We start from the raw sequence: 72,089 nt of genomic DNA, 5'->3' as shown, positions 1-72,089 counted from the left end.
TTATATACAAATATATACAATATAAGTATATTGTCAATTTGATCTTTTTTTTCCAAAAAAGTTACATCTATGAATGAATAACATCTAAGTAGCTTTAGTTAACCAAACTAAATTTCTCCCTAACTTGTAATCTAACTTAACTTGTAACTGTAATCAGTGGCTCATAACATGCAAAGCTATGCTTTCATGTAATGAACCATCTCTCATTTCACTATTTCATCATATTTTTTTAGCCCATAAAACCATCTCTGCTACTAGGAACATATTTTTTTAGCCCATAAAACAAGTAAAGCCAAGTAGTAAACACACATACTGTATTACAAAATGCATGAATGTACTTAACTCTATGATAAAATTCAAGCCTTTTATTGATGTAATGACCCGAGTCACATATTTTAGCTCCCATAGTGATTATGGCCAGCTCTGATGGGTCTGTTTATTGGTTGAACATTATTCTATTGCAGGCAATCTGTTATTCAAGTAAGTTGTGAGAGCTCCTGAATATGCCCATTATCTGTGAATACTTGATATCCATAAGGCTTGTTTGAATTCTTTGTGATAACAGATAACAGCTTGACTGTTGAGGTGAATTTGAACATACAGTATGTGTACTGTAAGTGGTGTTCATTATGAAAAGATTTACACACAATATACTGTACATATTATGTGTATGACATATAGATGTACAGATCCCATGTGGGTTTAGCCATAGTGATTTTTTCAGTGACTGTGTTATGCTCGCTGCAGGGTAGTTATGGGAATAATAATGCTCTAATAATATTATTTGCCTCTCCAAACTCCATGTCATGGCTGCATTAGCACCTCTATGTGCATTATTATCTGAACACCATCCATTATCCCTTGGTTGTTTTCATGTTGTATTCATGTTGTTGGTGGGATAGTGAAGATACTGTGGCAAATAAATGCTTAGGATGTGTCCAGACATATCTGGTTTCACTTTCAGGTATTCAGTATCAGTTATTTGGACCACAGTAATCACAGTGAAATCTTGAAATGTACTATCAATATGTCTAGGATTTGTCTAGCAGTCTTCCATATGTTTGTGGAAGTGTTTGTTAACTTGGCTGATGGGCTAGTGCCAAACTGAGATATGTTCTGTCATTCTGGGAAGAAACAGTTTGTGCTTTGTCCTTACAATGTCCTTACTTCCTGAAAGCATGTTCTTGGGTGGATCTTGTTTCCAGTGAACTGCATGTCACAAGGCTGAAGTAAGGTTTCCGCAGCCTTGATTTATTATTTTTTCTTAGCTGGCACCTAACGCATTTCTTTGGAAACACACAGGAGCTGGAGGTGCTCTTTGAAAGCATTTATAACATCAGGGATAAAAAATGAATCATTGTTCTGACTCTCTCAGTGGTATCGTAATTCAGGTCTGCCAATATTACAGTAAGCCTGTGGGAGTTTATCTACTGGAGTATTTATACTTGTATGTGGCAATATACAATCAGTTTATGGTTCTAATGAGAAATGTATGGCTTGTGTTATTCACGGAAATGCAACTTTAATAAAACGCTTCGTGGGAATTGGGTTACATATTCCTGAGAGGGTGTAATGTGATCTCTAATTGCTATCCATCCACTTATAAACAATGCAGACATCCAGTTACCTTACAGTTTCTTACTGCCTTTATTCAATGTACGTACTTCTATATTATATCATATAAGAAAATGGATAACATCATGCCCCCAGAGTGTAGCACTTTATCTGCCTGCCTACTATAGATGCCTGGCTGCATCAACTCGAACTAGGTTATTTCGTATCTACAGCACTCAGTGACCTCAAGAAATGGAGATCTATGTGAAAAATCGCTGGAGCTTTCCTTTAATGTGCAAGGGTATTCTAAAGCTTTGTATACACAGTATTCATTTACTCTGGCCTGCTCCTCATGGGAGACAGATCGATAAAACACAATCTGTAGGTGATGTGGTACAGTATGCTGCCAACTGGAAAGAGAGTGAGGGAAAGAGGGACCCGTAAACATGGGAGGAGGTGATGACATTAGATATCACTGCTAGAAAGAGGCAGCATTTGAACAGATGTAAACTGTGTTTCTTAACGCATCACAAGAGATGGCTAAACAAAATACATGAGATGTAAATAAATGTACAAAGACTGTATAAGACTGCACGAAAATAGACCACAATATAGATATATACTCCTGAAAGCCTCAGCTATTGGACTAAGAGAAAACATAAACAACTGAATGTGCATATACTGTACACTAACATGTCTGTTCCATTTTTTACTACAGGCCTGATACCATCATAATTAACTGACTTCAGACTAACAGACTTCAGTATTCAGAAACCAAAAGCTTTGTCCAGGTTTGCTCGACTGCCATTAGTCTAGTCTCTCCACCAGAGGGTGATCTCTGCTAAAGACTGCAGCTGGTTTGTCTGCAGCGTGTGCTGACATTTGACAGCTGATCGCTGGAGATTTGGGCTGTCAGTACGGTCAGACAGATGGCTTGCCTGTTTGTGTTCACGTGACAATTGGCCAGGATCGATTGCACCAAAGTAACTCAATAGTGTCAGCTGCTCACCCGACACATACAGTAGGAGACCTCAATTGTCCAGCACCGAGTTTGACCTTGATGGAAACCCAGCAAATTCCCATGTGAAAGGCTCACTGCACAGTGTGGTCTTTACTCAACAGGGTTTGTTTTTCAGCATCCCTACATATGCTGGGACTGTCACAGTCACATGAAGTGGGATGAAAATAGAACAAAATGAGCATTTTCATCAAATATGTTTGTTTTTTTTATTATTGTTTTGTTATTCAATTTCAATATTCTACAACTGATACGTGAATTAAAGATAACTTGCTTATTGTCCCCAATGAGCAGAATAGAGAGAGAGCATTGTGAAATTTGTTTTCAACGTGACACAAAATGCCAAATGAAATATAACGCTTTCTGTGTGGCTGTGTGCAGTCGCTGTCAGCGTAATCTGCGCATATTCGCCCTCCCTCCCTCCCTCCCTCTCTCTCCCTCACTCTCTCTCTTCCTCCTCTCCCTGCACGTGCCACTGTCATTGCTGCCAGGATGAGTATTCAAATCTGAGCCTTCGGCAGTCAGAGGCTTTGCATATGCAGGGATAGTCTGTTTGATGTCTACAACACTCAATACTCGCAATTGCGATTCTCGGTTTGTTGTTTTCTATTGATTGAATGAAACGAGATTAGAAGGGTCTTAACAGAAAAAGGGCATCATCACAACACATTCTGACGCAGGCTTCCTTTGCTTTCATCTGTCTGTATTGAACGTATAGGGAGACGTGCCATTGATCGTACTGTATATGTTTTTGGTGCATGATTCTTTCTTCTTTGAAGTGGTGCTTTCTGAAACATGTTCCACACATGGTAGCCTATAATCCTTGGGAGGCACTCTCAGGAGTTACAGCAGACATATTGCGGCTTTTACTGAAACACACCATTCGTAGCACACAAACACTGCCATTTCCTAGAGGTGGGAGCAGCTCATTTCATGCCTATTGAGGACTGAATGAGAGTGGGAACACATTGGTGATTAGGGTCCCGGAGGTGCCTGGGTGGGTGGTGGGAGAGTGAGGTGAGTGCTATATGACGGTGGGAAGCCGCATTATAAAAATGGATGATTTGCCTCCGCTGCCGGCCTGACATCAGGGCGATGACCTGCTTTCCCCATTGTCAGCGCGCTGATGAGTATCCAAGGCCTTTGTGGCAAGTTAAGTCATCCGCAAGATTGAATTCTCTCTCAGCCTCCCCGACTGGTTTGAACCGGTCATGAGGCAGAACAGCGCACGCTCGTGTGTAGTGTGACTGAGAGTGTCTGTGTGTGTGTGTGTGTGCCTGGGGGCTTTCAGTCAGAGCACTGTGCTTCTGCCAAACGTTCAAATTAAATGCAATTATACCTACCTTAGCTAATTACTATTTTCAGCCAGAGTGAGCTGTCACACTGAGCTTGTGCTGTGATTATCTCATAATTCTGTGGCAGCAGACTTGGTCTGTATCTTTTGTTTGAAGTCCGTTTATTAGAGGGTTCGCAACATCAGCTATCTTCATCAGTCTGTCATTTTTGATGGTACACACATAAAGCAAATGACGCACCCTAGTCTCTGTTACAATTAAATGTGTTTCATCATGTGTGACAGACTCAAAAGCAGTTTATTGTGCTATGTTTTCTAACTTTGATCGGACAGGCTAGCACTCTGCTTTTTCAGGCATCATTGGAGCCTTCTAGCTGTGAGTCAATGGCACTGGCACTGACCCAGCTATGACCATTCTCTCACCTCCTGCCCGACAGAATGTGGCAGCACAAGGGTGGTGAGTGACATGGCATGCTTTAACGACCCCATCACCCGCACACACACACACACATACACGCACGCACGAAGACACACACACACACACCATCACCACCACTCTCCCTGGCCGTTCTTTCGAGAAGTTCTCTGTTGTTAAGTAACAGAAGAGGCGAGCGGTAGCGTGACAGACACACACCGAGGCACGAGTTGACGCCTGGGCCTGAGGGAGAAGGGGGCTGGTAGAGGGCGGGGGTAGGGAGTCCCATCCTTCCTTGACCTTGTTCTCCTGCCAGGACGAACAATAGCACTGCCTGCTCCAGAGCCGATCCCTGAGCTGGAGCCTCTCCAACAGCCACGTCGCTCCTGTCAAGGCCAGGCCACACTGTGACAGCCCAGGGATAGAGAACTGGGGGATGGGGGTTGGCAGACTAGCACTACTGCTCAATACGTACTGTAATTACAGACAAATCACACAGGATCCTCACTATGGATTTACAACCAGCCTGCTGGTACTCGTGTGTTGAGCTGCCATAGACAACCAAAGGTGGGGTTCTTTGAGTGCGTCTCGAGTGCAAGCTAATTATACAAGCAATGAGCGTCTCGCATGCGAGTGTGATGATCGTCTCACCTCGCAAGCCCGTGTCAGAATCTCACCCGAGCTCCTGGGGCCCTGATTGGCTGACGTCACACAGAGTCACGATCTGCTCATCCTACTGACTAATACCTTGTTTGTGAGAGTTGTAGTATCGTGACACAACAATCTTAGAGAGAGCTGATGACACACCAGGACTTTCCTCATTCTTTTCGCTGCTCCCACTCTCCTGCTTGTTTTGCTCACTAGTTTGTTTATTGGGAGATGTTGCATGCCGTTGACTGTTCTGTTATTGTAATGTAGAGAATGAGCCGTAAACACAAAGGACACGCAACACCATGACGACACGTGTCACTAACCTGAGAGTAGGAGGAGATACATATATTTACGCATGGAAGATGAGTCCTTTGACGGAAGCAAACATAGAAAAGGTTGCAACAAGGAGCAAACGCGTCATCAGTTTATCAGTGCCTATGTTGTTCCGAGTGTGACAGCATTGCCTTTTCCATTGCCTTACTGGTCTATTTTTACACTTTAACATAAAAAACTATTGTAGTATGTCATTCTTCAAGTTAAGAATCAATCTAAAAGCCACAACCTCACAAAATGTAGTTCAATATTCTTTTTTTGTAAAAAATATGACTTAGAGTGACCTCTCTTTGCACACACAAAAGCTGTTCAGCAGTGCTCTCTCTCTCTCTTTCTCTCTCTCTCTCTCTCTCTTTCTCACTGCACGTGCTCTGCTTTTTTCCTAACCAAAAAGAAGGGCAGCCCAAGTGAGACATTACAGTGTAAAACGATGGAGGTTAGAGTGGGCGCATACAGTGGTGTTCTGGAATGTGACTCCAGGGCCACCCAGGCCGTGTGCACCATGACAGGGCTGTTCTCCGCGGTGATGGCCTGAGGCTGTGCGGGGGGCCACCCAGTCCCTGCGCTCTCGCTCTGAGCTCTGATTAGAGAGTGCTGTGATGTGGAGACAGACGCGACGCAGCAGCAGCGCTCTCCCTCCTCCTCCTCCCTCCCTCCACCCACCGAGGCTGATTTAGCAAGCGCCACGGCCGGGCCCCAGAGGCTGTGATCACGGCCGGTTTGAGCCGGTTTGCTCTACGAGCATGTAACACTGCCTGCCCGGCTGCCTGGGCACCCCGCGTGGGAACCGCACTGATGAGTCATTTAATCTGCGTGCTCAGGCCGCTTCTCTCTCTCTCTCTCTTTCTTTTTCTCTCTCTCTCTCTCCCTCTCTCTCTCTCTGTCTGTATCTCTCTCAGCTCCCCCCATCCCCAACACCGCCACTATCACCACTACCCCTTCAGAGTGAATCAGGGGAAACACGAGCTCTCGCTTCCCTGTGCGTGCCAAAAGGCTGCTTCGGAGGGCAAATGCACTATTGTCGACCAAGCACCCAGACCGCCACAACAGCCATCTGCTGTTATGCAAAGTCCGCTTTGGAAAAAAGGGGATTATGTTTTTGTATTTTTGTGATTGTCCAAAGATTTTTTTATTAGAGAGTAATAGCCAACAACCTATTCATGTAATACCCACTTAATTATACAAATGACTATTCTCTTTCAATCCAGGTGTAATTAAAGTAAATGTCAATATGTTATGGCATTATGAAACACAATGTGCATTATGTCTGACCTGATTATTGTTTGTATTACTAGTGTTCTGTAAAAATAAATCCAATGTTTAAAGGAATTATCCGGAGTAAAATGCACTTTAGATCAATTTACGGATGATTGGGAGTACATACGTTGAGTTGACATCAAAATCATGTCATTCGGATGTGTTTTGAGAAAGTTTGATTTTACCGTTCATCACAATTGCAACCCTTTTTATCCAGAGATCTCTCTGGCTGTTTCTCCAGTCCCCTCCACTGTTTCTTGTTCCATGTTTTTAGAGGGGATGCATCCCCTCTATTGAACTCCGGTGACTCCTTCTTATTACAGTGCATGAAAATGTTTAACGTAGAAACTTCATTCAAACTATGTTACGTAGGTCTTACTTAGGACATCTGGGCTATGTATTTTTCATCTTTGTAACTTTTATACTTTTTAAACTATTTATTAAAAACTACTCAAAATTTCCCCATAGACTTAACATTAGGCTGATGACATCACAATGGACTAATTAACTTGATTTGCACCTGTATCAACTTCCAGCTGTTCATCTATGCCCCATCAAAGAATCAGTTCAACTGATTGCACCTGTATCAACTGCTTTCTGCTGAACTAGGCCAACTCTCTCTGTGTCTCTCCATTCTACAAGGATATAAGGCACATTTCATCCAACTTTCTATCCATTCATCCTCTTCAAACCATTCACTCATCCACCCATTAAACTATCCATCAACATCCATTAAACAATCTGCCTATCAACATCCATTCAACTTTCTGTCTATCAACATCCATTACACTATCTACATTTTTTAAACTATATACTCTGTCTCAGGCTTTAAGCATACAATATGGCTCTATTAAGACTGCCGTTAAGCAATTAGAATCCTAGGCCAGGTGGCCAGGCTATATTAAACATTATCTACCTAGTTCAGTCATTCCAACTATATTAAACCTCATCTACCTAGCAAATAATTTAACCTTTTACACTATCCACCTATTTAACTGTTCAGTCATTCCAACTATATTAAACCTCATCTACCTAGTTCAGTCATTCCAACTATATTAAATCTCATCTACCTAGCAAATAATTTAACCATTTAAACTATCCACCTATTTAACTGTCCAGTCATTCCAACTATATTAAACCTCGTCTACCTAGCAAATAATTTAACCTTTTAAACTTTCCACCTATCTATTCAGTCATTCCAACGGTATTAAACCTCATCTACCTAGTTCAGTCATTCCAACTATATTAAACCTCATCTACCTAGTTCAGTCATTTCAACTATATTAAACCTCATCATGTTGGTTGCCAATTAGCACATCATCTGTTTTAACAATATATTTCACACCATATGTTTTGCATTTTTATGCACTGGTAATTCCCTGGAATTGCGTTTCCTAGTTCTTCTTCTAACGCAATTAATGCAGCTTCAACCGTTTAACGTAGAAACTTCATTCAAACTATGTTACGTAGGTCTTACTTAGGACATCTGGGCTATGTATTTTTCATCTTTGTAACTTTTATACTTTTTAAACTATTTATTAAAAACTACTCAACATTTCCCCATAGACTTAACATTAGGCTGATGACATCACAATGGGCTAATTAACTTGATTTGCACCTGTATCAACTTCCAGCTGCTCATCTAGGCCCCATCAAAGAGTCAGTTCAACTGATTGATTGATTGATTAATCAATGAATCATTGCTAGGTTACGGGGACGCTGGCGAGACACGCCGCTCCGTCTGGCATCATGTTTTTGTTTGTTTTTATGTAATGTTCGTAATTTTATGTAATGTCACGTTTATTTTTTGTATTGATTTTTCTAGTTAAATGTTTTCTCTCTTTATTTACGTTATTTTTGATAGTTTTCGTGTTATTCTCTTAGTCCTTTTTACTGCTTTCAAGTCGGCTGATGTTGTTAACGTCTGTCCATTTGGAGCTTGCTATGGCTAGCTTTTGCCCTGGGCCTCTTACATCCTTCCCATCCATCTGTGAGCCGGTGCTGCACTTCACTGTCTGGTCGAGGGGATTTCTCGGGACAACAGCTGGAGCTACTCTGAGAAAGATCTGCTGAGGCCGCTGAGCTGTTTCTGACCAGTGAGCTGCCATGCCAACTGCCTGGAGTCTGGATTGAGCAGACTACGTTAATGTTAACGTTGAAGAACTCTGCATTACGGACCAACAAACGGTCGCTGTTAAACGTCCACCGAGTTGCTGATCTACAAGATCGCCCATGACTTCGGACTGTTATGCTTCCAGTGACTTCGGACTGTTATGCTTCCAGACTGCCAGTGAGTGTAAAGAACTTTGTTGGCGTTGCATGCATCGGTTGTGGAGACACAGCTGTGCGCAGTTTCACACGAGTCATCATTGCCCTTGGACATTTTCAGCCGGTTGGAAATTAGACTAATTTTATTTTTAATTTGTATTTATTAATTTGTTTGTTGTTTGTCTTGTATGTCTTGGTGTCACGGGTACGCTGGCGACTACGCCGCTCCGTCCGCTATTGTCTTTGTTAGTCTATGATTTTGTATGTGTCAATGACAATGTCTTAGCCTATATGTGGAGCGCTTTGGGTGGCACTCTGTGCATGTTAAATGCGCTATACAAATAAAACTGACTTGACTTGACTTGACTTGATTAAACTATTAATTAAAAACTATTAGGCCTTTATGACATCACAGAAATTAGAATCTTGTACCAGGTGGCCAGGCCTGATTTGGTGCATTGATCTGTATCGCGATCGATAACGTTATGGGAGAACCTGCATGTAGCCTAATGGTAGCCTAACTTTTTTTCTCTGTTAAAAACTCTGTTTACACGAAGACGATAGACTTTCTTAGAAGCTGTGAAATTTGGCCAGAAAGGAACGTCTTCCCTCTGAAAGTTGAACAAAAATCAAACAATATTTGATCATTCAACTTCAACTGAACAGCGACAGGTTTTGGTAGGCATGTAGACTCAGCAGACGTTAAACGGTAGCCTACAGTTATCCATTGCTATATTAGGCTGTTATGCTAGCTCAGCCTTTAAATATGCTGTTATTTTGGTCATGTGGACTTGATTAAACGGGTAAAGATAATTCATAAACTGCTATTCTTACATGACTGAAGCAGTAGCCTAGGTTCAACAGTGGTGTTTGAGGTTGCTGTGTTAAGTTGTTGTGTGTGATCGCTAAACAATTCATAGGATCAAATCAGTTTATTTTTACATACGGGAGTTAGCCTAACTGACCTGTAGGCTATAGCACATAAGCCTATTCTCTTTTCATTTATTATCATTTGTTGTGATTTATATAATCAAATGACACTCATGATAACGCGAAATAGAAGGACAGGAGATAGGTGATTGATGTCCACAAGCACAAATTTCACGAGACAAAACTGTTCCGGTAAAAATATTCTTGCCATGTTTAAAATGCTGCACTTTTTCCCGTCATAGCCTATCTCTTGCAATTCACTTTTGGATGACTGTAGATAGTTGTATTTTAGCCTACGTCTTCGTAGACAGTAGCCTAGGCTACACCATTAGGCCATCTTGAGAATAAAAGACTTCACAGCTGCTAACGATCATCCTCCACAACCATGAGGATAGGTAGGCTAAACGGTCGTTCATCGCCTTTTTGCTTCTTATTGTAAAACCAACTGTTAGGGCCTACACAAGTGGTCGGCATCCCGGTCAATGTTTGATATTAAAATTTCAATTTTGAAGCTATTTGTAACTATGTGTAGCCTATGCAACCCGACTGTTGTAGGCTTGCCTACCACTCTGCAGTGCCTTGCCTACCATTCTTGCCTACCACTCTAGTTGTAAACAAACGGTGACGTAACATTAGAACAAAGGAGCAAAACCTTAATTTAACTGTTCAGTCATTCCAACTATATTAAACCTCATACCTCAAATAATTTACCATTTAAAATCCACCTATTTAACTGTTCAATTTAATATTAAACCTCATTTAAACCATTTAAACTATCCACCTATTTAACTGTTCCACCTATTTAACTGTGAGGAATCCAACTGTCTCAGCTTCTAATCATACAATCTAGCTCTACCTGAACTACACATCCTGTTAAAGTGTTTCCTGTGTGTCAAAATAAAAGTCCCAGCCATATCTCATGCATTCAGCATTATATCTCCAGAACGGCTTGACGGACATGCTTCAAATTTGGTAATGAAAGTGTTTTATGGACTCAAAGATGAAGTGAGTTGATGTTGGAGGTTGAAGGTCAAATGTCAAGGTCAAAAACACCTTGAGTGTGAAATCTCAAGAATGCCATGTCACACAAGATTCAAATTTGGTTACTCCAAAAGCACCTTTGCAGGTATCACAATTACCCTACCAACCAGCTAGCAGCAAGCTCAACAGCCCCACCAACACCCTAACCAGCAGATTGCATCCCCTCGTGTAATTCCTTGGAATTGCATTTCTATTTTTTTCTGTTGTTACTCCAGTTGTTGATGAATACTTGGAGACAGACAGCCATTGTAGGCACGAATGGTATTTCAGTCGTGTTCCAAGAGGAACTGTTTGGCGATTTGGTTGGTGGCACGGGTGGCGGTTGTTGTGGAGGGAAACCCAGGACTGTTTGTGTTCCTGCTCCAACTCTGAATGACACCATAATTCTGTGAGGGTGGGGGGTCTCTCCAGTTCCAGAGGCCTTTACTGTTGTTGCACAACCAGCCCAATAGAACGTTCAGTAACCGACTCATTATAAATGAGTACACGTACAGCTAGCCCCACTGATTCCAGTAAGAAACGCATGTGGGAATCCAGAACAGGTGCTGTACTTTGAGGTGGGGTTCACACTCTCATAAAACGCATAACTGGGCTCTGGCTTCTCATGGCTCCATCAGTGGGGATGCATTTTAATTGGCTTGTAAATTCACCTGTTGTGTTGCAGTGCTGTTGTTTTCTGGAAGGCAACCCCCCCCGCTTCCCACACTCAGTGAATGCTCTACAATTGACCCCCCCTTAAGATCATTATTAAAGAATGATTATACACTCCAGTCCAGCCGATATTGATAAACTCCTGGGGTTGTTGTGTCCTCCCTCTATCTCGGCCTGTTACTCATTCACAGCTGATTTACAGCTTCACATTCCTGGAGCACTGGGTTGTACATGGTGACCTCCCTGATGTCAACATCATCTATACTTAACCTAGTTCATCCCTAATGCCACCTTTTAAAGTTATGACTTGTACGGTAAGTGAAGGTCAAAGAGCTATGTTTTGCATTATAAACAAGAGTATGTGCATACTGAAAGCACTAGCTGTACACCAGAAACCCTGTTTACGTAACATTTTAAATTCGATCAGGTTATTCACATTGGAGGCACTGAAACATTTATTTTGTTACACTAAACAAGTTATTTTGAGCCGTTTTATTTTTCCGACTCAAAACAAAAGTAATTCAATATTGTGCCTGTTTATTAGGACACATTAGTATTATCATTACTACAGCATCCGTCTCCCCATTAGAAATCTTCTGCAGCTTTTCGACCTCGTAATCAATCCCTCCATTAGCTGTTATCGCCTGTGAACTCACAGCATGCAGACAGGCACTTTACGTAACTGTTCTGAACTTATCTATGATAACCCAGAGATAATGTGATGGGTTAGCCAATATCAAATTAATATTTCATTCACAGCTTCAACAAGAAGACCCAATTTAGCATTTAGCTCACAACGGGCCCGCTGCAAGTTCAGCAGATGAGGTCAGATACCCAGGGGACCAGAAAAAATGTGCTCACTTCCTAGAACTGCGAGCCTCAAAGCAGAGGACAGAGGTGGCACAGAGAAAAGCAGCGCATATGGTCACAGAGCATGTTGACAACAAGGTCAGAACAAGGACAGACGGACAAAAAGAGCAGAAAATATTCAATTTGTTTTATTCAGAGACATTGTGACTCCTGCTTGTTCCGCTGTGACATGTCGCCAATCGATGGTGATTATGGGAAAGTCACTCATGTCTGCACATTGTCAACTTCTTATCTTATTTCATTTTCCGCCTGAGAGATAAGACTTCAAGGTTTGCTTTGCAGTCATCCAATGTAATAGTATAACAGCTTTCCGTGGCCCTAATGAAACACATGACTGGCTTAATCCCGATAGGCATCATTTAAAGTATTTGAAACATGCTCAGTATTGCTTCACACACAAAAAAAATTAAACAACTCCAACTCTAGAACACCATAAAACAATTTGGCACTGTTTGCAGGCTGGATCCTGGAATCCTCTATCTTGCGGACATATTTCATGGTGTGCTGAGAGGCAAACTGACATCTTCAGGTTGAGGGCTTTTCATTGTCTGGCTCCAGAGGTCTGTGCTGAGAGAGTATTGTCTCCGCTGGCCGGACTGTTGGGAGTCACCTCTGACCCCAGACTAAATTTGGTACCGCCATTGTTATGATTAATAAAGGACACTTGGCTTGTGTTACTGGGCAGGGTTGGCTAAGCAACTCGAGCAAGCACTTCCTTTTCCCCCTCCCACAAGATCTTATTGTCCCCTCTGTGTCTGAGTTTGAACTCTTGAGTCCTTTAAGGTCATAAATATGCTTTCTTCTCCCCCTGACAGCGTTTCCGCACCTTGACCCATTCTTCCCTGGCTCCAGTCTTAACTGCCATGCCAGTCTAGGACAGGACCATATCCGGTGGCGAGATAGTGTGAACAGACAGCTGGGAGAGAAGGGGGAAAGAAGGTAACTGTCAATCATCGATGGCAAGCAACTTGCATTCCACACATCTGTTTGCCTGGCACATCTTTCATCATAAATGTTACCCTGGAGATCTAATAAGAACACGTCAAACATTTTTTCCTTGCCTCTCGCGTGTGAAAAAAACCCACAATTATTGCACTGGTTCTGGACAAAAAAGACTGGAGTTTTGGAAACAACAAAGTCAGTTAAAAGTAGCCTACTTGACTTGAGATCTATGTTTGTAACTTGAGTGGGTGTTATTCTCGGTAAACATGTGGGCCATGACTAAAAATAGAACAACTTACTGGTGATTCCCATCATGTATTTGGCACAAGAGTAATTTTGCCAAGTAAGACATAGTTGTTTGTGTGTGAGTAATGAGGGTGCACGCTAGCTTTACAGATGGAGTCTATTGATAACAGACACAGAAGTCACTGCGAGGTAAGGACTCAATGTATCAATGTAAAACAGTCTTGGCAAATCTTCAAATGCTGGATGTTTTAATGCAGTATGTCACTTCATGCTCATGCATGATGTGAAGCAATTGCTTCAAGCAAAATGCGTTACTCTGCAAAGTAACATAAGCCAAAAATATATAAAATATATGGAGAATGTCAACATGGAGCAAAAGTTATATAGGCCTATGCTAAGATGTGACTGACGGTACCCAATATTTCCTTTAAATATGTTCCTTTGCATTTTAGTCTATGGATTTCATCAGGGATGGATTACTGCACGGGCCTACCGGGCCCAGGCCCAGGGGCCCAAGGGGTCAGGGGGCCCTGAAGCCTAAGCATGGAATCATTGCCTCAATATCAACAAATCAGGATGTAGGTTATGAATCTGATTGAATTTAGTATTGGCCATCCCCAAAATGCACCAGAATACAGGAAATCGCATCAAACAAATTAAAACATTTCTGGAGGAGGACCCCCAAACCCCCCCCCACATCTACGACAATAAGTGGGGGGCTATAATACATCTGGGCCCAGGGGCCCGAAAGTTCATAATCCGCCCATGGATTTCATACTTGGGCAATTGCATGTGTATTTTGAAACGCTGTGGATTAAATTGCCTATTTTAGTAGATTAGAAGGCAGGCCTAGGCCTACTGGCATCTCAAAATAGGGAATATTTTTTAGTTGAGCCAAGTTATGTTTCTGAGTGCATCATACAACATTTTAGCCCATGCCTAAAGTGCTATTTCCAGGGTAAACCTTCATTTGAACCATTTCAGATTCTCAGCCTGCCTGTTCCATGTTTTTCTGTAGGCTATTGGCAAGCACGAGGCGGGTCTCTTGCTTGCAGCTTACAGCTGTGCTGGAGTAGGATATTGCACGTTGGCTTCGCTGGTTCTCTGTGGGCGTGTAGTAGGACTTGTGACGTCAGCCGTGCAAGTGGGGCTTGACAGCCGGGAAGCCTACAGCAACTGTATAAATAGCTCCAGCAGGGACTAGGCTCTCCACTCACACATAGAGAGCACACAAGCAGCCGGCAAACCAACTCAGCTGAGAGAGTTGGCGACCAAGCCTCTGCCGCGAACAGACAAGAAACGCGAAAACAACTAAACGCAAGGATGTCTTCTTACGTAACTTCGGACTGTCACCGCGTCTGCCCGTCCTCTCACGGGAACCGGTTTGACACAGCGCACCGCAAAAAGGCCGTGGGTAACATCTTCGAGAACGTCAACCAGGACGCTCTGATGAGGCTGTTCCAGAAAACGGGAGACATGAAGGCGGAGGAGCGGGTGAGGAGTATCTTCTCCTACGCACAGGACCCCGAGGAGACGGCTAAAGCCTTAATGGCCCTGAAACAGCGCAAGAAGGACAAGTTTCTGCGGATCGCAGGGATGGTTAGGAACCTGCTGAAACTCCGTTGACTGTTCTATATCGACTCGTGACGAGTTGTTTTGACCCAGCATATAAGTCTGTCAGCACACTGACACCTAGCAGGATGTTCAAGAGCAGATGGCAAACGACACGGGGATGAGCTAAGGGCTCCTGGCTAAAATGCTCAAAGAAACGTGCCTGGACTACGGAGATGTCATCCACTGATGCAGCTCGCCCTGAGGGATGCGCAGTGACCTGCTACATGATGCACGGAGGGATGCAGCACAGTGATGGAGCTGCGCACTAGAAAATTCTTGGGGCCTTTTCCCAAGCACAAGTCAAAGAGACTCTTGCAACGGCGTCTCAGTGATGAACTGCATTTTAAAAATGCGCTTTTTATCTGCACCTTGAAGGTGTTCTTAATGGTTCATGAAAGTAGTGACTGTGTGATGAGACACTGGTGCCGAAGTATTGCCTGAAAATGTTGCCTGTATTGTTTGCAAACAAATGCCTTGTCTCTGTACCAGTTTTACTTTGTGATACCTGTTATCTCTTTATTAGTGGCCACTAATTTATTTGTCAAAATGTTATGAAAACACCAGCTCATGACTTTTCTAAAAGTTATTTTTCAATTTCTATAATAAATTATGAACTCAAGAAATATATTTCTTCACTCTGTTATTTCACACCTTTAACACCACATAAGACACTGCATAATATGATTATTCAGGCCTATATTAAGTTAACTTGAAATATATACCTGGATAATTTGTGACAGGATTAAGATTACCAAAGTTTATGAAAAATATATTTATATTTTAAACAACAATAACAAAAAACATTAATTACAGGTCAATAATTATGTAGACCATCTGCCATTTTACAAAAGGGTTCATCATCAGTCTCTGGTATTATAGCACAGCTCAATGTTTACATTCCATCGAAAGTGATAGGCATCTAAATCTCAAATCCATGAGTCAGCTTTATTTCGTAAATTATTTCGTTATTATGTAAACAGAATAGAATATTGAAATTCCGACCTCTAACCTGAGAGACTGGGTGTACTATATTGTTAAACACAGCAGTTGACCTACTGATAGGGGCATAATCAAAAGAATACAGTTTGCTGAAAGAGGATTATTGTAACTCAGTGCAAAACAAGATATTCACTTTCATCTGATACCCCACAGAGCCCTGTAGATGACTGATAATCTTTGACCATTTAATCAAGATTAATACAATAACAAAGCACAGATTAATAATTAATAAGAAATGGAAATACTTGGGGACATGTAATCTAGTACTATTTCTCTAAAGAGCTCCTGGATAAGACTAATGTGCTGGCTTTGTTTTCATCCCCGTCCGTTGCTGAAATAAGGGCATTTCAAGGGGGATATTATGTTACCCGCCACTTGATGTGGTTAGCCTTCGCTGAGTTTCCCCCTGCTGGCACGGCTTACGAGACCGGCGTAAACCAGTTTGGTGGAGGAAGCTAGCTAGCAGCCGGGCCCCAGTGTGTTTGTGTAAGGTGCACCACACAAATGGCCACACAGATAAGAACTGGTTTAAGTGGTATTACCAGGGCTCTCCCAGCTTGTCATCCTGTTGGGGAGGGTGATTTGCATTTGCTCTATGACAGCAATCACTCGAGCACAATAAAATGTCAATATGACCAGGGTGTTGATGATAGGCTGCATTACAACCGTGAGTTAAGGTGTTTCATCATGCAGTTCATATTTGGTATGTGTTTTTTTTCCCTCCACATGGGCGGGATTAACTGGCAAGGCTAAGATCAGTGGATGTCAGTTAATCTCATTCACTTTGATAGTAGCTGTGCCGGCTGGAACCGGTTGCAGAAGCCCGCTGATGCGTCATCCGACATCTGACTACCTGTATTGTGCATGTGAGACAGCAGCACAATCACCAGAGGGACCTGCCCCATAGCCCGTGGGCGGGGGTTTTGCTCAGGTAAAGGTTCACCTGAGTCTGGGGAAAGTCATCCAGCAGGCGCCACATTCTCCCGAGTACACATACATGTTTACACACAGATACACCTACACACAACATATTAACACACAAACACAGACCTGATGAGTGCTTTTCAGAGGTCTGTGAAGATTCAAAACAAGAGTGTGAAGCTGCATCACAGTTGATGGACTCTATCCAGATAAACATTGCACTCAAACTCTCAAACAGCGAAATATAACTCAAATCTACTACTCCATCTTATCTGTACAATTATTATTCTTTGTATTAAATAACCTTCCCCTTTTAGTGTTTCGCCACATGCTTCAGTGACATATTTAAACATCAGTCCCCTTTTGTTTTGTCTTTGTTTTATCTTGCCAGCCACACCATGTATTGTCTTCTTTCCCTTAAAAGGCAGTCCAATTGTTTGGGCAGGCAGAGCAGGATACTGAGCCACTGCTGCTGGCAGTCGCCTTTCGTGTGACAAAAAGATGCTGAACACGAGGCTGTCCTCTCCCACCCTCTTCCTGTCGTTCTGAGAGGGCTGTTGCCAGGCGCTTTGATGTCAACAGACAACGTGGCAGCGGCAAGGGGTTTGCTTGGGGCTGGGTGTTTGAGCGATCGCCATGGTAATAGAGATTGGGAGAGAGCAGGAGGCTCACCGTTTCCGCTGAGACCTGCCCCTGACTCCAGTTCAAACCGGTATAGAGCCGCAGCAGAAAAGGAGGAAGTGAGAATTTGAGAGAACTGTCTGTACGGTGTAGATGTGCGTCAGCTCGGGCAAGTCTGATGAGAGAAGCCACACTCACTCTGTGTGACTCTAATGAGCTTCAGTGTTGATTAAACACTTCTCTTCTAGAGACTGTTTTTTACATAATACAGCCATTTGTATCTACTTGTCTGTTACAAACTCTAAATTTAGAGAGCTCTGAGTCTGAAGAACTTCAAAGCCAAGTGATAAATTATGGAAAGACAAGACAAGTATTTGAACTCTGTACAAGCGTTGAAGTTGTCCAAACTAGACGGTGCCTTGACTTCCCAGGAAGTCTATTCCTGTTTTGCTGTGATGCCAAGGAGACAATTCACAAGACAAAAGACCACATCATGTTATACAGACCAGAGATAATGGTCTGTAGATTATTGAGGCACTAAAAGTTTCTTCCTTCAAGGATTTCTGCTGAGTGTATGCCTATTTGAGGATTTCTGAGAAACTGTGTGGCAAAAATAAAAATGTAGTTACTGGAACATTTGAGTGCTTAATGGTTTGCCAGATATGTGGAAATATTGCATTGTTTTCAATTAACTAAAATAAAAAATGAGAACGGTGACGTGTCCTTCAAAGAGCGTTTTCTCTCTGCTAAGCGTATTACATAAATTAAATTAAACTGCGATCCAGATGGTGTTTCGTTGACTCCTACAGACTGGAAGAACACAAGCACTTTACAAGACCCCACACTTACTCACACATTCAGATTTTATTGTCAGCCGCACGGCCTGCTTTTGATACTTCAGTCCAAAGGCAGCCTTTGGTTTTGGCCCCGTTTCCCTTTCATATGTCACAAACAGCTGGACCACACTATGTCACCAGTGCCACCTCAAAGGTCATCGCAGAAGAAAAGGTGGTCTCCATACAGGAAGAGTGGGAATGCTAGCGATGCAGACGTACCGCTGGCCTGTTCCATGAGCCTCTGATCGAGTGCTTTCCCTCTGTGGAGTCCCGGAATGTGACTCATATTTCTATTCCCCAAGGAGCCTCTCTTCAGAATGCGCTTCAGTTGTGTGCTTCTACAATGAAACGGGACAACGGGCCCTGACGTCTTCAAGCTACACTGTGCACATTCCTTTCCAGTTAGTCACTCAACGTGCCATGTGTTGCCCGTTGACGAGCAGAAGGACGAGGAGGTGTAGGACAATGGTACGACAGAGGGGCCAACTTGTTGTTCTGGAGTCAATGCGGGCATTGTGCGCGTTGAATGAGTTGCGTGTAGCCCTCGTGCTAAACTCACCGTCTGCTACGTCAGTGGCCTCAGCTGGAGATGACCCCTGACACGCCACCATCACCCAAAGGGGTTTTGAGGCGGCCTGTTGATGCAATATTCACATCCTAAGAAAAACATTTGGACTGCACATTGATCCAGATCTTCTTCCTGTACTCATAATTGTGCCACAGGTGTTGATTTGACAAAGAAATTATCCACGAAAGACAAGGCCTAGTCCAGCTGGGTGGAATGTATGACAATATTATACAATTCGAGTTAGCACTCAATTTATCCCAGAAAGACAACAAATACATGTAGCCTGTCTGAATTTGTACGCTGATTATATTTCCTTGTTAGTGATAATGCATTATGGACTGTCCACAACTGCATCGCCGTGGGGTACTCTGACCCATGGTAACCTTCTCGCTGGCCTTCTCTTCTGTTCTTTCAACAGCAAACTTGTGAATCCCCAACAGAGGAGTCATGTTCAGGTCTTGTCCGGAATGGGGGACTGCATTGTTCTGGCAGCAGTGTCTGCCCTGGGTGGTATAGGGAAGTGTCTTCCTGTGCTGTTGAAGGTGTGTGTGTGTGTGTGTGTGTGTGTGTGTGTGTGTGTGTGTGTGTGTGGGTGGTGGGGGTCAGAGGCGGGGGGAGGTCTGCCCCTGGGGGCTGGGTGGCCGGCGCGGTCCGCAGACAGTCTGTCTCGCTGCAGTTCCACCGCTCGGCCTTGCCATTGTTCTCCACTGCTCGGCCTCGTCCTGTCCCCTCCGGCTCGTTCGCTGACCCCCCTCACTCACCAAGGCTAGCCTCTGCAGGTGCAGCTTAGAAGCGCTCGCTCAGGAGGAAGCCAAAAGACCAGCACAATGGGCTAAGCGAAGGCCTATTTATATATATCAATTTCTCTGTTTATTTATTTATTCCAGTGTATATTTTTGGCATTGAATTGGTTTGGTTGTGTAAATGCTGGTTTTGTAACAATTACCTACACTGGGTATTCCAAGCCAGGTAAAAAAGTCCCCTTGTAAGATGTGACAGGAATGATCTCACTGTTCCACTTTGACTGAGGTGTCACAATTCATCTTCTCCTTGCTGTGGGAAGATTTTTTGAGGAACCAACATAGGACACTGAGGAGTGTGACTATGAGACTGACAGTGTCCCAGTCGGTCCCATATTACTTGATTTCACAGTTTCCTCTTTACAGGGAAGCAGTTAGAGGAGTGTGGCCTGCAGCCAGTGCTGGAAACATTACCTCATCCAGTGTTATCTGCTCTGCACCATAGAGCTGAACGTAATGGGTCAAACAATTGCACTGCTCCAAGGTCCACAGGTGTCCCTCAGACCTTTATGCAATGTCAAGCAGAAGCCAGGTGAAGAAGATACAGTATGCGTCTAGTTCAACTATATCTAGACTCAGATAATGAGCCAAACGCTAGAGACTCTTTAGTGCACCTTGAACTGTAAGTGAATTAGGTCAGTGCCACATCTACAGCCCACTGCATACCTCACTCTTAGAAGTTGATAAAACATTAATTTCATTAACATTCCCGTGAGACATTTCTTCACACACTCATTAAATTATTAACAGAGGATTCAGAGTATTTTGAATGTTTTCAGAAATGTATTATGTTCAAACCGATTGTATAAAAGAATTTCTTCAGCCACTGGTTCAACCAAAATAAGGTTATATAACCTTTCATCAAAAGGTTCAAAGTTCAGAAATGGACAATAACAGCTACCACAGTTATAAAAGGACAGGTGAAGAAAGAAATGGACAGCTACTGTGCATCTCCATGAACTCCATGAACTCAGACTGAACCGTGTTCAACCTGTTTTATTTATGCAAGGTGTGTTAGAGGTGTCTGCAGAGGTGTCTGGGACAACATGCAGAGTCCTGCACAACTGGTTAGGTAACATTTACTCAAAACACACAGAGCAAGCACAGAGTCAGTGAAATAATAATGGTAAATTCCCCATCTGCTGCTGCATGACACTTAAATCCTATCAGTGACAAATACATGGTAGCTCAGACAACTACCACCTACTATCAACAGTAGTGCATAAAGTCAGTCTCTAACATTCAATGCATTATTTTTAGAATGAGATTAGTTTTTAACATGAAATGGAAGAGCTATAGAGCTTGATTATCGTGAGAAAAGATCGTAAAAACAAATTAGACATAACAATAGATCTTGATTATCATGAGAAAGGTGTCACTTTTTTTTTCTTAAGATATTCTTGAAATTTAGAACAAGCTTTTTGGCAAAGGTCTGTCATGACTAGAAGCAGTAGGGAAGATTTGACTTGTTGACTTGATGACTTGTTGGTGTGCCTGCCATTTGAATTGTTGGAATGGGTTTATGCTTAGAATGACCTTCCTGCATCCCAGTGACATTTTTGACTTTATGATTATGCCCTTCAGCCTAACCCAATATCCCAGGTGATGAATTACAAAGATTTTCTGATTACAATTCCGCATAACATAATATGCCGGTGTGTGCTGTTGAGTCATAATAAGAGGCTACACTGTGCAGTGCATAAACTAGAGTGCATTATCCTCCGAAATTTCAGTTCTGGCTTGACAATTAGTCATTAGGCCATCGACGCCTGGTGTGATTAATCGGAATCAAAGGATCATTAGAAATAGCCCCGGTAATTCACGCAAGGGCAGCAGGATGAACGTAACCATCGCCACCCTCTCCCCCTCTCCCCGGCCTATCCCCAGGTCAGGCAGCAGCTCACTGGAACTTTATTGAGAAAAGAAAACTGATAAGCCGCTATTGCTGCTGTGCTTGATCCATATCAGGCCCCTTGCAAGCGCCAGGCAGCAGGCCAGTGAATGAGCGGATGTGGAGCCAGCCAGGCTTTTGTCACCTTATTCCTTTAGCTGCAGCACACAGAACAGGACTTTGCCTCCTCTGGGGCGAGGTGTAGTAGTGGGTCGTGTTGACATCATGTTATGGGTAATCCCGAGGCAGTAGTTTCCAAGTGCAGGTCGCTGAGGACATTTTTTTTTCACTGATTGAAAATTTAACCGATCCTCTCTCACCTGCTGGATTGACATTTGTTTTTCCATTACTGAGGAAGGAATGTGAACCTTGGAATAAAAGTGCCTTAAGCCTTGACAGAAATCAGATGGACCCAGTGATTTTAATCCGTTGCAAACCTTGAGCAGGATACCCATCACTTCCAAGAACATTCCCAGAGTCTGGCGTTCATCTGACCTGCTCAGGGTGATGACTACCCCTCCCCCCACCCCCACTCTCTCCCTCTCTTTCACAAGCAGTGGAAACACTGGGGGTGGATGATGTCGGTGGCTTGACTCACTAGACTCATTAAGTCCATTCTTCATTCACCTCATCCTGCGAATCTGCACATGGAGTGAATGTGGCAGAGGGGATGATGGGAGATTTTTGGCGAGCCAGCCGAGCGCACGTGATGCGGGTGTGACCGCAGCACTGGGAGAGATTATGATGGGTCACTGATGGGGAAATGGACCAAGGCGAACCGGTGGCCCACTCACCAACTCCGACACTAAGAACGGCCTGTCCACAACAGCAGACGTCAGTGTTTGATGTTTTAAGTTTGAGGCCCCCGTTCAGCCCTCTTCTAATATAGGCTGGGGGATTACAAGGGGGAAAAAATGTTCCAGACAGGGAATGACCCCAACCCACTTCCTGACCCTTCTTCAAAACGTCAACTGCAGCTTTTTATGAGCACTTTCATTTTTAGCTCTAACGATAAGGCCTTTTTATCTATCCCCGCGGTCCTATCAATACCTTCGACAGCCATTTCATATCTGAAAACAGTAAACAGACTTCAACAATTTGGAAGCTGTTTTGGAGTATTTTTAGTCCAAGGGATAAACACTGTCACTGAGGACTTGACCAGATTATGAAATGGCCTCACATTACGGTAGTTAGCCCTGGGCTTTGTTGTGATGGTAAGAACAAGGCAGAGATTTTTTTCCCATATCCGTCTTTTATCAAGGCACTTGAGAATCACAATAACAGTAGGCAGACAAAGAAAGCGGACAAAAAAGAAAAGTACAAAAATCTCAGAAGAATAACAAGAAATACTGGAAACAGTAGACTTGCAGACGGGCGAATGATGACTGCCTATCTAACCAATGTCATAATAAGCCCCCTCTGTTTGATAAATATTGTCATCAGAGTTTCAAAACTAACATCACATGGATAAACAGTAGACACTACCAACCTCCTCTGCACAATCACGCACACACACAGACAGACAGACACACAACCTTTCTGGAGCTGTGCACAAACACACACACACACACACACACACACACACACACACACACACACACACACAACCTTCCCGGAGCTGTTCACAGACATCTGGTGGTGTTTTTCTAGGCCTTGGCTGGGGCGTGGTGTTTGAGGGGAAAAAGGAAAAAAACATAAAAACCTTTGCTGTGCTGCACACTGGGCTTTGGGTCGACAGAACCGGTTTCAAACCTGTTCGGCTTAAAACTTAACGGGTCAAGTCAGTGCGAGAGCGGCAAAGAGCACGCCAGCTTAATGCCGTGGTCTGGCACGTAAAGCCCTTAAGCAGCTCAGTGGCCAGCCGGGCCCAGCAGTCAAACTCGCCGCCAAAGGGGAGCCAGTAATGGTCAACCCTCGAGCTGCTAGCATGAGATACCTGCTGCTGCTGACACTGGGAGACATCTCTTCCACACTCGGCAACTATGTGTCTGATGCAACCCCCCCCCCTGTTCCTCTAGTGGTTGCGGAACTGGGATTGGAGGGAGAGGAGCATCAGATGGGTTCTGCCCAGGGCTGGTTTGATCCCATTGGCTGGCTCGCACCCGCACACTGGCCACTAGATCCCACTTAGTGTCCCTGAGGTAAAGCGCCAATCTTCTGGTGTGTGAGTGTCAGTGAGGGGGAATCATGCCACTTTCACGCCGCTTTCTCCCTTCAGCTCTCTCTCTCTCGCTCTTGGATCTGGATCTGGTGCAAACCAGTTCTCCCCAGCGTGGCCTGAGACTGTCTGAAATGGTTTGCCTTTCAAAACATGGAACAGCAAACACAGGGAGAGTAGCAATTACTCCAACAGAGCATGGCGTGGCTTATCACATGCCGATATGTTTATTTGTTTTTCAAGGATGGGCGGTTATGTCATGTGTGTGTGTGTGTGTGTGTGTGTGTGTGTGCAGTGTTCACACCTACACACTCACTGCATTACCATCCAAAGTTCACTGACCCCTTTCAGCCTTTTTTTCTGCTGTGCAGCAAATGGTGAAGGTCAAGTTTGCAGAAGTGGCTTTGAGCAACGGCAGCATATTGACATTCACAGCTAGAAAAATCAGGATTTACCAAATATAGAAACGGCTGTCACAGGTTATCTGGATATATCTATATTTCTGCATTTTCATAAAAACACTTGACATTGGATAGCAACTATTTGTTCTGAGTGGCTTCTCTCTGCTGCTCTCCTCTCCTCTGTGCTCCTGTGATTAACTGTAGAGGGATGCTGCACGTGTCTTTTGTTTGGTCCGCTTTAATCTGGTCAGTGGTTGAGACGCCGTCTGTGTGTTTGTGTCTGTTGCCTGGTGGTGGTTGTGTGCAAGCTCCTTTAGTGTGGCGTAGTACTATGTTGTAATCCATCCCCATTTGGTCAGCCCCTTTATTGTGTGTGTGTGTGTGTGTATGTGTGCGCGCATGTTGTGCTGTAGTGTGTGTGTGTGTGTGTGTGTGTTGTAGTGTGTGTGTGTGTGTGTGTGTGTGTGTATGTGTGCGCGCATGTTGTGCTGTAGTGTGTGTGTGTGTGTGTGTGTGTGTGTGTGTGTGTGTGTGTATGTATGCTTTGTTGACATTTTTAAATTGCTTTAAACATATGATCAGTGTGGTCTCCCCTTACTGTATGTCACCTCTACTTTAAGCCAAGCGGTGTTGACATAGTCTCAAGGTGTACTGAGGTGAAGATAGAGGCCACATGGCTGTGTGTTCTCTCCCAATGTCGTGACTGATGGCTCCTCTTTGTCTGATTTGCTGAGTCAGCATTCAGCTCCTCGCACGAACACACTCTGTTGCTGCCTGTCGCCACCCACACAAACACAAAGTGAGCGAGCATAACACAGAGTCATGGCTTTGTTGAAGACTATAATAATAGTCTTATGTTCCCTGATTGCATGTGATTGTATTTGTGTCGTAGGTGAGGTGAGGTGAGGTGAAGATAGATAGATAGATAGATAGATAGATAGATAGATAGATAGATAGATAGATAGAGAATGAAATAAGAACTCAGTTCTTGGTGCCAACCAACTAGTGATTAATAAATAAATAAATAAATAAAAACATTTCTTCATAAGCCCTATCCTACTAAAACCAATAAAACAACAACACACAGATTGATCTCTACTTTGCATGTTTCACTTTCCCTTCTGTAGTATGTTTTCCTGTAATGTGCAGTATGTATGGTCTGACCCCTCTACCATACTCTGTTTCTGTTTCACCATGTCTGTTGTGACTTGTGACGTATGACACAACTGACATGTGGTATGTTCTTGCGGATACTATATACCACACATGAGAATACCAGGAAACATAATGCATGAAATCCAACCAAAGCAGATCAAATCAGACTTTGTCTTTTGTTGTACTGTATTGTACAGAAAAATGCAAACTTCAAAATGAGTACCGGTATATATGAAGAGTATACTGAATTATTGTTGCCAGTTCAATTATCAATTTCTTTTATTATCATTGTCACCCCATTTTAGTTTATGAATCATAGAACAGAATCCACAGACACTTCCACAGGTATGAACGTTAAAGAGAGAAGCGGGTAGATTTGATAAATCGGCTCTGAGTTGGCACCGGCCGCTCCTGGCTGACTCCCTGCTCTCAGGTCAGGTGGACGTGGTCCAGGCCTTCACTTGTGGGAGTGAGTATCCTGTAAGCTCATTTGGCCTTTGCCATGGTTTGGCTGGGCGACATCCACTCTATGGCAGCACGGCCTGACATCTTAATGTGCTCATTATCACCGGCATCATCAACAGCAAAGGGTTTCCTCCTGTCTGGTTGCTAAACAACAGTTAAGTCAAAAACATTTAACACAACAACACAAAGCTTGGACACAATCCATTTTGATATGATCACGGTCAGAAAATGCTCTTTTATCCGCATTAATCTAGTGTCCCAGTGTAAATTATGAAGCAACAGTATTAACAGGCCTGTTTGTTAATCTTTTATTACAGGGAGTCTGAAAATAGAAATGCTGCACTTGATATAGTTAAATACTGCTAAAAACAGAATAATAAATGACAATTCAAAGAAGAGATACTTATGGGATCCCCATGGCCAGTTTTTTTTTTTTTTGCCAACAAGACTTACTGTACAATAGTCATTTTAACAGCAGTGAGGATGACATTTTAAAACCGTTGTATTTTTCTGTCTAGCAAATGTAAATACATGCAGTATGATGACTAAGTGAGGAATGCAGAATGGCAGTTGCTCTTTTGTTGGCAATTTAATCATACCTTCAGGATTGCATCACAACTGTAGATCTAAAATAATATCTGCATATCTGCTAGAAATGACAATCTGCACCTTCAGCGTGCAGCCTACACAACAACAAAAGTTTAAAATGGCACGTGACAGGCAATGTATGTCACAGTATATTAAGCAAGGCTGGCATATTTGTTTCCCTGGATTTGAAAGGGATTAAGAGAAGTAAGGGTCTTGCCAGCGACTTTCAGCAAACATCTGTGCTGGTGTTTTGAATTTCAAACTCAACACGCCATCCTGTGGTCAATGTGTAAAATTCAGTTTCATCAAGCGACAATATCCAGGCATTTACATAATCAAAGACTCCATATCCAAATGACACAGCACATTGTACCCATTCTATAATCTCTGGATCTTTAGTCATCCTCTGCTTCTCTGGCTCATTCTCTGAAGAAGCTTAGACAAAAATGTCAGACAATGAAATAAAAAATATGCTCATAGAGACCACATTGTTGTGTTGTAGTGACATGGCAAATGATGAAATATTCAGATATGTTGTGCATTCATCTATGCTAAGAAAGATGTCTGGCAGTTCTCTTTTGGGTTGAGCAGCAGCAAAGAAGGAGAGTTTGCAGCATTTCTCACACATTATATTCAGATTCACAGTAGCTGTTGTAGATTGCCATCAGATCTCTATATTTCTCCGAGCGCAAGCTCCTGTCAGTTCCCCGGTTCAGAGAGATAGAATTGCCTTGTGCTGTGGGCATGAGCACTTCACTTTGAAATGAGAACATAATGCAGCACATATTTCACGGTCTGTCACTGCTTATGACTGGGATGTAGGAATGGTGTGTAAATGGAATTGATAAATGGTTGCCAACTTTTCTGAAGAAGATTTATTTTGTGTACTTTTTTTTAACCCTTCACCTACACAGTAAACATAACATATGCTTAATAAACTAGAATTCATCCTCAGTTTAATTGTGGACAACAGCGCCCTCTAGTGAGAATGAAGAGGTAGCATACTGGCTCTCCATCGCTTTTCCATGGGCAAGATGAACACATAAATCCTTAGCCTAGCCTGCAATATGTATTTCAGAGTACTTCAACAAAACCGCATTGTTGATTTTGTCTTACACTTGGGGTCATAACATCTTTGTATTTCCACCCCTGAGTGCCAGTGGATCATTACCCCATAATGTGTATGATCTTTATATTTTCCACTTTATGATGCCTCTTATGCAGACAATTTCCTCAGAAATGCTAAGTTCAGCCACTCTGAATGGAGCGAGAAAACCATAGGGGGAAACGGTTCAGCAAGGTCAGCAACTGATGTGGGCTATTAAATTTGTTTGGAGAGTTGTCTCCAAATTGCTGCAGCGAAGCCAAAGACAGGGCCTGCCCTGTAGGAGTCTCGTTAAGCCAATGGGGGGAGGCAAATCTGCAGCTCAGCTAAAGCTGTCTTTATGGAGATGAGGAAGGTCGGAAGACACAAATTTGAGTCGAGGAGAAAGACTTACAGCTCACAGCCCCTCTGTATTAATGTTGCTCTTACAGTAGGGAAAAGGGAGACAGAAGCTGTGATGCATTTAGTATTAGCAGAGGAAAAAAGACAGGAAAATGGCTTCTAAACGTCTTTTTCTGAATAGTTTGCTAGTTTTATGGTGCAACATTGTGGTGTCAGGGCTGAGAAGTGCACGCAAGTGGATACACAGTGCATACGGAAAGTATTCACAGTGCTTCACTTTTTCCACATTTTGTTATGTTTCTCACTCATCTTAAAATGGATTAAAAAAACATTCTCATCAATCTACACACAATACTCTCCACAAAAAAACAGGTGTTTGAAGTGTTTTGTAAATATACTGTATAAAACAAATAAAAGACTGAAATATTCCATTTACATAAGTAGGCCTATTCACACCTTTTGTTATGACGCTTGTAGCTCGAGCTCTGGTGCATTCTTGAGATGCTTCTACAACTTCATTGGAGTCCATCTGTGCCTAAATTAATTTACTGGACATTATTAGGAAAGCCAAACATCTCTTTATATAAGGTCTCACAGTTGATGGTGTATGTCAGAGTGAAAACCAAGCCACGAGGTGGAGAAAATTGTCCATAGACCTGCTGCAAGACAGGGTTGTGTGAAGACACAGATACCCAGGATACCCATGGTTTTATTTCAGTTACTGTAGCCTAATAGCTAATAGCAAATGATTTGATTTGCATTGAGAGATGATCTTATGGAAAGTACTCCATGCCAATCTCTAGGTAAGGTGAAGGGTATGTGATGATGTAGGGGTATTTTAATTTGGGTCATGGGAACTTTATCAGGATGCATAGTGAAATAACTGGCTTTTAAAAATAAAAATCTGCCTGCCTCTATAGAATTTAACATAGGGGTGTGTATATGTATGCCCCCTCTATTTAAGGAAGAACATTTATTTATAGAATGTTTTATTTAGATACATTATTCATTCACAAAGAAAATTGGTTTCCTTAAAGGTTTGATTTTTCCTCATTTTATTAATTAAAGGCATATTCCACCATTTGGGGAATTACACTCATTTCCCTCCTCCCCAATTGATTTATACCTTTCTCCAGTTCTTCCAGCCGTTCTCTGAGTCTGGCGATACCACTTTTAGCTCCAGCCTATCATAGATCATTGAATCTGATTAGACCATTAGCTTCTCGTCTGCTAACTGACTAACTGCTCGCCTGCTAACTGCTAGTGACTAAGATTTCCGGTAATTTTCTTATTTAAAACTTGTCTCCTCTCAAGTTAAAGTTTGATTTTTACCTGGAGAAAGGTAAAAATCAATTGTTTAACTCAAGGGGAGGTGGAAAATGAGTGCAATTCCCCAAAATAGTGGAATATCCATTTAGGCATTAAGATAAATTACCAAAAGATGTTTTTTTTATTCTCATTTTAGTCAACTTTAGCATGGGTTCACATACTTTTTCTTGCAAATGTATATAAATGGAATATTTCAGTCTTTATACATTTTCAAAACACTCCAAACACCTGTTTTTTTTGGGAGTGTTGGAATATTGTGTGTAGATTGATGAGAAAATCCTTTTTAAGATGAGTCTGATAAACCAAATGTGGAAAAAGTGAAGCGCTGTGAATACTTTCCGTGTGCACTGTAGGTGTGAAGTCAAACTCTATTTAGAATATAGCTGCAAGCAGCAATGAGGGGGCCAAGCAGGCAGTTCAGCAGTCCAGAAGTCCAGATTTGCCATGCAACTCAATGCCGTGGCATCAGGCATATAGCATTAAGCAGTCACAACAAGTTCCATGTCAAACAACCCAAGATTGGCTGAGTTACAAGGTCAAGTTTCACATCAAAACATAACTGATTTTGTGTGGCTGAACCAGGGCTGAGTGTTGCCGCCCCTCCCCAGCCAGCCCACCGCCCACAAGAACCCATGCCCATCCCACCCGCCCTGCACGCACGCATTAGAATTAACTGGATGGAACTTCGCTGTCATCAGTTTCACATCAAAAAAATAAAAGATCGATTGAGATATGATCATGCTTTGCTGTGATTTCAATGCCCCAATAGAGGTCAAAAGGTCACCAAATTATTTGTGCATCATCAGGATGAACCAGACGGTTCTATGGGCTGCCATTGACCTCCATTGCAGAATAATACAGCAACTACAGGCCAAAATACATTTTTTGCCAATTCCAGAGCCCCCTAGAGGTCAAAGGTCACCAAATTTCTTGAGCGTCCTCCTGGTGGGGTCCTGAGGACCATGTACTAAGTTTGGTTTTGATACATGAAAGCGTTGCTGAGATATGAGCTCACTTCCTGTTTGGCTTCGCCGCAAATTTCGATTGGTTGTTACAGGCGAACGCTTCTGTCAATCGTTCCAGAAAATTAAACACTGATAAGGCAAGGTCTGAGGATGGTCTGAGCCAATTCTGGTCAAAATCAGATAAAATTTTGTGACCAGTGAAAACTTTTTTCGTGTTTTTGATTAAATTCAATATGGCGGCCGAATCAATTATGTTGACATCACAAGTTGGCCTGGGTCAGCCTAAGGACATCCAAAAGTACTACCAGACACCACTAGTATGTTTTTAATTCCAAACACATCAACAGCTACAGGCCAAAATGCATTTTCGCTAATTACAGCGCCCCCTAGAGGTCAAAGGTCACCAGATTTTTGAGTGTTCTACAGATGGGGATATAAGTCCATGTACTAAGTTTGGTTATGACAGATGAAAGGGGTTGCTGAGATATGAGCTCACTTCCTGTTTGCGCTTCACGCATATTTGATTGGTTGTTACGGGCGAACGGTTTTAGTTCCGAAGACAAAATCGATAACTTTTGTGCGGATTGGTCTGAAGATCATATGTATTAAGTTTCGTTAAAATCGGACAAACTATGTGAGGCGTGAAACTTTAGTTTCACTTTCGATAAAATCCAATATGGCGGAAAATCCATCATGGCGGAAAAATGACGTCATAGGGTGCGTTGAACTCGGCTTGGTCCAAGGATTACAACGATACCACATTTTGACAATCGCCATACGGGTCAAAAGTTACGTCGTGGAACGCACATCCAACTTTGGCCTGTTGGTGGCGCTAGAGTGCTTGAGTTGCCATCATGAAACTTGGTGACATTAATCATGGTACTGTCCCTAATAAGTGTGCCAAATTTCACAACTTTTTACCAGACGGTTCTATGGGCTGCCATTGACTTCCATGGCGGAAGAAAGTATAATAATAAGAAATCATAGAATCACAATGGGTGCCTTCGCAGCTTCGCTGCTTGGCCCCCAAATATAGTTTGGGGATAATGGGAAGAAAGCTGCATGGGGAAAAAAACAAAACAGTGGTGATTACACTTTCAGTCAGGTTAGCGGAAAGGAATCAGCTGAAGCAATCAATCAAATCTCCTCCCATTGTGTTCAGTCTGCAACGTAACTTGAGCGAAGCACCTCCAAGGCACAGGTGGTTAATTAAATACTAAGCGGGAGTGAGTAGTGGCGACACGACAGCAAACACTAGAGCAGACGCTAACAAATGCTGAAGCAAACTGCAAAGAATTGCCTGCGTAGGTAGGCTACACGAAGTTCTGTGCAATTCTGGGACATCTAAAAGCTGGAGAGACTGACAGTACCACTTTGAACAATGATTGTGCTCGAACCAAATGCACGCCTTAACTGGCTTGGGACACGAACGTCTGGAGTTGCGGTTCCACCTGCTGCCCATGCTTTTAAGTAAATACACAAATTGTGATTGCATATGCCTAGCGATTTAAGCAATGTTTGCTAAAGCTGGATGGCTGTATTGTATGAGGGTGCTAATGGGCCTGTGACATTTTAAGCTACAGTTTGCTTTAGGATGTTTGTGGGGTTCTTTGTCATTTTAATATGGGGTATATGTGTTTTCTACTCGCATGTGGTTTTCTACTTTTAATATATTTTTCTACTGAGATTTTTCTAATCATAGATATATTTTTCTATTAAATTAGAGATTTTTCTACTCAGATATATTTTTTATCAAATTTAGTTTTGTACTTGAACATTCATTGCCTATTTAAATGTCTGGTTACCCATGTTTATTTACTGCCATGTTTGGAACTGCCATTTGAATCTATTTTTCTATTGAGTAATTCCCGAATGTTACACTTGAAGTAGAAGAAATTTGAAGTAGTATTTATTATATTTAGACATTATCAAATGCTGTTAAGATGTGTAATTTTCTGCATTTCTCATGGAATGTTGCATGTGTTTAAATGTTTACTGTTGGATGTATGGCCTTCTCTTTCTGTTCTCCATTTTTTTTTTTTTTTTTCTGTTTTTTTTTTAAAGGTTTTTCACCTGGTGAAAATGACTGTAAATAACTGCTGCTGAATTCAAAGAATCAAAAAGAGGAAACAAAAGCACAATTTATTTCCCAAGTCATTGAGTAGAAAACAGCATTCTTAAATCTCCATAGATGTCCTTCCAATTTTTCAAGTTGAGGATTTTGCACAGAACACTAGGCACAACTGGACAGTAGGAATGGGGCACGGTGCAAGGAAATATCAGTGACCCAGCATGCAATGTTTTGAAGAACGCACAGGTCAGCAGAGAGAAGAAAGTAATTATTGCTGGGGAAAAAATGAGGGCACTAGGGCAACACCTTTGATCGTCTCGCCCGAGTTGTCCATAATGGCGTAGCGGTGAAGGTGGCCCAATATATGAAATATATCGTCACTGAAAACGGTTTCCCTGGGTTCTCCCAAAGTAGAGCGCCGCCCGGCCCAACTCATGTATCACGCCTGCGCTTGAAAATAAAGGCTTTGCCGCGTCCTCTGCTTTGACCTCACTTTTCTTTGGACTACTCAAGCCACTCTATGCCCACCACACACACGTACACACACAGACATCCCTCCGCTCCCCCGGCCCCTCTGTCCGAACCCATTAAGCTGAGCGCCGGCTGTAGCCTTCAGCCAGGGGACCACATAAACACACATCATCCTGCGGGGCGCAAAGGTCACCCTGCAAGGTCGCACTGCACCGGACTCGCCTCTCCCATCTCCCCACTCCCCTCCCCTTCCTCTTGGAATGTGGTGCAGCGGTATACCCCTCGTTCAGACATATTTGGTAGCACCTAAAGGGACCCCTTGACTGACAAATCCTACTTTTATTTCGGAAAGAGTGTTGGCCAGATTGAGGTTGTCATCATGTCATGGACATATATAGTGTGTTAAACGCATGTGCCTGTACCATGAGTTTAAATAAGGCCTGCTGGCGCTGAGCCCGCTGTTGCTTCCTCCGTCGCTGTCACTCAACGCGCCGCCAAGTTTTTGTCTTTTCATTACACATCAGCTTGAGCTAGAGGAAGACAAATGATGACAAGAAGTGAATCCCTCGTGTTTGAGAGAGCGAAAGAGAGATGGAGAGATAGAGAACGAGACCGAGATAGAGGGGGGGGGGGACTGAAGCATCACAAATGTCCCTAGCACCTCTGTGGCTGTCACTCTCATAATTATCTTGATTAGGGGAACTCTCAGGGGGAGAACAGAGGCAGAGCAGTGCAACAGAGCCACCGTGAACAGCTCATCCTCCACAGCCTGCTGTATGACAACAACCAGAAGGCAGAAGGAGGCGTGTGCATGCATACTCACACACTCACACACACAGACATGCATCTAAGTTGTCACCACCGCAAATCACATGCATTTTTAATGAGTCGATTTACACAACACAACACAAGCAACACACAGGAGCTCACAGGAGATGACTCAACACGGCCGACTTGCGGGAGGCAACGGCTTTTGTGAGCGTTTTAACCAAATGAGTTGCTGCCTTCTAAATGCCACTCATTTCTCCTTTGGAATTTGGCTACTGGTTGTGTCCTTAGCTTATGCAGTGTGCACAGAGGAAAACAGGTCCTACAGCACTGTAATGATCTGCTGGAAAAGATTGTGTATTTTGCAGTGTATACTTAACACAGTATGACTGAGAACGTAGAGGAGGGGGGAAAAGAGTGGGTAGACGTTTGGTTTAATTTTCCTCTCATAAATATATTGCCTTTGTCATAATCTGATACAGTCGTTTAAGATGAATAACTCACTGAGAAGTACACTTAGCATAATTTAATAACACAATACTTTATTAGACGGCTCAAGGGTCTTGGCAGCGGCATATGTCAGGAAAAGGCATTGAGTTTGTAGTGGGAGAAATGGATCTGACAGATCTCTGTATTTACCAACTTTTTCCTCTTGGGGGCACCACTGTGCCATATCACCACAGCTTGAGAGACTGCACAATTAAAGTAATTATTCTTCTCTGTTTCTCTTCCACTTCCTTTGGGTAACAATCAAATCCCCTGCTGGTTAATTATCAAGGTAAGTGATTTTTTTTTTCCCTTTCAGGGATAAAATAGGATAAGATCAAATGAAACTCTCAAACATGTTGTAGAAAAATGCTAGCACAAGATATACAACAGAGCCCCACAAATTCAGCAGAGACACAGCCCTAAGTAGAGTTCTGACTCTCTCTCAGTTATCTAAACGGGATCAGCTTAGCTGAGTGATAATTATGCCAGCATGGGACGCTGATAAGCAATTGTGTGATTTGCACCTCTGCAACAGATCTGTGAGATTATCTCCACATTTTTACATGTAGCAAGGTCAAGGTATGAATGTAACGTATCCATGTTTTGTTATATAATCGGGAGAGAACTTTTCCATCTGGAGTGATGGCATTGGTTTTGCCCAAAGAAATCCATACATTTACGTAAATGTGAATGACCTACAGCCAGCTGGACATCAATCATTTGCACAATACATCCAGTTGGACCCTGACATATGATGCAACCAGGGTGTTCATGCTATATTACATGCTGTGCCATCATCATGGAGCAGAACATTGTGTAATTCTAGAATTTGGCATTGGAGCATCTGAACCAAAACCCACATTTTGTTTTCCTTTCCAAGGTGCCAGACTACATTTGCAGCTGCGTGCATCATCCCTCACCTCTATGCATCCCATTTCTGTATTCCCTCACTGCACTGTGATTGCTTCACTGCAATAACACACTGTTGCCATGCGCCCATTTCAGGTTGTGATCAGTGCCCATAACAACACAGAAGCCAGACCAGGCTGTCTGACCGAGGGCCAGTTCTGCACACTACTCTTAGCTCTTCCTCTTATCTTTGTGACATGCCAGCGAGAGGGACAACTAAACTCATTCAACAGAGATCTTTAGCAGTGCCCTTTCAATTCCTTTTTCCTGACAGTGGATCACAGATAGTCCCTTTAGTAAGTTATAGCCTACAATCCAACCAATGTCTTCATCTTTTCACCATTTTTAAGCATTTATATTTGTCATATATTTCTAAATAGCACAACATTATTCATCCTTCTTCTTAATAATATTGTTATATTATAATTATTCTTATTATTCTTGATACAATTAGGCTATCCACATGATACAAAATATTCAAACGAAGGCCTTTTTAACCAGTGTTGCTTTGACTCAAGGCACAAGAGTGTCAGACTGTAACCAATGGCTGACTAAATGATTATAGCATATCTAGTCATAACTAGTCATTAATGCCTTACAGCACAGTATGGATTATCAATGAATGAAGTTGTCCATTATATATGCAGCTGTCATGGAAAGTATTTTGTGACAGTGAGGGTTGGGAGGAGGAAACTAAAGTGAGATAAATAATAAATATTTCAGAGGGCCTGACCCTGCATAAGAATGCCTTTCAGAGCCCTTGTCTGTGTCAGTTATCTTCCCTACAGTCCCGTAGGCTCCACTCAATAGGTTGATGATCACTATTCCATTGCTCGGCATTGGTGTGGTGCAGGTTCCTGGCCACCTGACTTTGTCATTAAAAAGACATCTAGAAACATGGCTCACTTTTTAGCTTGGTAATGGGCACACCTGTTTGAAGGCTTCCAGCTGTCCAGCTGTCTTTTTGCTAACTTGTGTGTGTGTGTGTGTGTGTGTGTGTGTGTGTGTGTGTGTCTCCTTTTGAGGACTGCTTATCGATCTTGTGCTACACCGGAAAATAATGCAGGGCCTTTTCCCAGTAGTCTGAGTTAAAGTCATGAGTGGCTGGCTTGTGTCTCGCTGGCGCTGAGGCAACAGAGCCAGCTGAGCCAAAACAAAAGTCCTCCTTGTGAGCTCTCCTGTTCCAGACCACCAGGGAAATTAATTTAATATCGCCTCATCGGAGAGATCCAGTTGCCTTGGGTGGTGTAGGATTGCAAATACAGCAGATGTCAGTCAGGTTTAGAAACACAATACCGCACCTGTTCACGTCTGCATCTGCATATTAATTTAGGCCTTCTCTCACACCCCCCAATGTGGCATGATGAGATTGGTATGGTGAACATCAGACATGTTGCGTAATCGGAGGATGGAAAATTCACCGTTTGACGGGGCATGAATCTTCTTGATGGCCAATATCATTCTCACCACTTCTCATCTGTCAGCATCCAGAGACGGCAGTCGCTAAACTCACGCTGTCTTCATTTCCTGAGCTGACATGTGCATTCTGAAGTTTCTAGAAAGTGGGGAAGACATTTTAATGAGCCAGCTCAGGAGAGATATATGAGCATTCAACCCCAGTGTTCGCTTAAAAAGGTCAAATAGGAATGGCCGGCATTCACGCTGATACTAATACTGATAATATGTCATAAATCAACAATTGACGCACTGCAGAATTTTACACCTGAACGGCACAGAGTAATCACTTGAAAGAAGTTCATAAATCTTAGCACTTTAAAGCGAACAGGCCCCAACATCAATCTGCAAGATGGAGCATTACGATCGCCATTATAAAACTCCCCGTCTGAAGCTTTTTAAGTCGGCATATAACATCCGGTTCATCGGATTTTTACAAAGAGTAATCTGTCAGCCAGATGTTTAAGCTGGACACATAAATCAAGATTAATGGCTGTTTGCTATTGACTCTCAGACCCATCTATTATTCAAATTTGAGAAAACCCACAGATCAATGAGCCCTGCATGAGAAAGGGTGGTGGAGGGGTGTGCGCCGATACTCTAAGTCAAAGGGGACATAAACCTCCTGGGGTGCCTCGTATAGAAATTATAGTGAGTTTTTACAGCTTTAAATCAGGCTGAGCATTGATTTCTCTGGTGTTGCCGAGGCATGTTTCCGTCAATGGAACACGCAAGAAGGACAAATGCTTCGACGGCTTAGGTTAGAGCCTCGCTATTCTCTCCAATGACTCACCAAATATGACATAACACCGCTGAAATATTCACCGTCTGTCACTTTGAAAGTCATTTGAAATCTGACATCAACATCCATAATTCGCAAGCTTCCGTCGTTCCTTGTTATGTTAAAATAAAACCTGGAAGCAGCTGCAGAACTTAAGTATATGGGACAATTTTGGTAGACTTCCTTTCTACTGTATGTGTCTACTTCAAACTTTTTTCTTTACTTCTCTCCCCATAGTTGGGAGTGGTGTGTGGATGTCCAAAACTCAGAGCCTCTCTGGTAGAAAGGGATGCCTTTGCTGTTGCCTCTTTGTGATTGCCCTAGTGTAGCAGTAGTTGGCATTCTCCTCTCTAGACCTCCAGATGATTATCTGTCTGCTTCTTCCCCCATGCCTCTATCTCTCTACCAGGCCGGCTTGGCCTCGAGCAGATGGATGGCCCCCTCTGACCTGGGTTCTGCTCAAAGTTTCTCTCTGCTTAAAGGATGTTTTTGACCTTGTACTTGTTCTATGAGGATCAGGTTTTGGGCTCTGTACGGTCAATTGTTAATGGCGCTACATAAATCAATCCATTTGAGCTTAATTGAATTTCAGGACCAACAATAGTGTTGTTGACTTCCAAGAGCTCTCGTCTTGTTTTTGAAACACCACCATCAGTAGTCAGCATCATGGACGGATTATGAACTTTTGGGCCCCTGGGCACAGATGTATTAAGGGCACAGATGTATTAAGGGCTTTGATATGATTTCCTGTATTCTGGTGCATTTTGGGGATGGCCAATACTAAATTCAATAACATTCATAGCCTACATCCTGATTTTTTGATATTGAGGCAATGAATGCAAAGGCTTGGGCTTCAGGGCCCCCTGACCCCTTGGGCTCCTGGGCCTGGGCCCGGTAGGCCTGTGCAGTAATCCATCCCTGGTCAGCATCTCTCACGGGCCATATTTTTCAAGAGTAAAGAGGTGATACTGTACCACCCCAGCATTAGCTCAGAGGAGAGCACCACAAGGTGCTATGGAGCTTGAGTTCTATCCCTCTCATCAAAGCAGCCGGGGGAAGAGAGCAAATGTCAACATTTCCATTTTCTATTGGCTTTTTCCATCTCATTTCCTTACTGGGCTTCAGATTATGCTGAGTCCACAAAGCTTGATTAATCCACACATGGTGAGCGCTGTGCTGCGCTACCCCACTGCTGACCTGCATCTCAATCTTATGCTTCTCCTTCATGCAAATTAAATTCACTGTATCTTCCAAGCCTGCATAGATAAGGCCATTTGACACGCACACAGCAAAGCTACTGAGCCCATTTTTTTAAATTATTTTTTTTTGGTGTGCTTTCAAAAGATATGAATTAAGAAGAGACAATATGGTGGCAATTGCATCAGTATCAAGTGGCCATTGTTCAATTGCATTGTACGGTATCAACCAGTACATGAGTTTGTATTGTGTGCTCTCTTGTGAGCTATCTCGCAGCACTTTGGCTGAGTACCGTAAATTTTAGGGTTTTAAGTAACTGCCAGAAACTTGAGTGGATGCCAATCACGTCATTACCAGCATAAAAACAAAGGAAATGTGCCAAAATGTGCTGGACATGGTGTACCCGGCCGTTCATTTGTAGATAATCATCCCTAACAGCAGCACAGATGTACTTCATTTCACAATGCTCCTAATGGATGGGGGGGGGTGTGATGGCTGTTAATTAGGTCAGTGACAGCCGCGCATCCCACACAAATGACATCCATCGCCGATGGCCCTAGACTTTTCAACCAGCAATAGCATGATCCATATCTAAGGGGAGCTTCCTCCTGGAGCCAGGAATGAGCAGGAGCTCTTGCCTACTGCCAGCGTCTTCCTCACAAAGCGGCGAGAACAAAAAAAAAAAAAAGTCAGTCTGATAAACAGGCAAGCGAGTCTCTGAAATTGCCCTTATCTCACGTCACTCCGTGTGAAAAGGCTTAGCCTCTCAATGCTGTGTTTTCTTTAGAGAGTGAAATTCAGCACTGCCTCTTTATTCTCTGTGTCCCCGAGCGTGTACCATTGTATTTCAATTGCGCTAAGGCAAAATCAATGGGAGGTGTTTTAAATGGCCGACTTTGAAGTCCGAGCACTGATATATGGGTATGCACTCAGGCATATTTAAATTTAATGAGCCTTTTCCCTGCATGTCAAAGCAGAAACCAAGCCTGCAAAAATGGAAAACCTGATTTGACTGCCGCTAAGAAACGTAACCGGTCATATCGGCAAAGCACAAAGGACTGCCATCACGAATAGAGTGATAAAGAATGAACTCATTTTAAACCCATGGAAGTTGAAAAAAAGGCTGAGCTACCAACCTTAAGGGCTGTAGTGGTTTGATGTAGCTCAGTTATTCATCCAAAAGCTGAAAACACAATTGCTGTTAAAAAATGCATGGCTGAATCAAAATCATCAGTGTTATTACAGAATGGTTTTAATGTCAGAATGGTTTTAATAATAATAGGACGAAAACAATGGATATGGTCTCTATCAGGATATTATGGATTGGCACCCATGGAGTTTTAACAGGATTTACTGAGCGGAGACTTGCTGTAAAGGTCAGCTTAAAGCGGCATGTGGCCTCCCAGAGGTGTACATCTAAAATTGAGTTGTCCTTTGTTCTTGGCTCGAATATAAAAAGTCAAAGGCATTTATAATTTTATAAAGTGCAGCAAAAGTTTAAGTTTCAAGTACACTGGTACAGTCATGGCATTTGGGAACTTTTTAGCCTCTTTTAGCCCATACACACATGAAAAATGTAAGCTCTTGGTATCTGCCAAATAGAATACCTTTATAATGAAATGACAGTTACTGATTGTTTTGTTTGGTTCATTCGTTCATTCATTCCTTCATTCTTTTCACATACTCCTTGAAAGAGTCATGAGGACAGTAGGCTATTGAAATGCAGGCCAAAGCCCAGGAGGGCTGGGAAATGTACTCACCTTTCCACTGCTCTGGGTTAAGGGATGCAACTCTTACAGCATTATAAAAAGCTCAGTTAGTGCTGAAGGAATACCAAAGAGGCAAGATAGCATCAGGAGGCTAACATAGTTCAGAAAGACTGGCTTAAGCAATGCCTTATCTCTTATTTTTGAGACAGCTACACGAATGGAAAATATTGCACATACAAGGATTTGAATGATTGCTGAACGCCTACACATTTTTATTGTTTTTATTATTAATTTCACTTATCTCTGGCTGCTTTTGCCTTGGATGGAGCCAGGAGATATTTTTTAGCAATTAGCTAATCTACAAACAGAAACTCACCCACCACTGCAATCTTGCTTAATTAGAACATTTTACAAATTGTGGGTTTCCGGTGTTACATGGCAACTGGCTCCCGTGTTAACTGGCTGCGTTGATGACGTTTCATGATTGATGACGAGTCTTTGACAGATGTGGCCGCTTGCAGATTTGTCACTTTCTGATATACTAGAGACGCACACAAATATGCATGACATGTTTAAAAGTCAAAATTGTATGTAGTACTACATGCACTGGACCATTAATATTAATAAACAAACACCTAAATAGCATAAATTAACTTCACGTGGGTATCGAACCACGAATAAATTGACCTGTTTGCTTGGTAATCAGGCGCCTATCAACTTCATGCCGAAAGCCAGCTGGACGGCACTCACAGAAATTGACTTCATTTGTATGATTAAAAGAAGTCAGCTAACCTTATGATAATTGTAACAAGTTAACATAGCTGTTCATGTTATCTGGCTACCATGTTATCATGCTACCGTTGCCCAAGCCATTTAGTAGGCCTTCAAAGTATCATGGTTAAGTTTTACAAACGTTTCACTGAGGTTAGGCTGTGGCCACCTCTACCTGAAGTGTCTGTAGAGCAAATAAATCAGCAAATAAATCAAATAAAATGTGTATCCTTGTGTTGTGTAGCCTATCCTTTTGTCCAGCCTATTCTTTTAAAGGTCTCATCTCATCGTTTTTTCATTCATTTTGCAGTGGTCTGTAGTGTTGATGAATGCCCTGTGAGCCGGTTCTGGTGAAAAAAATGCTGTCCCTGCGCGCCTGTTTTCATGCTGTTCTAGTTTGGTGGGAAGGTGGGCGGGAGGAACGACTGGATTTCGCCTCTAGTCATGAATATTAATGACATGCTAATGAATTCACCTCTGATTGGCTAACAGTACTGTGGACGCTTCCTCCAGTGCGTCCTCATCCGGGATTCTGCCTGTGCTATGCTCCATATTCAACTTTACAGTGATAAAACCTGGCTAAAACTCGAGTCAAAACTGTTGCACAAAATGTCTTCGGAGATACAACTTCATGTGTTTGATCCGAGTAGGAAAAAGAACCGCTTCCTGATCGTTTGTCGGTGAACGTTGGTTTAATAGAATGGTAACAATTGCATGTCCGCTTAAAATTTCTCCTAAAAAGAGGTAAACGCTTGTGGCAATAGTCATCTTGCATTCAAGTAAAAAACAGTTGGAAACGTTTTAAAATAAAGACCTATTTCTTTACACAGTCAAAAGTCTTTGCAATCTTCCTAGTAGATATTTTACTTCACAACACAGGTTATAAGCACCCTAAATGCAGTTCAGCCACTGACCTAGCCTGCTAATTGTATGCTATCGGAATAGATAGTTATGGTTTGAATTCCATGATACTATCATTGAAAGACCACTTGGTTATAGCTCAATATATATATATAGATCTAAATGCAAACACACTTACCTACTCCTAGCTATATTTCGCGAGGTTAGCCTACTCAAGTTGTTTTCTGTCACGTATGACCCTTAGGAATAAGACTACTATAGAAAAACTATAGCAGTTATAGGATATTATAGAGTTATTAGTAGGACTTCTACAGTATGTCCCAAAATACGTATTCCTATAAGATTACTATAATATTTTGTCCCAAAATACTATAAGATTCCTATACTACTTTTTCATAAGGGGATTGCTCATGTGGTTAGAAAAATGGGCAACACCAGTACCCCTGTTGTCTGTATGACTCTGTACCCAGGATTAGAACCAGTCTGCCTTAACATAATGTACTCCCTTCAAAATGCACTAAACATTCAACTATGACTACTATGGCCCTTTGTGAGATAGAAGATATGAAATGTAAGAAACATTTGGCTTAAAAGGGACAAAAACTGATGAAACTCCTAAAACAAATATACAAAACAGGTCAATTTTCAATAAATAACTTTATTATATTTACATACAGCAGTGGTACTCAATCTCAAGTGTTCCACAAGTAGATGTGGTAAAATATGTGGTAAAATATAATAGATGAGTTGTTTGCAATATTGAACCAACTTGTATGTAAATCCAAACAGTTCTGCAACACTGATGTAACCTATGCCAGTTTAAATCATATGAATCCTCTGACACCATAAGCAAGGTGCAAAGACAACAAACAAGGTGGTTCAGTGAGAAGGCCTATTGTGTAATATACTGTTGAAGTAGGTCTACTGTTTTTTTTTTTTTTTTTTTGCTAGGTGGTCCGTGAAACACTGAGTAATATTGCAGTCTATTAAAATAATGCAAACACAAAAACAAGAACATCAAACTATGCACAGAATTAACAATGTCCTCTTTTGCCAGACTTGATGCAGACATCTGGCCTACAGATCCTTTGTAAGATGGTGCTGGGATTATTTAGGAAAAAAGGTCTGAGTTGCTGTTTCGCTTGTATTGTCCTGGGGATCCTAAGGGACAACACACAAAAACACATTCGTTGGCTGTGATGATTCTATTACATTGCTCTTTGATTGCACTGGGCCATAGGTGGAGCCATCAGGTGTTATTGTGGAGATGGCGCTTTCATCCTCCTCCCTCCTCTTGATCAACCCAGGTCTTCTAGCTGGCCTTGGATGAACAGGCTTGATGGCAGTAGAGGTAGCAGGCCCCCATGCCCATGGTGTATGCGAAGTTTAGTATCAATACTCATACTTTTCATTAAGTATTCTGTTTTTTGGTACCTAAAGTAAATAAATGTGTATTACTGTCAAGTTACAAGATACTAATAGTACACAGGACATTCACTATCTCACACAAAACTGTACTGGCAATAATGGAAACAAAAATATTTTAGTCACTGTGGTAAGGTGTATGATTTACTAACAGCACACCCACAAGAAGACATTTCCGGTAATATCAATTCTATCCGTTATGCAATTCATGGGTTTCATCAGGTCCATTTACACAGGTGTATTAATCAAGCACCATGCAGTCTACATTCATAATCGAGGTGCTTGATTTTATACACCTGTGGAAGGTGACCTGAAGAAATCCATGAATTGACTTTCCCAAACATTGACGAAAGCACATAAGAACCTGTATTAGCCTACTAGAAAAAAGACTTCTAGAAACTAACTAGCACAACAATAAAAGTTAGATCACAAACCTTTGCTTCTATGATGACCTAATGTAGGCTAGAAAGCTGTGTAGCCTGACATGAGGATGTGCTCTGGAAGACATACAAAACACTAAGTAAACAGCAAGTAATCAAACAAAAACATCATTGTAGGCCTACAAAGGTCAATGTAATAATGGCAAGAAGACATAAATTAGACTGAAGTGTAAATACCTGAGCTCTAGTGATAGCAACTTAGCCTAATAGTGCACGGGTATTGTGTTTTTGATTTTCCCTGTTTAGACTAGAACAATACCCGATTCTTAGTTGAGCATAAGATATTGTTGCTAATATTATTATTTGTGGTTTAACACTTAGGTTAGAAGATTATAGGTTCAACAAGCTAAATCTCTGGGTAGTGTGGTCAGTTTCTTATGTGTAGCTACACCAGGCATGCCCGTAACTGAAGCATTCCATTCGCGTATGTACTGCAACAATTAGCTTCCAATAGGCCTAATCAATGGAAGTAGCTACCTGGCGTGTTAGTGGCCTGTAGGCTACGTTCGGGAAAATAGACCATTCCTCTAATGGATTTTACCAGAGCCCTTCCTATTAGACATTCTCTGATTTTACACGCCGCTTAACAGAACACTTCAGTTACGTGCCTGGTGTAGCTTCCTGTAATATAGGCTAGCCTAAGCCTAGCTTGTAGGCTACCCTTTTCATGCATGCTAACGTGAAGAATATGAACATATTTTGTAACAGACGTTAGGTGGAAAAGTTTGTTTGTACTTACAGCCTGTGAGCTGGTGGTCGATCATCATGACGGTACAGAACCAGGTTTTCAGAACATCGAAGCAAAACCACTTTCTAACTGTAGGCAGTGAGTGTGGTCGAAATGATTGGAACACAGAACTAATGTTGCATTACTTCGGTGGTGGTGTTCCAACGATAAATCCGAACCATTTCTTCCTCAACTCATGTTTCTAAGGCAAGACATGCAACATTGATGTGTTATTGCTACAAATAACACAGGCACGATTTTTTCCCGCCATGTTAGCAACTTGCTGTTAAAGGAGAATTCCGGTGTGATATTGACCTAAAGTGTATTGAAACATGATACCGAGAGTGAACGTATGTCTCATAGCCCATCTCGGCTTGTCCCCTGCACTCCAAAATCTGGCGCTAGTTAGCCGATGCTACCAACAGCTTTTTCAATAGTGGTGCTTCGGCATCGGGCTAGCCATGCAAATAAATCAGTTTTACACCCATTTACGAGGCTCAATGTATCTTCCACACTTCATTGGTAGACTTCCGAGGGCCCTGACATTTAAAACGAGACATTGAGAACTTTGAAAAAGCACTGGTAGTTTACTTACAAGACGGTTTATACAGACAGTCTCTTCACGAAGTTTAGCGTTTTGCAGCCATCTTGAATTTAGTCCGCGATAAGTCGAGCAACGAAAAGAATGAACAGGTATGATAAGGGGATCAGATTCCAAAAATAATTCAGTGGAAATGCATGGATTCCAGTTGCTGCTACTGGAAGAAACTGGAATCCATGCATTTCCACTGAATTATTTTTGGAATCTGATCCACTTGACAAAGGGGGCCTCTGCATCGATGTCATTGTAGATCCCTTGATCCCTGATCAAGTGTAACAAAATGTAACAAAACTTAATAAATCCCAAAGTAGAGGAGCTACAGGAGAGGCTAAACTGCCTGACAAATTTACAAACTCTGGAGATAACGCGGGTTGGATTGAAGCAACGATAAATCGAATGGCGTGGATTCCTGTAACTGTCCATGAAAACAGAAGGCATAGCAGGTAAATATCGTAGCAAATAGCCTGGCAATGAAACGGCTTTAAAAACATGTAGGCCTATTTCACTTGTCTCACTGGAGTGAACGCAAAACATGGGCTGTTGCGCAAAGAAATGAATTAGTGATCTGCATCTCCGTTCACCAAAAGCTAAGTTTGTGCTAACCCATATTCGCATAAATAATATCCTATATTATGTTTTCTGATTGTTAACGTGAGATATGTCTCCATGTTGGGAAGTGTAGTGATAATGCATAAGGTAGCCAATGTTCACGTCACATGAGCCAGCTGCTTGTTCTGTAGGCTAAAAGTATTTCTGTCCCTCCCAATCTGTGTTAGAATGGTGTGTTAAGTAGACAGAATTTCAAAAAACCTCCTGGGGAACCCACCGACACGACAAACACATGCACTTTTGAAAAGCTTAAAAAAGTCCATATGTGTAACCCATCTTTCAGATAGCAAAATGTATTTGGCCCGGATCCGGCCCAGATCCACCTTCAGATCTGGGCCGGATCCGCAAAACGGACCTGGGCCGGTGTCTTTTGGCACAACGGGCCAATACCGTTCCGCATCCGTTATCATGATCTGGCCCAGCTCTGGGACGGCTCTAAACCGGATGTGTTTTTTATTCGGCGGATCCGGGCCAAATGTGCAAATTATAGTCATGATCTGGGCCAGATCCGGACCAGATAAGTGTTCGATAGTGGCGATTGCGGCCCTTATTTGGGCCAAATGTGCACTTTATCATAATGATCCGGGCCAGGTGAGTATTCGATAGTGGCGATTGCGGCCCTTATTTGGGCCAAATGCGGACCAGCTCATTTTACGTCTGGCACCCATTTGTACTATATAGTCAATGTCACTAACAAATCAAGGAGTTACAGTATTTGTTCAGAATTTTAGAAAGTTAAGATTGTCAAAAGTATAAAGGATTACTAATAAAGCTTTTTAAACAGTAACATCCAATACCCCTAGTTGAACTCAGTAGCCTGTAGTTTGATCATGTATATTGAGTGTTAAATTATCAACATCTTGGAATAAATTATCTAAAAATCAAAACCTTGTACTAATGTATTTGAGAAAAGAAGCACCAATTCAAAATTGTACTTACTTTATTAAATTTCATTTGTCACACACACTTTCCCTCTCAATTTATTACACACACATATGTAGCATGCACTGGGTGGTGGGTGGATCTTGTCCTTACTGCCCCTGTTGAGACAATAAAGGCAATCAGCACACATGACAATCCTTGGCTAATGCTTCCTGTACAGTCTTAGTCTTGGAACAAGAAAATTTAAAAAATGTGAAAATGGAGGGTACAAATTAGAAGACAAAGTGGAATGTCTATTTCTATCCCTGTTCAAACAATTTAAGCAAAAAAAAAAAAAAAAACAGCGTTCCACATTCAGCTTTTAGAGAGACAGTAATCTTTGATTATGAGTGCACCACCAGGGACTCGAATTTCCAAATGACGACTGTCCGTCATATGAACGAGAATTTTAATCCTGATAACACCTTTATGTAATATATTTTGGTTTTTGAGTTTTAAATGTCAGAAACATAGGCTAAACAGTGCTGCAAGACTTACACTTACCTTACTGAAAGGCAGGATTGCAGACAGGGCACGCCGAATTCACGCCAGTCACGCCACCTGAACGCCTCGGTCCTGGGGCTGAAGAGACGGGGGAGGAGGGAGAAGGCATGATTCATTCTATACTTGGATACCCGTCTAACAGTATAAAATCATTATTTTCACATACAAACACGTATCTCACATCATAGATAGCTCGCCAACATCCCAATTCGTTCCATTGACAGACGTAATAGAAAGTTTTACAATGATCGAACTTGTCTTAAAGATGGCGCCTATGATTTCAGTTGCCGGAACTCTAATCTTTGATAACTAGGGCTGTAACACCAACCTCACGATTCGGTTTGTATCACGATTTTTGACCCACGGTTCGATACAAATCTCGATTTTTCTTTTGGGGGGGGGGGCTAGACATTTTATTAAATAACATTTTAATAGTCTCCCTTAGAACACCAGAAGATTACAGTATATCTTTTATTTTATATCCTTTAGATTTTTCTGAATGACTGATATTTATGACAGCACACTTTATGCAGATTAGCCTATAGCCTAGGCCTACTATTTTTTATTACAACTCTACCTCTTTAATTCAGCTGTCTGGTTAAAGCCTGGAAATGTTGTAAACAAAGTAGCATAGTTGGCTAGCTTAGCCTATCATAGTCTACTGATTGGACTGTTCAGTTTCCCCACGTGTGTTTCAAGATAATACTTGTTCTCCTTGGGACAGGCCCTTTTGGGAAACGTTGCTATTGAGATGATCAGTCAACTTCAATGCAAGAGTTTTAAACAAATATGTGCAGCAATGATAGCTAATGATGCTAAGCGGATTTAATAGTAATTTAGCTAGTCGTCTTCTATGCGTCCTTGCTTTCACGATTGTGAATGTTTTATTTAAGTCGCGCATGTTCATTGAGCAGGAGGGAGAGGGATTGAGCGCGAGAGAGAGTGGGGCAAGGAGAGGGGGTTTATTTCTATACTGTTTGGTAAAGTTGCACACATAGTCTACAATGAAAGCAAGGAGAGGTATGAAATTATTATTTATTTATTTGTTTTTGGACAACGTAGACTACCGATAAGTAAAGCGGGAGATGTGGGTTGCTTTTTTGTGGCTGCAAAGCAGTGTGCAAACACTAGAAAGTGTGTGTCGCGATTCTGCCTTTTCCCACCGCGACACAGTATCGTGGATATGAATGTCGCGATTCCGGGTTCGAATCGTATATCGTTACAGCCCTACTGATAACACCTTTATGTAATATATTTTGGTTTTTGAGTTTTAAATATCAGAAACATAGGCTAAACAGTGTTACAAGACTTACACTTACCTTACTGAAAGGCAGGATTGCAGACAGGGCACGCGCGAATTCCGCACCTCACAGGGGGGCAGACTGGGGAAAAGGCATGATTCATGTCACTGTTAAAATCATTATTTTAACATAAAACTAGATTAGATAACTCTCCCAATTAGTTCCAAACCTGTGTCTGTTTTCCATTGGATTACTGCTAATGCTTAAAAGTTTGTCACTGTTTATGTTAAACTAGATTGTAACTCTGTAAAGTGTGTTTTCCATTGCTGCTGCTTAAGTTTGAAAATTACCACGAGTTTGAAAATGCTCCCTCCGCTATGTAGTCAAGATGGCGCACGCTGAGGGCGAAAGATTCTAGAGTGAAGCACGTATCCAGCGTTCCACATTCAGCTTTTAGAGAGACCGTTATCAAAGATCCTTGATTACTAAAATTCCACAAGTCTCCATTGACATTAGTGCAGCGAGGGTTTACTCTGGTCTGCATAAAGGGGGATTTTCCCCCCTCCCCCTTGCAATAATCGAATGTGGAAATTGTCGAACGTTTGCGCCTCTCGCTCCGCTTTAACCCTCTGCCGTTATCTTTGATTACGAGTGCACCACCGGGGATTCGAATTTCCAAATGACGATTGTCCGTCGTACAAACGAGAATTTTAATCCCTGATAACACCTTTGTGTAATATATTTTGGTTTTTGAGTTTTAAATGTCAGAAACATAGGCTAAACAGTGCTACAAGACTACTTACCTTACTGAAAGGGAGGATTGCAGACAGGGCACGCCAGTCACGCCACCTGAACGCCTCGGTCCTGGGGCTGAAGAGACGGGGGCGGAGGGAGAAGGCATGATTCTTTTGATACTTGGATACACGTCTAACTGTATAAAATCATTATTTTAACATACAAACACGTATCTCACTACATAGAACACATCTCAATTATTTTCTGGCTAACAGAGGATGCAGTAGCGGTTAAGGAATCAGGCTAACATGCTAGCCTGCAAATTGTGGGTCTACGTTGCTCTAAGGGAGAGCCCTGAAGTAACAAGTAAATTGACCAAATTAAGTCGCTTCGGATAAAAAGCGTTGCTAAATTAATTTGTACATGGATAAAATGAACATTTCATTAACCCTTGGTTACCCCAAAAGCTAACGTTAGCTAATTGTCCAAGACCAGTTTAAAGTTGCGTAAATGTCAAAAGGATCCATTAACATTATATGAAAGCAAAAATAATGTATTTCATTCTAATATAGTTGAAGCAAATAGGCTTACCTGAAACAAATCAAAAGAAACTCTTCTTTTCACTAGCTCTCGTGTTCACCAACCGCCTCCGTTAATGTCTAACTCAGCTCTGGCGGTGGTAAGGCAGTCGACGAAATCGTAGAACTAAAAATGTGGCTGGCCGTATCAGTTGTGACTGTGCTTCCCGCCCCCTGGTGTCTGATCCGGGTCAATGTCTCCATCACGACAGTAAAACAGAGGTGACAGTTACACGGATTTGCCAGTTTGAAGGCGGAGTCTGTCCGGAGTCTACTGCTATATAGTGTTGTAAAAGTTCAACGCTGTTGTTTTCGTGCAGTAGGCTAACCTTTTTGATAAGCGATGTCATGGGTAGGCTGACGTAATTAAGGGCTTTCTGTTCCTGTTTATGTAAATGTTTTACATAGGCTCAATAATGATAGGCTACACTGCATGTTAGGCTATATCAGCCAAAAGCGCACGTTATGTAAATAGGCGGGTCAGATCGATCGCGGGCCGGGTATCATAATTAGTATTTGCGGTTTGGGGGGTGGGGGCTTATATATATATACATATAGCCCAGGGGCCTCAGGTGGTATTAAGGCGCCCCTGCATGTAGCTTAAGTGGTTTCATTTAGGAAGCAGGTTCGATACCCATGAGTTATTATTAGGCTATTTGTATTTATGTTTTTGGTGGCATATTCATGGTCCAGTGCATGTAGCGTACTACAGACAATTTTGCAAGCGGCCACATCTGTCAAAGAAACGTCATCACTCGTGAAACGTCAGCAACGCAGCCAGTTAACATGGGTGCCAGTTGCCATGTAACACCGGCTTCGTTGAGCTGAGGTTAATGACACCTTGGCAGGGTAATGTGCCGTCCTGTTCCTGTCCTTCCAGTAGACTGCTAGACAAGCTACTTTCTACGATCTTGGCAAACTTGACAAAGAATTTTTAATTGATCTCTTTGTTGACAGCGGACAGCCGACAAGTAGCGATAGCTTTGAAATTTCAGCGGAAGTTGGTTTCCAAGGTGGCGACATGTATAGTAATTGACTGCTTACATGTTGGCAACATGTAATTGATTGCTTTGCACAACGAGCCAGAGAAATAAAACAATTAGAAGTAACTTTACTTACAATCCATCAGTCTTTGTCATTGGAACCGTGTTCGTTTAGCATCACTCTTATGAACGTTTGTCTGGAGACTTAAAATAAATAATTGTCACGTGACCTGTTTACCGCCCCATTCTGCTGTTATCTTTTGTGGACGTATTGTCTGGCATTCCTGAAGAAAATAACTCTGAAATACTGGGAAGTCCCCCTACCCCCATCCCCTCTATGTCAGTGTAAAATAGGCGAAGAGACAGAGGAAGAAAAAAATCGATATGATCCCACAGAAGTAATTCAGAAGGAGTAATTACTGTTTCCCAGCTCTGTGTGGAGCGAATCTTGGATGCATGAGGGCTGTGTTTGGCAGTGAGCACACAGCCACAGAGAGTCAGACGGTGAAAAGATGCCCCCTCCGTGCACCATTTCCCCCCTAGATAACTGAAAAGCCATTTTGTCCCTCCTGCTTAATTATTAGGGGAGAGTTTTGTCCAGGCTCAGCAGCAAACACCCCCCACCCAACCCATCAGAGCAGCAAATAATAGAAGCCTGTCCCCTCATCTGCACATAAAATCCTTTAATGTTTAATTGCATTCTTTTTTTATGTGTCTCCCCTGCCCTCAAATGCATGAGGGGAAAGCGTTTATAAAAATCCTTTGTAAATGATTGTTTAGGTGTTCTTCTTCAAGGTGACATTCCGAATGCCACCCACTTGATCCCTTTCACTGCTGGGGACTCCAAGCTGCATGTATTTTCTCTACCGCAGCCATGTAAAATAAAATTGGAACCTTAAAGCAAGGAATCAATTTCAAGCATGCTAGCTATGTGTGCCTGCATGCATATGAATGCAGGCACACAAAGTTTGTTTTTTTCCCCCTCCCTGTGACTGACAATGACTCTGGGACAATCTAGAAATTAATTGGAATCGACAATGCCTCATTTCCGAGAAAGCTGAGTTAAGCGCAATTATTCTGCCAACGCCGACCACATTGTTTCCCCCACCCCTGGTATGAAGAGTGACATTATAACAATGAAGGCATGGCTGGTAGCGAGGGACCCCGTACCACACTGAAACATGTGGTGCCTTCAGCTCCTACATTCAGGTAACAATGGCAAAAGCAGGTTGTGGGAAAGGGAATCGATGGCGCAAAAAAGTAAACAGAAAAAGTGCCTTAGGCCATCAAAACTTCTTGGACTCTGTATGCAGTGCAGTCCTTGTTTGGTTGCAGAATGTCTTGCTTTGCCTGGTGTCCTCACAGACCAGTGGCGTACCACAGAGGAAGAAAAACCTCAAAGTCATGCAGGCAGGCAGGCAGGCAGGCGTCGCAGGGTCTCCAGCACATGGACACCAGAGAGAGAGAGAGAGAGAGACAGATGATACATAAATCTCTTTCTCTTTTCTCCCCGGCACACTGTGCTGTAGCCACTCGCTCTGCAATCGGCACCATGCGCCACGCAGCCATGCATACATTATGCAGTTCAGACCGAGGCCCCGGCAGTGGAGCACCACACCAGTAGTGCCCTTCAGATATATTCCACGCATGGCTCATCATTAAAGTTTAACACAATTATCGGATCGCAGGAGGGAGACGTGCAGGGATGGTCGGAATGACTAAATGCCAACTGGTGCAATGCCGACTGCCGAGAGCCTGTGGAGGGGAGTTGTGGGTAACGGTCCCTCAGGGCTCTGAACAGGCTGCTGCACTTTGGCAAAAACCTCGACCAGAATCGGTAAAAGGGGGCTGCAACAGATGCAGATTCATTTGGCCTTCCTGTGGGCTCCATCATTCTCATTCATCATTCATTTCTTGACTACTACTGTGCTTCTGTGGCTCAGGTTGGCGCTTGAAGACTGACTTGCTAATAGAGTTGTGAGGAATAGCACACAGGTTGCCTTGGAAAGAGAAAAGTAAATGAGTGCAAGCGCCTGCATGCCTGCCTGCCTTTACTGGGGGACTACTGATGTTTCATCATTGGGGTTTATCTGGAGTAAACAGCAGCGATGAGAGGCGCAATCTGGGAAATGGAGATGTGCTGCCGATGGTGTGTGTGTGTGTGTGTGTGTGTGTGTGTGTGTGTGCCAGTCAATAGCACCGCTAAACCCTAACCCAGCATGACGAAGGATTATAGGGCAGACTGACAATGAAATAACCCACGTCTGCAGATCCGCTGGAAAAATACCCTTTCTGGGGTTGCTGACATCGACTGCGGCACTGTAAAAAGATCTCAGCGCGAAGACTGCTGGACTGAACATCAATCCAAACCCATGTAGAACGTGTTTCCCATCCACTTCAAAGGGAAGATCAAAATGCATTTTGTAGCACACATTTCTCCCGTTATTGAGCGAGACACTCCCACCTGTTTGGAATTAGCCAGTGCCAGGGCCTCACCAGCCTGGTCCAGCGATGCTGGGGCGAGATAAGCAGCATCCAATTTGTCTGCATAATGCGCTTAAAATGTAATTTATCCCGGGCTAAGCGATTAATGATTCCGCTGCTGTTTGAGATGGGCCCGTGCCCAGTGCACTGATTGATCTCAGATATGTGTAATGGAATCGTCTGCCTCCAAATAAAGTGCCTCTTCAGCCCCGTCTCATTCATTACACCCCCCCACACACACTGTGTTGGGCTGCTCTGGGCCGTAACCCCAACCCCCCCACTTCCTCTCTTGGGCCCGTGGTGACGCTCAGCAGAATCCTCTGGGATGATAAATCAGCCGCTGTTTAAGGAGGGACCAGGTCCGGCTTAATGCAATGCAAATGATGACAAGATTAAGAGCGAGTTCATTCATTTAAGTCATGCTTCAGCAGTTCTGCTGTCCACACCACACTCTACCCCCCACACACACACACATTCTGCGGGTGCACGTTCTGCGGGTGCTTATCTGCTGAGGGCAGGAATCGGGACAGAAGACAAGAAGTTTGGGATAGGAAAACAACTGTCGAAGCCAGAGGAAGCTAAGTCATAATAGCAGTACACTCACTCATGCCTCCCACTCAATAAAGAAATCAATAGTACTCTGGCAGGGTGCATCCAAAGGCCACTCGCATGAGAGACTTCAGGGCCAAGTGACATGTAGAACATTACGGGTAAGGGATGCAGATCGACTTGATTTTGTGCGGATGTGACAGAGAGGGAAAAGCTTCGCCTTATCTACTAATGGAACGTTTCCACAGTCCGATGTCTGCTAAAAGCACCTCCTCCACCACCTGAGTCCTATTATAAAAAAAAACACAGAACCAGTGATAAAACGTACCGCACATTGCAAAGGCATTCACGAGGATTACGAGCGTTATCAGGATGGTTTAGAATGGATTTGTATGTAAACCTAACACAGGCCTAGCAACAGTGGTCGTTTATAAAACAAATATATTGTTTTATCAAGATTTTTAGTTTTCTGTTTTGCTTTTCTGTTCTGCTGATACTCAGATATGACATAAAGGTATTACAGTGTGATGGGGAGCAAGACCAAAATATCTACTCAGTGACATACCTGTGAGGTCATTGGTGAAATACTGTAGGTGTTATGAAGAAACGTATGATACATTGTACATTGTACTGTATGAGTAACAGTATTTGCAGGTTTTGTCTATCATCTTCAGCAGAATCATAATTAGCCCTTTGGAAAGTGAATGAACTACTAGCTCTGTCGGAATCTTCAAAACAGAACTTCTAAGCAAATATTTGCATGTTTGCCGGAACATGAAACGTAGAAGACAGACTCTCATCTTGTTTGGATAGAGAAGTGTGTTATCAGAGGGGTTTGTTAAACCCAATTCTGTCACTTTGCCAGAGGAGTCCTGCGGGCTACATGTAATAAGGGGAAGCTCTCTATGTGCTGTGAGTAATATGACTGAAAGCTAAACATCAGCCATGATGCATATTCTGTATATACAACAACCCCAAAACAGAAAAAGTTGTGACGTTGTGTAAAATGTGAATAAAAACAGAATGTAATAATCTGCAAACTCGTAAACTCATATTAGTGGCAAAAATGACACAGACAACATATCAAATGTTGAAAAAGAATGGAAAATATGTTAATTTTGAATTTTGATACCAGCAACATGTATCAAAAAAGGGTTGTCACTGAATTTCAGTACCAAGATGCTGAAGTAACAGGGACTGTAGTGTTGACTGTCTGGGCTAGAGGCTCACCTGGCCTTTCTGCTTTGTCTAAAGCCATCGGCCTTTCAAAACAATCTTCTGACCTTTAAATGGCAGCATCTCCTTTTAGTGGAGATGGAAATCTCTCCTGTTAAATCGGCACACACACAGTACTTACTGATGGACCAAGCCTTGGGAGTCTTCAATTCTGTTTTCCCCTTTTCATCTGATGGAGAAAACCCCCACGCCGTCACCACAGCGGATCGGCTCCTGTCCTCCCAGAATGAAGACCCTGAATCATTTTTGGTCACAGAGGGGAAGAGGAGAGGAAGCAGTGAGGCTCACAAGCACAGACAGCAGCAGGGGGAACAAAAAAAGAAAGAAATATGTGTGTGTGTTTTTCATGGTAAAGAAATTTATCAAGCTGGTTGTGGAACACAGCTTTCTGCAATGTTTCTGCTGAGTGAACAGAATCCCTTAGCAATTCATAAGTGTAAATTACAGCGGAGGCCTCACAGGGGGAACATATTTAATCAGGCTGACCATGATCTGGCTCCATTCTGTCAACTCCGTTTTAAATTGGCAAAATTTCTTTCGGGGGAATCAATAGCTCTCATGTGATTTGAATGAATTGGAGCATGGTGGTGATATTTTATCCCTTTAGAAACTTTGAGGACACTCATACACGCACACACACATACATGCAACACACACACACACACACACACACACACACACACAAACACACACAAATGGATCATGTGGCACCACAAATTTATCTGTGTTGACAGGGAACATTCAGCCATTGATTATTCGACCATGGTTTCAGCTGTTTTCTCATGTTACTGCTGTTCCGGATGTTTCAGCAACATCAATGGGAATTAAATCACCAGTGGGCCAGTAACTTTCAGTGATACAGCAGAAACCTGTCTATGCAGATAGACCAGCTCAATATAGACTCCGAACCCTATCTTTATGTCATTATTAATAGTTTTTCATTTCAAGGGCAGCCGTGGCCTACTGGTTAGCGCTTCGGACTTGTACCCGGAGGGTTGCCGGTTCGAACCCTGACCAGTAGGCACGGCTGAAGTGCCCCTTGAGCAAGGCACCCAACCCCTCACTGCTCCCCGAGCGCCGCTGTTGTTGCAGGCAGCTCACTGCGCCGGGATCAGTGTGTGCTTTGCTTCACTGTGTGTTTCACTAATTCACGGATTGGGATAAATGCAGAGACCAAATTTCCCTCACAGGATCAAAAGAGTATATATGCTTACTTATACTTATACTTCATGTTCTCCAGACCATGTAGTCTGACAGAAAGAGCTATCACACTGAACATACATTTTAACAGTTTTATTTTCTCTGGTGGGAACATGATGTAGAGTCCAAATGCATCTTTAGTTTTTGTTTTAGGGTGAGGGCTTTATCCAGCGGCTATGTGTGTGCTCTCCACCTCCCCTCCCCTACTACTCGCAAGCAAACACCCTAGAGCGACAGCCAGCACACAAGCAGGTCTATCAGTACACAAAAAGCGGAGATAATGTGGACAGATTTAATACAAATTGAGCGTTTGAGTGCCCTGCCTGGGTTTTCATTACTCCTTAAGCCCTTGATTCCACTCACGCTGAGCAAATGAGTGACCCCCTCACAAGCCTTCCAAACTGAATGAAAAAAACCCCCAAATGTCTTCTGAATATTTATAGGGCTCTGCATTCATCACGCGTGTATGGGGTTTAGGGCAGCTTGATTGCACATGCAATATGTATTTATATTTTTTTCAATGTTGACACGGCATTTGATGATAATGTTTTAGATGTCCGTGACACCATAGTCAAATCCTTCCAGTATCCCTGCGTGAGACAATAGGCTTGTCGAGGCTGGCCTCCAGTGCAGTGTTACCGTCCCCAACGGTGCGGTGAGTGGTCGTGTCAGCGGCGTCTCCTCTGGCCGGCTGGGACGACCTGTGAGTGCAGGTCAGCTGATATGGCCTCTCATTCCCCTCGGAGTGGGCCTTGCGGTGTATCAGGTGGTCCTCGTATACAGAGACAGAGAGAGAGAGATAGAGAGAGAGTAAACGCATCTGCCAGTACGCTCTCAAGAGCTACCCTACCCTAACCTTCCCCTGGCTTCAGCCCAGTTTGGATGCGGGCCCAATGTTTGGCATCACCTTACAGTTCAAACTGAATGCTTGATGCATTATTGGTAGCTTATCTTGAGAGCTTTTCATCCGGGCCAGCTGTATCTGGTTACAAAACACACCTGAAAGTATATAATCCATATAATTCTATCTATCTATCTAGGAATCCATTATGTTATTAAGCTGAGAGACAATTTTAACTTGTATGTATGTATATGTGTGATATATGTTTATATTATTAATTGCTGCTGTAACACCATCATTTCCCTTTGGGGATTAATAAAGTAATCTATCTATATATCTATCTATCTTACGTGGATATTATGTAATAGGCCATAAGCCATTTCACTGTTAGGTAAATTAGATAAGGAACAACTTATAACAAACCATATATATAATACAACTTGAGGAGTCAAGCCAGGTACAGCAATAGAAACCCTCACAGTGGGTTCAGTAATCAGTTATTGAAAAATAACTCAGAATTCAGACATTACACACAATTCAAACTGAACAGTTTTCTGCTAATTAATATGCCTTACACCTAGTGAACGCGACAGCTAATCTTAATACTAGAGACATTAACAGACCTGCTCTCAATTAATTCACTCAGTTTGAGGCCTCACATGTTCAATAACTTCCTCAACTTAATCAGAAATACTGCCGGTATCATTTCAGAAAGAGTCCCAACAGAAGAATTTCAATCTGCCAAAAGTCAAGGGGGAGCCGGGAGGAGTCGTTTGCCCAGGCACTGCAGGTAATTATTCTGGTCGCAGTTTTCCTGTGGTGCACTGAGGCTCCAGGCACTGCGGAGGCTTCAACTTTTAGCACGTTGACCCATGACATTATAGCCACAGGGCACAGGCACACATTTAATCAGAGGGGTGTATTTTAGTAACAGCCCCTAATAACATGGCCAGTGAAGAGGGTATTGGGTTGGAGAGTATCTGTGGGGAATAGAACGTGTAAGTAACAGTGTCCTGAGCTGCTGAGACCTTCTTGGCAGTACTGGGCTTTTAGTGAGGTGCCATGGGGATGTGTTAGTGTTGTTTTACTTCTTCACAAGTGATGGATAGAGGTTCAACACCAATTAACACAAAGAGCTCTAATTTTCTGTGTTTATACACAAGGAAGCTTGATTACTGTTTGGACAATTTTGTTGTCGGTATATTCAAAGATAGAATATAAATAGCAGTCATAAATCAGTCAAGAGAGAAAGAGAGAGAGAAAGAAAGAGAAGAGAGAGAGAGAGAGAGAGTGTGTGTGTGAGTGAGTGTGTGTGTGTGTATGTGTATGTGTGTATTGTGTGCTTGAAAGTGCTTTATGGCGTGTATGTTCAAATACATTATAGATTAAATAACATGGTATGAAAGCTCTCTATTAATCTCTGTATAGCCCATAGCGGAGAGATTTGCAATCTGCATAATACAACATAATACGTCATAATACATCATTCTTGTCATTTCAGAATTACTAAACAGTCAGGCACTCCATTCTGACAGCTCAATAAATTACTGCAGGTCTCACCATGTTTACTGTATTTGGAGAAATATTTTGATGATCAAAGGACCTGGGTGGATTCAAGCATGAATAATGGATTGGGATGAGGGGAGAGGCATTGCCTGGGTACCGGGGGGTAAAGCTGCCATGCTGCTGCTTCAACACTCTAAATCCAAAGGTGGGATTTCACTGAAGGAAAACCGCCTCTCAGGCTAGAATCATGGCCTTGAAAAAAATATGTATGTGTGTGTGTGTGTGTGTGTGTGTGTGTGTGTGTGTGTGTGGGGGAGGAGGACAACTTAAAGAAAGCCTTTGTGATTTACTCCCTCACAAAAACGGTTTGCCTCAGGAAAAGGCAAAACTCTTCACATCCACGCCAAACAAAACACCCAAGTTTGTAGCTAAAGCACCCCAAAACAGACATCTTAAAAACTTCCACTTCCTAATACAACAGGACAACCCTTCGAATCATAAAAGTAGAACACAGGACTTTAGAAATTATTTATGAGAAAAACAGCTTGTAGTTACTGTGCTTGAAAAGAGCATTTTAATCCTGTTGAGAAACTAAACCAATGCTATTGACCCAAGCCATGCATTTCTCATCAGCTGTGTTATCAATTTCTCAGAGATGCCTTTCTAGAATAATAACTAGAAAATAATGTTGAGAACTCTTTTTGCAAAACCAACTGAGCATGTCTGGGTGTCAATTGTCTCTGAAGTGTGACCTATAAACAAATGAATGATTAAAAACATTTAAGCATTCAGTCCAGTCATGTAATGGGTGAGACAGTGCTAAACAGCCTGGTCAAAAGGCTTCATAATGCTTGTAAGAAGCGTGATGACCTCCTGTTGTAAGCAGTTCATTTTCTCTGCACCACCGTGGTTATGGCCAGAGGTTCTGACCTCCTGTTTTATTTCATTGAGCCCATTAGACATTTATAGGATTCTATCCTGGATCATTATTGGGTCACTCTCCGAACAAAAAAGAAAACAATGTTTTGTCTAATGAAGGTGTCTGCAACTTCGTCCCTGTGAGGGTTTTTCATTATTTGAAGGACTCCCAGTACCGGAATGTAATTGCCCCTCCTGCGCCTGCCAAGCATTGATTCTGAGCTGGGAGGATGTGTACTGCACACATGTGTAATTACGCATGCACACACACACACACACACACGCGACGCATGCACACATGCACGCACGCATGCACACACGCACACAGATGTTTGGGAAAGTCATTACATGTCCGTATTAAATAGGCTATGGCATGCTATGAAACTGGCTATAATCTATATTAAATGCAACAAAATATATCCCATAGGCATATTTTGATCCATTTTTATAGCAATGTTAAATTGGTGGACACCCACCTCAGCCGTCCTTGAGCAATTCTCAGTGCATCATCTCACAATTCTTAAAGCAATTGCCTTGAACTTTTTTTGCACTCAGAAATCCAGCATGAGACCACGTCAATAAATTGCTTATAACTTGTTATTGCCCAAAGGTGCGCCCGAAACAGCACAAACGTTTTACCATGTGCCTTCATCAGAGTGCCTCCCTATGCTCTGGCCTTAAAAAACATTTGAACCGTCTTAGTGTACAGTACCTTTAAGCATTTACAGTCTTTGCTGTTTTTCCTTCACTGCTAAGTAATTGGGACAGAGGGTTGTTGTCCTTCACGTTGTGTATAGCTTCATAATGGAAAACAGGTCTGTGGATGAAATCATTAGTTCCACATGGATGCAAATGGTTACAGGTGCCGCTGTGATACTCCCTTGTCTAATTCTTTGCGTGACTTTATTTTAAAGTCATTACTGGTGATAATTATAGTTTTGAAATCTTTCAACCGTCAACACCCTCTGGAATGTCTTATTAAGTTAGAAGAGAAGCACCTATAAGAAAACTGTCTCAGTGGTGAAATGCACTTGGCGAGGCTTGCTATTCTAAGAGCTGAAGGAAAAGTAGGCCATTGCCGTATTTCATCTACCCTCAGTGCAAATGTCTTACAAATCCATCACTGCTTTAGCACTGCATATAGAATCACAGGACTGAACCGTTAGTGACAACTCGGGAGGTAACTTACAAGAGGTTATGACCTACTTTAACATCATCTGGATGAAATGTGAGGCCTTGTTGGTAATGGAAATGTCCCGAGCTTCCCATTAATATTACATATAAATGAAGTCATTAACAAATGACAGACTTTTATGTGGGTCATATTCAATTAGATGAATTTTAATTTACAGTACTACTAACGAGACATTTTATACACATTATATGGATGCAAAGGAATGTAGAGGGGGCAGTGGAGACACTCTCAGAGGCAAATTTATTCCAATTTATTTGAACAAAGTGAGAATAAACAAGAGAATGCAAATACTATTTCACTGTACCCTGGACGTTCTGTAGGCTCTCCCCCCTCACTCCGCCAGCTTAAAATGCAAATTGAAATTCCTGCTCGCTCACGCTCCTTCTGCGTTTGACTGAAAGCCAAATCAAATGAAGATAACATGCCCCATAAATCTTACCCAGTAAACCTCACAGCAGTCATTACGGCTGGAATGATGTCCAGGACCCCTGGGATTTGACTGAGGGAAACGTATGTCAAAACACATGCAGTTGGAACTTGTCCCACAGCACCAGTTTCCTATCCTCCTGTTTTGTTTTGCTTTTTTTGTTTTGCTTTTGGTCAGTTAATTAATAAGATGGTTCCTCCTGGCCTCAGTTCTGTTGTGTCTGGTGTGCATTAGATTCAAATGTGCTGAGCTGTACCATACAAAACTCTCCACTCCAACTCTTACTAAAGAAAGAAACTTCACTCAGGTGCTCATAACATGCCACGTATGTTTACATCCATAGGGAGGTGCATTATCATGATGTTTCCGTGCCAAAAGACCACCCGAGAGCCAGTGACCATTTGTAATGAGCGATAGTATGTGGTGTGGGGTTCATGGTGCGTGTCTAACTCCCAGAACAACACTTGCAAGCATAGTGAAAAGTACTGATTTGATTAACTGTACACATCGCCATACTCCAACTCTTAAATAATCAATACTTCACCACTGGTTGGGAGGAGTGGGGTTGAAATATTAAAGACAAAGAGAATCCGAGGGCAGAAAAGCAGGAATGCTGATCAAAAATACATGGGTCCTTCTCACAAGTGGCATGGCAATGGGCTGTCATCCCTTAAGATATTTAGACACTTGAGAGCCACACATGATGTGAAATGTAATTACAATTGCTGTCATTCTAACGTGGGGTGGCGCCAGGCACGTCCATCACTAATCAGCTGACACCATGTCAGTCAGGATTGCTTTTCCTTGCATCAGATTTTTAAAAAGAAATACAGTATAACCACTAAAAATTAAATTAGGGTCCACAGTTGTTACATTTATAATTTAAAAATGATCTTCATGTTGCTTTTTGAACTTTTATGGGTTAATGCTATTATGTAGATTCAGTAAAACTGGTTATTAAACAGCTGATTTATGCCTCATGTCTTTTCACAGAATGAATATAGATGGATAGAGAAATGGTTCTCTGTATACTTTTGGTTCTCAGCTGAGCTTTCTAACAAAGATATTTGTCAGGAATCAGTCAGCAATAACTGTTTGGTTCAAGAGTAAGCCCCTGCTTGAGCTGTATCATATCACCAAGATACTACAGGGAACATTTTCTAACTGAAGATCCCTTCTTCACTCATAAGAGGGGTTACATGAAGAGCTTTTAAGCACACTTCGAAGAACTTTGATGACTCATTCACTCAAGTTCCAATATAATGTTCCCTAGTCCATAGTGGGGGGGATGAAGTATTGACACAGTGCAGAGATGACAGCCAGATTAGATTGGTTTAGTGCCCACTGTCGGTTTACTTCAAATCATCTCTTCACAGGTGATCTTTCTTCTGCTGAGGTGAATAGAAATTGCCATTAATCCCAAGCAGTTCTTCATAGGTCCTCACTGAAAAATAAATAACCCATTGGATTTACTTAATTGTTCTGTGGTTATCAGTTAATTCAATGTCTAAAATTGATGTAGAATTTCTCTTTAGGTTTACAAGGTTAATTGATACCTTAAAAAGCAACTACATCCAATGAAGTAGTTTAGATTAAGTTTACATGTTATTTCCACATCATTGTGTTGTAAAATGAGCAAAGGCATTTAGATGTTGGAAAGAATATTACAGTGTTATTATATGTAAATGTCATATAGAACCACTGATACCTTCTGCATGCTCAAAATCCAACGCACTTATGGTGAGAACAAAGCATGGTTCATCTCAAAACATAACATACTGATAGCTTTATTACCTCAGTGTTCCTGCAAAGGCTAATGGGAACACAATGTGGTGGCACCAAGGGATCATGTGATCACTAGCCTTTCTAGTACAGTTACTTCAGTGCTTCACATTAATCTTACATGATTCTGTTGGATAAAGTTATTACTATGACAAAATATGTTAGTTCAACATACTAACAATGTGTTTTAAAGAGAAAGAGGACTAGTTTGTGTAATTCCATGTTTCATTGTTTAGTAACTGTGAATACCCCTTTTGCATTTTTACAGTGATACGGTTACCTTACATGATTTAATCATATATTTGGAACACTCCATTGGAATGACTAATTGTGTAAGGGATAACGGCCGCCGAGGTGTCCAGTTATACGGAATTAATGGACGAGGGCGAGGGGCAAAAAACTCAGAGGCAAAAACAGTTGCCTCTGCCCGAGTCCATTAAGTAGGCTAAGGGATAATGTATAGAACGCCGGTCATTACTGGGAAAAAAAGTCCCGACAGGGTGAACCGGACCCCCCCCCCCGCTTATTACACGGCTACTTGCCAAAACGAAATAAGAAACTCCCCACGATATGACTTTAGCCTAGCCTACATATCCTAGCCTATTTGTTACCGTTCATCGTGGCATTTGCTGAGAAACAAATAGTTCGCATTCGCATCAACACACGCTGAACTTGAATCAAACATTCTTTAGAACACAGCTGATCAACCGTCTGCTTTCACTTTTGAATGAAGTTCCAGTCCTTGCGTAGTGATATGGAACACGTATCAGAAGCACAAACCCCATTGCCATTGACAGCGGTAATTATATGTTTGCAGCGGTAATTAGGCTACATGAATATATTTTACCGTAGAACTTTGGGAAATCCCATTCAAGCCAATGGAGCGTTCTACTTGTCTTGTGTAATAATTCCGTATAACTGCACACACCTCTAAGGCCGTTATCCCGCTTATCACCCGGTTGCCACTGTAAAGCAAAGGAAACACGCGGTTCCGTTTAAAAAGAAGCTCACTAGTTCAGCTTGTTGTACAACTTTAGCATGGACAAACTTGTTTACAGTTGATTCCATTGTTGCGAAGCCTGCAACCAAAGATTCTAGAGCGCTACAACCTTCGTCCTACTATGGTTGTTATAGTTACCATTCATAAGCATTGATATGGAACGGTGTCCTGTTATTCAGAATTAAAAGCCACCCCACCAGCCAATCAGAAAAGAGTATTTCTTCTCACTGGGTGATATAACATAATAACGTTGTGTTCCTTACAAACTAGAGTGGCTTGTGTAGTTGTAATACAGTGTTGTTTCATAAATTGGACAGCCCTGACTCCCTATTTACAGTGATCAGTTGTAGTTTTTCTCTCATGATTGAAGATATAATGGTGTGTGTAAAAGTAATTTGATACCATAAAATCACTAAAGTGTTAATAATACGAGCAGTTGGGTTCTACTGTTAAATTGTATACACATTTATTGTCTTTTCACACCTATAAGCAATGAAAGCATGAAATAAAAAAGCACTGGGGAAAACTAAAAAATATTCTTCTTCTCTCGGCACAGTAATGAAATGGATATCTGCTTGAAATACAGAACCAAGACATCACTACAGTTTTCAGTATTGGCAGAGAATGCCTGCAGAGCTGACAGCTTTGCAATTTTAATGATTAGCAACTGTGTCTCTGCACTCAAACTTCTGTTACAGTTTTAAACAATGAGAGGTCTTCAAATCCTCAGTATTTTTTAACTCTGCTTTTAATACTGCATCACATTTCTATGCTGAAAACCTCTGCTGTTACCTTTGTTTTCAACATTGGTTTAGACTCCTCTTCTTCTCTTTAGTACTACAAACTGTGGCATGCTTAATGCATGCATTATTGCAGTTGCAGGTTTTAAGAGTCAGATTGGTGCTGATGAACCCCATTCAGCCACGAATAGGGAATAGTTATGACAATTTAGATCACCATATTAAAAATTAGATACAAATCTACAGAGTAAAAAAGGGAAAGAGGGATTGTCAAAATAACTAAACCACAAAACATCTGTAAACTTAATATTAACTCTTTCATTGAAACTAGTTGATTAACTCCTTTCATTTATGTGCAACCAGTGTCCACATTACATGGGTAATTACATGGGTTATTTTTTTCAGTGAGTTGTTTTTGCACTATAGCTCATATAAATTCTATGTATAGCAGGCTTGCAATGAAGAACTTGGAAACAGAGCATATTTCCCCTGTTTCTCACAGATGACAAATGCTCCTTCCTAATCACTATATTTAGCCATCTCGTCGACAGGGGATGCTTGAGCACAATCGGATGTGCTCCTTAGCAACCCCAGGGAGACGGAGCCCTTTCCGGCGGTCGGACTGCACAGTGTCTGATTAAGAGGGGTAATGTTTCCAGCCCCTCTCCATCTGATCTGCTGTTTGTGTCATTAGCATACCGCCGTCACCGCAATCTGAACTGACGATCATCAAGTGCCACTTGTTCCCTCTCTCTTGTCTTGGCCTCCCCGCCAATCCCAGAGCCATATGTGGATGACCTATATATGGTACATGTGTTATAATGGAGGAGTTTGGCTTGTCACTGTCGTCTGTGCACTGGGTCGCCTCTTGGGGGGGGGGTCGCTTTACCCTGACCTTTAGTCCTATGAATTATAAATGGTTGCCATTTGTTGCTGGTGGAAGGAAAAAACTTGATGCGTATTGGTTAGGGGAAACTGGTCTTTGTGCGATTAGGGAAAATGTCAATGGCTATTGATGTAGATGTTTTACTGTGAGCTCCAAACAAACTGGCTTAACAATTAGGGATTAAAGGACTAATTAGAGATGAAAGACAAACATTTAGTTTCTTGCAGATGAAAATGTGTAATTTAACGTATTAAAGTCATTGATTGGGAAAGATTTTGTTAGAAAACTGGTATTGTATCTGTCATCAACATATTTCACATTAGCAGGACATTCCAATTGAAGAACCAAAGTAATTAACCTTCAAACTGAAAGGTTACCGGCTGATAGAATTAATTTAGATTGGCTTAAACAACCACATTTTACACTAAAGAGTTAGACTAGCCATGCCTTCTACGATATATTTAAAATGGCAAAAACTGACAAAACAAAAGCATCAGGCAGTTCAATAAAATTAATGACACCCGTTTAAATACCACCGAAAGTCATTATCCGATTGGTTCTGACCAATTAAGTATTCCCATTCCCACCCAGTGCTGGTGTTAATGAGGGGAAGCACGCAGCGTTTTGTTAGAGGGCCCTCGGCAAGCCGGGGGTTAAATTTAGAACCCTTTCCAGGAATAGTGTCCTCCAGGCCATGGGTCAGCAGGGCTGGCCCTGCTGCTGAGAGAGTGTGTGTGTGTGTGTGTGTGTGTGTGTGTGATGTTGAGTGGCACGCCAGCCACAGAAGCATTGCTCCAGTTTAGCCTCTGACTTGCGGGCTTGCCCATTACACCACTAATCAGTAGTGACAACCAGCCATACTGACACAGCACAGGCCAAAGACAAGGGACTTTGTTTACAAGACCAAATATATAAAACATATATAAATATATAAATATATATTTTATATATATATAAATATATATATATATAACAGTCCTCACACTTTGATGTCTAGATAGATACACCTTGACAACCCTAATGCCTACCAGGGCAAAATCGGGCCATCAAGCCATGCATAAGCAAAGTGAAAAGGACATGCTCTAATCTCTTCTCCTCTCGCCTCCTCTGGGGGCTGAGCATGACTCACGGTAGGGAAAGGAAAAGGGAGGCTTTGTGCTTGTCTCATAGTCTTTTTGGTAAACAGGATACCGTGGCACTGGGGCGCTTGCACACACACACACACACACACACACAGGTGAAAAGCTGCCGAGGAGCTTCAATGCGCACACTTGACATTTTGATCGCAGGCATCTTTAATGTGCACGCGTGTTGCATGCTAAAAACATCTGCTTTGGAATGTGGCAGCGGCGCTACGGGGTTATTTCTGCAGTCTGTCTGCGAATGTGTTTGTGCGAATCTCATCAGGAGTCACAGAAAACGGTCTTATGCCGCATTAGGGCCAGTCGGGAGAACAAAATCCGACTAGCTGTGGTGCGCGAGGAGGCTGTGAATAAAGAATATCCCAGTAGGCAGTTTTCTCCTCTGCCAAATGTTTAGCATATCCAGTGAAGATTGTGTGCGAGTCTATTTATATGTTTACTACACATAAACGAGAGTTGGGTCTGTATGTGTGTGTATGTGTGTAGGCAAATGTGTGTATTTGTATGTGTGTACATGTGAATGTGTGTATGTCAGACAGAGAGAGAGAGAGAGAGAGAGAGAGAGAGAGAGAGAGAGAGAGAAGCAGCGTACACAGCTCTATAATTCTACCTCAGTGTAATCTGTGAAATTCTCCTGAATAATGATACCAAAGAAAGACACGGACTTGGAGAAATGTAGACTACAGTTGAGCCTGAGGTGATTTGGAAGCAAAAGTCTCTAATTGATGCACCATAAAAAATGGATTCTAACTCAATATCTTCAGCAAGCAAGACTTCACCTCTGCTTATAGACTTAAATGCCACCCCCTCCCCTCCCCACTTATGTTTTCAATGCATTTTGAATGATGAGAAGCTCCTGAGGTTGTTCTGGCAAACACTTCATCCTCATCTCTCACCATTAAAGAAACACTCTTTCAAAACAGCCAGTGTCGAAGAGGGAAACTGATGCAAAGTCTTCTTTTAAAAAGGAAAATAGCACTACAGTGTCTCATTAAAAGTGTCATTCTTGTGCTTTCTGCTAATTGGGGGACACAGACAAGTTCAAAAAGATAGAAGTAGCGCTGTTCATATAAACCGACTGATTGACCTCTCATGCATCTGTGTCTAGTTCTCATTCACCTTGTGTAAAGCAATGACATGGTATATAATTGTACATATTGGATATACAGTAGGAGGGAAATGTGCCATTAAATGAGGTGCCCTTTAAATGTAAATTAGGTTTCTAGGCCAAGTATACCTGACATGTAGCTAAAGTGTATTACATGTAGTATTACATGGAGCTAACGTGTTCCATGACGCAAACTAAGTCCCAGTATCTTAAGATCTTATCTTATCTTAAATCTTATCTTTATTTCTAGATAAGAAAGAATCCACACTACAAGCCACAGACCAAATCAGTAGATTCTTGTCTCCCATTGGATCCAAGAAGGTAGGTAACAGATGATGTGACAGAATGTGTTTAAGAGCATCTGGTCAGAAGCCCACATTTGTACATATGCAGTACATAATTATCATTAATTGCCATCTTCTTACACAAAGTGTTTTCCAAAGCTGAGATCTCTTTTTCTGTTAAAGGTATACATGCCCTTGGGCATGTGAAGTAACTTATGAATCAGAGTTATTGACCTCCAAGACAAGTACAACACTATTCACTGTGCTTGATCCATCCATTTTGCATTTGCCTTTCTTTTATCTCAGTTTAATGTTCAGTTTGATTAAAAAAAACATTGTTTTTTTTTCACCAGCATTTGTTATCTCTAGGGGTTGAATCCCTTGATCTTGAACACCATGGTCCACCAGCCAGTCTATAACAACACATATTATGTTTATGTTTGCTATGGCACCGCACTTGGTGTGTAGAGTCGTCGGCCCTGGCCATGTGTGTACCCGTTGGCACTGTTCTCACCCTTATGGCACAGAGCGTATGCCACTGGGCAAGCACATGCCACTAGTTTGGTTAGAGACCATTTAGCATTTATGCCACATACAGTGCTTCTGTTGCAATGGGAAAAAAAATGCTTGATACACACTATACATGTATATTTTCAGTATAGGGATTTATGAAAGGATTGGAGAAGGAAGCTTTTGAAAAATTGGAACTCTCTTTTCCCCCTTTGTGGACACACTTCACTTGCAATTTTGTCATATTTTATTAGCTAATCCAAGTTCATCTTTACTGTCTATTATCTGCTTCACCTCGCCAAAGCTCTCTGGGGTTTGTGTAAAACTGCCCATTCACATACACTGGGACAAATTTGAACGCCCGTACTGTTACACCCTCCAATATAAGCTTGTTCACGGTGTAGCATGACCCTGCAGCATCTGCAGAGGGGGGTGACTGGAAGTTCAGTGCAAAGCAAAAACACATCTTAAAAAAGCGGACACAACGCAAGCGGATGTTTTTGATGGGTAACGCTCTCTTAGCAGAATAAATTATCATTCCTCCCTTTCGTCTGTTCAAAGCCAGAAGTGAGAGGAGCTCTCTTGAATCACACAGTGATTATGAATATTTCATTTATTCTGTGTTTTCCAGAGTGCCTTTATTATGTATTTCACTGTACAACATCCCCAAACCCAAATGGAAAATGCATGCTAGAAGTGTAGCATTAGACAAATTGGCTTTCATCAAGAAGCTCTGCCTGGCTTTTTCACGTCGGCTCTCTAATTCGTCCTGCTATGGAATAGAAGGCCCTAATTCCAGTTCTTACTTAGAGGCTATGGATGACTGCATCTTTATGGGCTACTGTTGGATTTAGCGTGTGCTTCTGCAAGAATCTGAGACAAAGCCTTTGGACTTTCCCCTCCTCTGAGTGTTTACATTTTCATTTCCTCACAAAATCATTCTCTCTCTCTCTCATTTTGTGTCCTTGAGAGAGAGAGAGAGAGAGAGAGAGAGATTTCATGCTGTGGTGAGTGAGGAGGCGAGGAGGCGTGTGGTGAGATTTTCACCTCTCTACCCCCACACACACACACACACAAATAACTAAATAATTAAAACAACCCCCAATAACTCACTGATTCATCATCCCAGAGAGGGCTCCGTACGGGCCAGAACCCATCCCCCCCACACACACACACACTTTGTAGCTCTGATGTTCACACTTCCAGCCTACGGCCCTTCGCTCTGTGCCGTGTTTGTACACAAAAGGGAGGGAGATGCACAAGGCGATCCTCATGCTGCGCCATCTTGGCATAACAAACAGCTTGGGAAACAATGAGAGACTGTGCTGCATGGCTGGGGGAGCCGTTTCGCCCACGACGTGTCCGTGCGGCACATTTAATCACTTCGCCACGGTTCACCCACTCAAGGTTGCACCTCATCGTCATGGGCACACTTCTCCTGTTATGCCTGAATCTTTCCTTGGCTTCTTGTAAATATACACAAAGATCATACCGAAGGTGTTTTAGAAGGTACGATGTCCCTTTTGAGGTTAAAAAGTTGCATTAAAGCTACCCAAGGGAGAAATCTAGTTTGGTAAACTAAAGTTAGTCAGAAGCAAAAGTAGTACAAACTATTAGCAGAAAGAGAAAGATCAAACTGACAATATGCATGTGATACAAAATTAACTACTGTAGGTGGGGTACAAAGAGTGCAGACCTCTGCCAAGGCCAAATGCCCTATCTGGCAACGCTACTGAAGATCAAGAATAATTTGTGAGTCCAACCCATGACTCTGGTCCACCCCAAAATTTAACAGGCTCGTCCTTGGCTCACGTTACACCGCTTCATCAAATTGCATGAAAATTGGCCAGGCAGTTTTGGCATAATCCTGCATAATCTCATGGATAAGTAACTCAATGGGTACAACGACTATACTCACTGCAAATATGAGTGTAGCTGAACTTCCATGTGTTTAAACTACTAGTTTTATGTAGTTCACTAACTATGGACGGATTATGAACTTTTGGGCCCCTGGGCCCAGATGTATTAAAGGCCCCCTACTAATTGTCGCATATGTGGGAGGGGGGGTTTGGGGGTCCTCCCCCAGAAGATTTTGTATTTGTTTGATGTGATTTCCTGTATTCTGGTGCATTTTGGGGATGGCCAATACTAAATTCAATTGATTCATAGCCTACATCCTGATTTGTTGATATTGAGGCAATGATTCCATGCAAAGGCTTGGGCTTCAGGGCCCCCTGACCCTTTGGGCCCCTGGGCATGGGCCCGGTAGGCCCGTGCAGTAATCCATCCCTGTCACTAACCCTCAACACTCGTTGTGGCATAAATAAAGTAAACCTTATCACTGTTGAACGACCATAGCAGATATATTATTACCATTCACAGAGTAGTCTTTAAGTTTTTAACCGATATTTTGAATGAAGAGGAACTTTAACAGAGGTAATTGTGACATTAAGCATTTCAATTAGATAACTCAACAAACCGTCCAAGCGAGATATTGGTAATGTTCCTGTTACGTGCAAATATGAAAGACACACATGCAAATGATGATTAGTGAAGGCAACAGTTAGCCTGGCTCCGCCCTCCTACGTACTTCCGCTCAATTTTCATTTTCCTTCAGTACGTCGTCTAGGATTTCGGTATATTCACGGGTTTTGTCAGGCCAAATTTTACCTGTCCAATCAGCGACCAGAAGGGGTGGCTGAGAACGATGACGTTGAGGTTGTGCACTAGTTTGAGCATATACATCATAACCAAACGTTAGCGATTGGTTATGGCAGATCCAAAGTGGCTCTGGGCAGATCCAATAGTTTTAAACTTCAACAGAGTACTCGCCTTCAAGGAAGTTAACGCTTGGCAATGGAAAGTGGCCAGACTCTCTGTACATTATGTAATGTACAGTACGAGAGTCTGGTAGGACCAGGCTAGGCTACAGTAGGCCTTTAACACAGATTGATGGCTCCAACTTCTCGTCACCAGCGATATGCTAATGAGTCCCAGAACGTCCACGCCCTTTTTTAGGTGAAGGAAGTAGGCACTTTGCTATTACTTTTGACAGAACAGTAGGCTACTTCAATGAGCAGGCACCATGCCTAAAAGCTGCTGTGTTGTATTTTGCAACAACAACAAAAAAAAGGATTTGCAGTTTAGTATGTTGCCACATAAAGAAAGGGAAGGGAAAATAAGGTGTTTGTGGCTCCAATCAGGAGAGAGAATCCCGATGGGAGGCTGTGGGACCCGACGTCTAAATTTGTTTATGTCTGTGGCAAACACTTCGTTAGCTAAAGTCAGTCAGTCACGCTAGCTAAAGTCAGTTGATGTCCGATGTTAAATATGTCTAATCTAATAATTAAGGAATGAATGAAACTTTGCGAACTAGGAGCTGTGGTTACATGTCATAGTTCAGCTGCAACACCTAGCACTAATGCTATTGTAGTTACCATGGTAATGATAAACAAAGCCGTTCTCATATTAAATGCTACACTATCGTGGTTGCACCAGAGAGCAGGGCTGCCAACTTTTCAAAAAACCTTGGAGTGAGATTTGGTGGGGCCAACCAAAATTTTGCTGCGGAAATTTTTGTTTGGCTCGTTCAGCATTATACCGTGCAGTAAAAAAAAACAATGGTTCTCAGGTGTAGGGACCAGGGTCCCAGAGTTAAATTAACATTGGTATCAAAGGGATCTAGCCTAATGCTAGGACCATGGGCGATGGCATTCTGAAAGTGGGTGGGACATTTCAGTGGGGGGTATGGGATTTGTAAGAATTTAAGAAATGTGTGTATATTTTAACTTTTAAATGCATCAATCT

At 42.3% G+C, this 72,089-nt stretch overlaps 1 protein-coding gene and 1 long non-coding RNA gene across 2 annotated transcripts; one reads left to right on the top strand and one right to left on the bottom strand.

Moving 5' to 3' along the window:
* Positions 1-14,496: 14,496 nt before the first annotated feature.
* On the top strand, positions 14,497-15,707 carry tcima (transcriptional and immune response regulator a). The gene has a single exon (XM_048243054.1). It carries the CDS (start codon positions 14,794-14,796, stop codon positions 15,094-15,096), a length of 303 nt encoding a protein of 100 aa, XP_048099011.1. The 5' UTR covers positions 14,497-14,793; the 3' UTR covers positions 15,097-15,707.
* A 30,749-nt stretch (positions 15,708-46,456) lies between these two features.
* Positions 46,457-49,028, bottom strand: LOC125294378. Its single transcript, XR_007193519.1, has 3 exons — positions 48,982-49,028; positions 46,938-47,015; positions 46,457-46,552 (listed from the first exon to the last, which is right to left on the bottom strand). It is a non-coding gene; the product is annotated as an uncharacterized LOC125294378 (long non-coding RNA).
* Between the last annotated feature and the right edge of the window lie 23,061 nt (positions 49,029-72,089).

This window comes from Alosa alosa, chromosome 5 (genome assembly GCF_017589495.1).
Source record: "Alosa alosa isolate M-15738 ecotype Scorff River chromosome 5, AALO_Geno_1.1, whole genome shotgun sequence".
NCBI classification, from domain to species: domain Eukaryota; kingdom Metazoa; phylum Chordata; class Actinopteri; order Clupeiformes; family Clupeidae; genus Alosa; species Alosa alosa.
The sequence above is the reverse complement of the archived record's forward strand: the minus strand, read 5'-3'. Positions and strand labels throughout refer to the sequence as shown.

Excerpts from the sequence above, each read along its gene's own strand:
- tcima (XM_048243054.1), top strand. The coding sequence starts at position 14,794 with ATGTCTTCTTACGTAACTTCGGACTGTCACCGCGTCTGCCCGTCCTCT.